The sequence below is a fragment of the Magnolia sinica genome, chromosome 2, assembly GCF_029962835.1.
Source record: "Magnolia sinica isolate HGM2019 chromosome 2, MsV1, whole genome shotgun sequence".
NCBI lineage: Eukaryota > Viridiplantae > Streptophyta > Magnoliopsida > Magnoliales > Magnoliaceae > Magnolia > Magnolia sinica.
Genome location: NC_080574.1, coordinates 82,722,375 through 82,794,463, shown reverse-complemented (window position 1 = coordinate 82,794,463; position 72,089 = coordinate 82,722,375). Strand labels below are relative to the sequence as shown.

The 72,089-nt window shown below is 40.7% G+C and overlaps 1 protein-coding gene and 1 long non-coding RNA gene across 6 annotated transcripts; both read left to right on the top strand.

Moving 5' to 3' along the window:
- Positions 1 to 35,666: 35,666 nt before the first annotated feature.
- LOC131229396 (RNA-binding KH domain-containing protein RCF3-like) lies at positions 35,667 to 38,668 on the top strand. 5 transcript variants are annotated; one of them, XM_058225350.1, is made up of 5 exons: positions 35,667 to 36,151; positions 37,170 to 37,234; positions 37,649 to 37,776; positions 37,990 to 38,063; positions 38,462 to 38,668. In XM_058225350.1, the coding sequence occupies exons 2-5, from the start codon at positions 37,204 to 37,206 to the stop codon at positions 38,520 to 38,522; spliced, it is 294 nt and encodes a 97-aa protein (XP_058081333.1). In that variant the 5' UTR covers positions 35,667 to 36,151; positions 37,170 to 37,203; the 3' UTR covers positions 38,523 to 38,668. The 5 variants fall into 5 exon arrangements, 3 of the variants coding, with proteins under 3 accessions (XP_058081333.1, XP_058081339.1, XP_058081326.1); XR_009163312.1 differs by adding an exon at positions 38,216 to 38,342 and having other exon boundaries at positions 35,670 to 37,234; positions 37,988 to 38,063; XM_058225356.1 differs by lacking the exon at positions 37,649 to 37,776 and adding an exon at positions 38,216 to 38,342 and having other exon boundaries at positions 35,671 to 37,234.
- Positions 38,669 to 41,150: 2,482 nt separating this feature from the next.
- LOC131229392 (uncharacterized) lies at positions 41,151 to 42,607 on the top strand. Its single transcript, XR_009163302.1, has 2 exons — positions 41,151 to 41,374; positions 41,902 to 42,607. It is a non-coding gene; the product is annotated as an uncharacterized LOC131229392 (long non-coding RNA).
- Positions 42,608 to 72,089: the final 29,482 nt, after the last annotated feature.

Genomic DNA, 72,089 nt, shown 5'->3' with positions numbered 1-72,089 from the left:
ATTATCTAGGGAGGTCGCCAGAATTGGATGAGAAGTATCAGGATGAGTGATTGGAGCATTAGGAAGAGTGGACCTAACTCCAACATCGTTATCCTCTCCAATATCCACCTCAACATCAGTATCAGCGTTTAACAAAGCATCTCCTTCATCAGTTAGGCTCATGGGTGAAGACATATCATCGCTTACAGTATTTGCTGAATATTCTGATGAGCTTTCTTCTTCCGATATAGTTTGTTTTCCTTTATAGGTAGTTTTCATAGGGAGAAGATGTGCCACTTGGGTGGGAGAAGGAATTGGTTGTGCCAAAACTTCAGGGGACAATGTGAAAAGGCTTAGCTATATGTCTTAGAGGGGGGTGAATAGGACTATGCCAAATTAAAACTTTAACAATGGGAAAAAAATGAATAAAGTAAAGATAACACTTTAAATAAATCACAATACAAAAATGTAAAGCAATCTCAAATAGAGAGATTGATACCAATGTTATTCTAAGGACAACCTTGCACCATAAAAACCAAGGGTTTATGGCAGGACAACCTTACTAGAACAATTTGAATATCAAAAACTCAAAATTAAAGGAAATAAAGGAAATACCAAGAAATAAATTCTAAATTATTACAACATTCCCCACAATGCTTAAAATGTAAATATTACAACATTCACATCCACACATACATCCCATAAATTTGAATGATAAAAGAAATAGAAATTAAATAAACATTCAAATCACAAGACACAAAGAATTATAGTGGTTTGCCTGTGTGCTCACCAACTGTTAAACAATAGCCACACAGCTTGCTACTCCACTCCTAATATCCTCACATAGGGGATATTAGCGTTCACTATGAAAATAGGTTTCTCAGGTTCACCTAAAACCTTCACAATTGTGTCTTTCAAATGGGCTTACACAATTAAAAAACCCCAACCTCTGAGTTTTCTGGCTCTCCTCAGATAACCAACACAATGAGATTTTTCTGGCTTAATCTCAAATAAAACCAAAAGAAGGAAATTTACAATAATGTAAAATACCTAAATTTCTCCTTTTGTAGTAGCCCGGAAGAACTAATCGGAGTATAAGTTCGAATATAGAAGTTCAATGTCCAATACTCACTTTGAAATGGTTCTAAGTTCTAATTGATTTTAAATTAAATCAAGTTGGGCTAGCTCTATTTGATTTTGATTCCAAGAAGTGGAATATCCCAATTCCTCTTTCAAATTAGATTGGAATGCAGAAACAAAATCAAATAAGAAAAGCTAACAAAAGAGAATATTAAATATGCACAATGTAGCTTAAAAAGAACACAAACTTATCTCTCAGAGTGATTCTTTGATTTTACTTAAATTTGATCTAAAACTCTGAAATTCATGCTCTATTTATAGTTGCAAAAATCGCATCTACGAATGGTCCTGTGGACACTACGACTGGTCGTAGGATGAACCTGGATAAAACTGTTTCACGACTTGTCATAGGCCTTGCACGACCGGTCGTGACACCTCCATGACTGGTCGTGACCATCCTACGACTGGTCGTGAGGCACCAGGTTTGTTCACTATAGTTTGAGTCGTAGATCTTGGACTGGTCATAGGACGAGTCATGCATTGTTCACATGACCGGTCGAACAGAGTCCAGGACTGGTCGTAGCTCAACCAAAAAATTTTAAAATTTTGCAACAAACTTAGGACTGGTCTTGGAATTTCTTGGACTGGTCTAGGCAGTTCTAAGACTAGTCGAACAAGGTCCAAGACTAGTCTTAGAACAGGCCAAACACTTATAAAATGATTCAATTGACTTATGTATATAAAATGACCTACCCTAAGGTTAATCTAAGGTCATTCATACCTTAAATGTGAAGTATGAGAATCTTCATTTCTTTAAATGATGGTTGACCTTTGAAGATTATGAAGCTTTGAGATCTCTACATGATGTAACTTGAACTCGAGATCTTCTAAAGCTTGGATTTGTCATTCTTGAGTTATACTTGATCTTGAGTTGAACATTACCTTTAGTCCCGAACAAGCACTTGTCTTTTTGATGTAGCTTTAAAAACTCTATACATTGAAGCTTACAAAAGTGAACAAAGTACTTGACCTTGCATTTCTTGAAGTAGATCACCGTTCTTAACTTGAAGCATTGCGATGCAGTGTCTTGAACATATAAATCAACATGCTACACAAAATACAGATTGTGTTTTTGGCACCACAAAATTTGACAACTAAAGGAGCAAGAAACCATAGCACTTACAATCTCCCCCTTTGTCAAATTTGTGACAAAACACACTTCAATCAAAATAATAGAAGCACAACATACTCAATAAAGAATCATATAAGAGAACTAGTTACAGCCTGGTTAAAGAATCATGCACCAGTTATTATTAACTAGCACAAATTCAAACTCCTCCTTACTTACTCCCCCTGAGTAGCACACATATATCCAAAAAAAAAAAAATGCTACTTTACTCCCCCTCAATCCATATCCAAAAGTATTCAAGCCAACTTTAATATACTCCCCCCTTTTCACAATATGATAAAGGAAGCAAAGAATAAATGGAAGAGGAAGACTAATAAGAGAACAATAAAGGAGTTAAATAGGTAAAAGATATAAAAGAAAATTCAAAGTGCACATATCATAAACCAGTATAATCCAAAGTAAGTCTAGCACACTGAAAGAAACCAAAGTAGTATAAGAGTTATTACAGATCATAGGATAAAAACACCTAATCAGATCTTGAAGAAGGATCATGTATGGTAGGATCAAGTTAATAAAGCCCCTTGTTTAAGCACCTAAGATACTTGCGCATATATTTAAATTGTAAATCATGGGCAACATTCATGTTCTCTACCATCTCCTCAAGTGAACGAAGACGAGCATCAAAATCAAATGGCTTAAAGTTAGGATCATTAGTAGAGTCTGATTCAATTTCATCAAAGATGTCATCCATATTAATATCATCAGGAGGAAGATCATCAGCCTCATCTGCATTCCCTGTTTCAGCTCCACCACCACCAACATCCACTTGCTCAGGAGCCAATTCCAATTTCATCTTGTTAATATTAGAGTTGTTGAAAATAAGATGATGAATAGGAGCCTCTCCAACAGGCATAGCAACTAGCATATGAGTAGCTAACACAATCATAAGATAGGCAAATGGAAAATCACTATCCTGGATGGAGACGAAACTGAATGATGGAATAACATATTAAAGAAGGCAGACAGACATTTACACTAGTGATGACAGAATGCAAAACCTGAATCATAAAGGAAGTCAGTTCTATTTTATTACCAGAACGCGGATATAGATTTGAAATGAAGATTTTGTGGAGAACCCTGTATCTATGTAACAAGTACTTTGAGGGGAACGCATTCCCTTTATGAGTCCACTGCACATCCATATTGCATAGTGCTCTAATGAGCATGCGTTTTTCTGATTCTGAGGGTTTCTCAATTAGAGTATGAATAGGAATACTGTCGTCATTAATCGGTATGTCCATTAGACCCGAAATCAAATGATGGTCTATTTCAAATGGACCTTCTCTAGCATCAATTTTAAAAGTTAAATTCTCAGTCAAAAAGTCAAAAATGCATGCAACATGGATTGAGCAACAAATTGGTATGCAGGCCCACCCCAATGCAAGATGTTAGCCCATCCTACAGCTTGGAGAAGAGGAAGGATACCAAAATGAGCAATGAGGTCAAGATCAACATGTCGTTCAACAATGACATTGTGCATTCACAAATCCTGCATATATGAGGGATCATCTTCGGGTGACCGAAGATAGCGTCGAGAGATAGGAGTTGATCTAAAAGATTGTCACGCCCCAAACTTGAAAAATGGGCTCACAAAATTTTCGATCGCCGAATTCAGCGCTGACAGCCTCCGTAGTGCCCCATTCTCGGATCCCGGCAATCACATGCCAGATTCCGATCCTACGATCTTACAAGGAGGATTTTCAGTATGATTTTTTTTGTAATGGAGTATAACCACAAGCATAACCAAGTCACAAAACAACATTGCCACATATTCACTATATCAAAAACTTTAAGTACAATGTGGGAAGGGAAATACAAGGTGACCAAAAAGGTCCAAAATAGTGAGATGTGCACTCCTGCCTCAGCGCTGCTGCTGTCCAACACTACCTGCACGTAACTGTCATGCATAAGCTTACAAAAGCTTAGAGGGTGGTGTAAGTGTGTGCGCAAGGCAAGTGCTAAGTATACAATATCAAAGTAATGCGAAAATATGCGGGTAAGTCCATGAATGCTACCAACTGTACCAAAGCTATGTGATGCAAGGTATGAATGCTATCGGCCATACCAAGGTCATGCGATGCGAGGCCTAGGTAGTTAAATGTCATATGCAAAATGCAAAGCAAGCATGTCAGTCCTCATCAAGTACACATATCAGTATAGTTTCTCTCTGGGATATCACCAAGGTCTAGTACACTCCACACTGACTGCCGCCTCCCTAGCCGAACAGCCCAGCGAGTGGGATAAACCTCACTATCCGCTTGACCATTAGTCTGCCAATACCTACCCAGCTCATCGATAGCGGACTCATTTTCGATCTGATCAAACTCAGCCTAGCTTATAGCCCCCTCACTCGGGTGGATAAGGCCACACCCCCTTCTAATTTACCACAACACAGTAGGAGACGCGGTTTACTGGTATTTAGCAATCGGGCGCTTGTGTATCCACTCGGTGTAGACATTGGAGCAGCTCTTGGTACCAAAAAAGTTCTGGGACTTTCACCCAAGGACATCCTAAGTGCCCACAGTGCTAAAACCAAGTATTTTCGGTATCCGATACAGTCATCCACGATGTGCCTGTGGAGCCACGACCCTAATGTCACTAAGGTGTACAATGATCATGACACACAAATGCGAAATGCATGAATCACACCGTCAAATCATGCAGCAATCCAATGCGTACCGCGCGATCATGTGCGGTACTCCGTCTCATAAGGAGTCCCGTAAATGTCTCAGCTCAACTGGCTTATGCTATGATCAAACATTCATCATATCAAGCATACATATGATGCGTATGGGCATGAGTCATGGGATTATACTAAGCATGTTATAAAGTAATAAACTATCCTTACAACGCAGATGGGCCTAGACGGCCTACACACAAGTATGGGCCTATTAATGGGCCTTAGGGAGAGTTACAATGAGGACATTTAACCAACATTGTACTTACAATGTGGGCGTCAAACCATCATTGCTCCCAAGGCATAACCCGCCATCAAGATCATCACATAAACCACGGTGGAATCACATTACAATGGGCCTTATGCACATCCCATTGGGCCTTGACCCATAGGCCTCCAATACATCAAATGGGCCGCATAACATGGGCCTCATATGTATTAAAGTAGGCCTCAACGGATGGGCCAAAACTACATTAAGATGGGCCTAATCATATGGGCCATATGTATATCAAATGGGCCATACCAATTGGGCCCCATGCATAATAAGTGGGCCATACCCAAGATAAGTGGTGATAATGATTTCCACCATTAAAATTCCCAAGGCCCACAATAACATTTATTTCCCATCCAATCTGATCATAAGGTCACAATGACCTGAAAGGGGTTTTAATAGTGGACAGTCAAACGCACTGATTTCTATAGTGTGGTTCACCTAATCCTAGATCTGCCTTATTTTTAGTCTCAAGCCCTAAAATAAGCTTTCAAAATGGTTAGACAGATTGGATGCAACACATGCATTATGGTGGGTCCCACCGTCCACACCACTGGACGATGGTGTGAATAAAACACATACATCATTGGGGGTCCCACCGTCCACACCACTGGACGGTGGTGTGAATAAAACACCTACATCATTGGTGGGTCCCACCATAATGTTTATTTTCCATCCAATCTGTTGACGAGGTCACACAGACCCAGATGAACAGGAAAAACAAATTTCAAATGATCTAAAACTTCTGTGATACCTAAAAGGGTTTCAAAGGCAGACGTTCAATCACACTGTTACCTGTGGCGTGGGCCACCTGAGTTCCAAATACGGTTGATTTTTGGAGGAAGCCCACTTCAAGAAGGGGCCCACCAAATGAATGGTGTCAAGCCCCAAACCCGGAAATCGGATTCACAAGAATCCCGATCGTCGAATCCAGTGCCGACAGCCTCCATAGTACCCCATTCTCAGCTCCCAGTGCCCATATGCTAGGTTCCGATCCTGGAATCCTACGAGGAGGATTTTCCAACGTACATTTATCTCGTAAGAAGCATAACCACAAGTTTACCTAAATCACAAAGGCAACATCATCATCACATATCCACTAATATAAACTTTGAATACAATGTTAAAAAGGAGAATTACATATGTTAAAATTAAAGCTCCAAAAGTCAGTTATATGCTCCAAGCTCCACGCCTCTGCAACCTAACATCACCTACACGCATCTATCGTGCATAAGCTTATAGAAAGCTTAGAGGGTGGTGTAAGTGTGTGCACAAGGTAAGTGCCAAGTAAACAATATCAGAGTAATTAGGGTAAGCAGAAATACTAACAAGCCCATAAATCATACGATATTGGAGTAATGCGAAGACATGCTAATAGACCCATAAATACCATCAGCCTTATTCAGGCTATGCGATGCATAAATATAATAAACCAATATCATATACTGAGGAAGCAATATACATTAGCTATGCAATGTAGAGATAGTAAGTCAAATACTATGTGTTGAGGATGCAATGCAATATGCGATATGAATGAAATGACCAAGCTGGAGTGTGAAGTCGGGATGATAGTACGTAGTATCGCAGGCTACGGGGTCCCCCACAAAGGACTTCTATTTAAACCAGTCCCATACCTAAATTTGGATAGTTAGACTCAATGTGGTAAACTCCTGATCTCAAGTTAGTCACGTGCCCCAACCGAAATCCTGGCCATTGTGAAGGTACACGTAACAAATAGTTGTGTACCACCAGCCCGAGTGGATAGTGAATGAATGAGTATGCAACTCCTGCTCAATAAGTCCACATATCAGTACTGTTCATCTCTGGGATCATCACCGGGGTTTAGTACACTCCAAATGGCACTGTCACTCTCCCAACCGCCCAGTCCAAGTGAGCGTAAGAAACCTCACTATCCGCCTAGCCAATAATCTGCCAATACCTATTCGGCACGTCGATAGCAGACCCATTCACGAGCTGGTCAAACTCAGCCTAGCAATGCCCCCTACGCTCGGGTGGGTAAGGCCACACCCCCTCCCAACCGACCACGATACAGTGGGAGACGCGGCCTCCTGATATTCGGCACTCTGGCGCTCATGTATCCACTTAGTCTCGACGTTGGGGTGTCCTCTAGTACCAAGAGGGTTTAGAAATTTTCACCCAGGGCCATCTATGGCAGCCCGATGTTAGAATAAATTTTTGGTGTCCCATCTGGCCAACCACAATATGCTTGTGGAGGCTACGGCCCTGATGTCGCTAGAGCGTACAGTAATCATAATGCAATATACATGAGTCATACGAACTAGCCATGCATCATTCTTGCGCATACCGTGCGCTCATGTGAGATAACCTCCGCCTATTAGGGAGTCTCATAACAACATGCTCAATGACATATGCAATAATCAACCACATCTCATAACAAGCATGCAGATGATGCGTATAGGCATGTATCATGATGCTATGCTGTTACATACTCATAATCGATATCAATAACTGGCATCGATAATCGACCTCGACAATGTGGACATTTAACCAACATTGCCCTCAAGGAATGACCCACATAGAACCTAACATATAGTGGACCCATGGCCTCACACAAGGGCCGAATATACAACACCATGGGCCTCACTCAAGAGTTTATACACATCATGATGGGCCTTTCACATGGGCCTAACATACATCACAATGGGCTCCATCGCCTGGCCCTTAAATGCATCACAATGGGCCTCATCACATAGGCCTCGATACTCGGCCTCCACAATCGGAATCGGCCTATACAATCGGCCTCGACAAATCGGAATCGACCTATACAATCGGCCTCAACAAATTGGAATCGGCCTCGATACTTGGCCTTGATAATCAAAATCAATCAATAATCGAAATCAGCAAATCGGTTACGTCAATCGGCAATCGGTCACGTCAATCGAAATCGATCGATAATCAGAATCGATAAATCGGTCACGTCAATCGGAATCAAAAATCGGCCATGATAATTGGAATCGATTGATAATCAGAATTGAAAAATTGGCCACGACAATCGGGATCGATCGATAATCAGAATCGGTAAATCGGTCACGATAATCGAGATCAATTGATAATCAAAGTCGGCAAATCGGCAATCGGTCACGACAATTAGAATCGATCGATAATCAGAATCGGTAAATCGGTCATGACAATCGGGATCGATCAATAATCAAAGTTGGCAAATCGGTCACGTCAATCAAAATTGGTAATAGACCACGATAATTGGAATCAATCGATAATTAGAATTGGCAAATCGATCACGACAATCGGGATCGATCGATAATCAGAGTCAGTAAATCGGTCACACCAATCGGAATCGGCAATCGGCCATGATAATTGGAATCGATCGATAATCAGAATCGGTAAATTGGTCACGACAATCGCGATCGATCGATAATCAGAGTCGGTAAATCGGTCACATCAATCGGAATCGGAATCGGCAATCGACCACGACAATCGGAATCGGCCTATACAATCGGCCTCGACAAATTAGAAATCGGCCTCGACAACCGGTTTATATACATGTCGGGATCTATATATGAACGGTCAATCAAACCATAAATATCGGCCATCGGCCATGGTTATATCAAATCTGATAGCACGGAGTCATCCATCTATGGTGAATGGGGCCCACTTATTTGGGTTAACCCACAAGAGAATGATGGGAATGGGCCTAACAAGGCCTAAGGGAAGGTCACAATGTGGACATCCAACCATCATTGCCCATCAATGTGGACATCTAACCAACATTGCTCCCAAGGAGTGGCCTATGTAGGGCCAAACATATAGTGGGCTCGTGGCCTCACACAATGACCTAATGTACATCACAATGAGCCTCACTCAAGGGCCTAATGCACAGCACAATGGGTCGAATACATAGGCCTAATATACATCACCATGGGCCACGACCCATGGTCTTCAAATACATCATAATGGGCTACAACCCATGGGCCTCAATATACATCATGATGGGCCGTAACCCATAGGCCTCAATATATATCAAGTGGGCCGCGTCAATGGCTGCACCAATGGTCCTCATATACATGACAGGTGGGCCCTGCTCGTGAGCCTCAAATACATAACATGTGGGCCCTACACATGAGTCTCATATGCATCAAATGGGCCACATATCTGGGCCTCGAATACATCAAATGGCTTACACGACATGGGCCTAATACATATCACAATGGGGTGCACGATATGGGCTAATACATATCACAATGGACTTCATATACATTAAGTTGGGCATCATCATATGGGCTTCAAATACAAGACAAGTGGGCCCCATCACATGGGCCAAAATACGAACAGGTGGGCCCCGCACATGGGCCAAAAATACATCATGACGGGCCTCGTGGATGGGCCGCACTAGTGGGCCTCAAATGGGCTTGGACCACTACAATCATTTCAATGGTTGTAGGTGTAACATGTATATCACTGCACGCTAGCATTCCATGGGCACATGGCACACTAAAGATGATTAGTACTGTCCAAACATTGTCCAGGTAAATCAGCACCATCCAAACATTTCCCATGTAAATCAGTACCATCCAAACATTGTCTATGTAAAATCTGCACCGTCCAAACATTGGACAGTACTAATCTAGTCCAACACTGTCCAGATGGTTTGGACGGTGTGGATGAAACAAATATATGACGGTCGACCCTACCAACACCGTCCAGGAATGGACGGTGTGGATTTATAATGCATTTATCAATGAGGGACCCACAGAACTTGCTGACGTCAGTCCAGTAGCTACCTGCTGCTGGATGGACGGTCTTGATAAAACACATATGTGGTGTGGGTCCCACACAACGTGTGAGGCTGGATGGCCTGGATCACCACTGTCCCACCCACTGGACGATGGAATAAAACTGATACATCATATCTGGCCACACGTATGGGCGCCATATGTACCAGGCAGGAACGTCCAGCCAATCCTCTTCTCATTAGGTGGGTCCCACGTGGATCCCACCACGATATAATATAAAATTGTATATATTACAAATATAATATGAAATTATATATTATAATATATACTATAGAGGTATATAGAAAAAGAACTGTCCAGGTTCTGAACGTCCGTTGATGGACGGACTGGATGTAATATATACATCAGCGGCTCCACATGGCTGCTGACGTCTTCTTAGCATCGTAGCCACACCGCCGGGGCCCACCGTCCATATGATGGACGGCTGGGATACAACATATACATCAAGACCGTGGGGTCCACATCCCAAACGGATGGACAATGTGGATTTAAACGCCTATAACAAGGGGTCCGTGGGTGGATCCCATCTACGAGAAAAATGGATGAACGGTAGGATATAACTCATGCCCTGAGATGGGGCTAGTGGGGACCACCGTCCAGACATGCTGGACGGTGTGGGATTAATACATACATCATGGTGTCCTTCACGGCTGCACAACAGATGGATGGCTGGGATGAAACACCTGCGCCAGGTGGACTTCACCGTCAAAATGGATTGACGGTTGGGATGAAACACTTGCACTAGGTGGGTCCACACGTGTGGACCCACAAGCTCTTGAAGAAAGCTGATATTTACGTTTTCTCTTCATTCATGGTCAGCAACAGCTGTTACGGTGCATCCCACACTTGAAATGGATGAACGGTGTGGGTGTTGCACACGTGCAGCGAGTGGGGGCCATAAGTGAATGGATGGATGGATAAAATACATATATCATGATGGGGTCCATGATCTGAACGATCTATCAAGGTAGGCCCCACACGGATGGTTGGATGAAACACATTCATCATGGGTCTCACTGTCCAGGTTTGCTGGATGGTGTGGATCTCACATCAAGGTGGGCCACGTCCATGCCTTGGACAGCCTGGCCCCCATCACGCCATCAGGTGGGCCACAAACATCATCAACATTAAAAAGGGAGAAAAAAAGGAAGAAAGAGAAAAGAAGAGAAAAATCGGATGGTGGAGGGGCCCCGCCACTATGGGCCCCTCAAAGATCTACATCACATACATCCAAACGGGTCCCACTATGATTCAAAGGTCAAGATCTACACAAAAAAATCACCCACCTTTGATCTTCTCGGACTTGTCCTTCCACCGATGTAATCTAGAGCCCCAAGGGTTGGATTTTAACGGTTGAGATGGACTTTGGAGGGTGAGGATGAGAGATAGGAAGGTGGGCCACACCAAGTTTCTCCATGGAAGTCATGGACGTTGGAGTTGCTTGTCTTTGGAGAATGAGAAAGAGATGGGTGATGGGAGAGAAGTGATGGGAGAGAGGGATGGTGGAGTGACATGAGAGGTAAGGTGCTTGTTGACTTTTTGGGGTTGCTTTTATACTTGGGCATGGGGAGAGTAATGGGTTGAGTGATGGGTGTACTTTTGACAAGTGATGTGATTGATGTGATGGATTTGATAGATTCTCTTAGAATTTGCAACGTGCGGTGTTTTCCTCGAACTGAACGCTGGCCCACATCTCCTGGCCCGGGTGTCGCCTCAGTGCGTGAGACGCGGCGTCGAAACCGCGATGATAGCACAGTTGCAATGATACAAATTTTAAATTGAGTTGACTCTGATGTGCAGGACTCGGCTTAGGGTCGCGCGCAAACATTGGATACAGGTCTAGGGTCGTCGAAATTCGACCAGGAGGATCGCAGAAGCCTATGGAACGGTACGGTCTGGGATACGGGTCTTGCAAACGGTGTGGATGATAAGCACACATCATAGTGGGGCCCACGGCTGGGACTGTGGGTCCTGCTATCCGTCAGCCTACATGCCTCAGGCACTACCTGCACACCCTCTGGCAGCAACAGCGTCTGCTGCATATATTTTTTTTGAAACCTTATTTTTTCACAGTTTTTCATGCGTGGGCCCCGCATCGAAAGAATCCAACCCAACCATTAGTGTCTATGGCCCAAGACAGACCCATCACGTATATTTTGGGGTACAGAAACATCAAGGTGGATTTCAATGGTAGAAAATATTATTTTCTAAACTATAGCCCGCCAGAAAGTCGTATTGGCCCCACTTTTCGGCTCAACGCCTAAAATGGTCTGGGGAAAAGGATGAACGGCGTGGATTGAATTTATACATCAAGGTGGGGCCTACATAAGCGGCCCACCTAAATAGCTTATGGAACCAAGTTAATATTTGTATTTTCCATTTCACGTCCAGCATCCCTGGATGCTGGACGATTTGGGCTCAACACTTACATTTAAGGTGGACCCCACCCATGGACATGGGCCACCAAAAAAAGGGTTGGATGGCGTGGGTAATATATACATTAAGATGGGGTTCATCCGGGTGGGCCATACGGCCACATCATCACACTAAAAAAAATATCAAAGAGAGGGAGAGTGAGAGAGAGAGAGAGAGAGAAATAGACACGTGTGATGGAGGGACCCCGACACTATGGGCCCTCCCTTGCATTCAATCATACATCAAGTGGGTCCCAATACATGTGGGCCCACCAAATCAAAGATCAACGGTGGAGATTCCTTCTCCACCCAAAATGGACGGTCTAGATGACCTCTTTTCATGCAAGGAAAATAAACATCATGATGGGGTCCATGGAAAATGGCCCCATCATGGAATGATCATGAGAATCAAAGTGGGCCATCAGCCACATCTAGGGTCCAAAGTGAGATCCATACCATCAATCGGTAGGCCTCACTTGGCCCATCATTAAAACATGAAAATTCTAGCCTATAGAAGCACCCACCGTTTGATCTTCTTGGTCTGTTGGAACGTCGGTCTTCTTGTGCTTCACTTTGATGGAGGGTGATGAGAAGTGAATGGCTAGGATGAAGGATTTTGGGATGGGAAAGTGGGCCACACAAAACCACTTTCTCTCACACTTGGGATGCTTGGACGTCCATTTTTTTCCTTCTCCTTTGTTGCTTGGAAAATGTGAAGAGAAGGAGAGAGAGAGAGAGAGAGAGAGAGAGAGAGAGAGAGAGAGAGAGAGAGGGTTGTAAGGGAGAGAGAGTGATGGGTGATGGATGTGAGGTGGGTGATAGATGAGGTGAGAGACTTGTTGTAACACCTCGTACTTTTCAGTACTCGGGTGTTATCATATAACCAAGATTTGGGATAAATGCAAACCTATCTTAGTGAACATTCACGTGCATCCTAGTTTAGATCTGACCGTCGAAAGTGATCCTCATCCACATAACAAACCACCTAGTAGTCAAATGAAATATACTAAGTATATTATCTTATCTATTTATTATATTATAAATTTTACACAAATGTGGATCAAAAGAATTATGGACGTATTTGGTAATTTATTTATCATATGAATGATGTATGAAAATGTGTTGTAGTAGAGTGATATGTATATAACTAACGTATATAAAAATATTATGAAAATAATGTTGTATTAAATAAACATAATGAATAATGGCTTTACAATATATAGTTGAATTATAAGTATTAAGGTAGTATTAAATATTTTTTATAAGTATGTATACAAAAATCATTAGACACTTTAATGAAATTTTATATTTAACAATATTATTAAATACAAATATAATTTTAATTAAATATGATATTGTATATTATGAATTATGTATATTAATGAATGTGTGAATAGCAGCATGTAATTAGTGGTATGTTAATATTAAAATTATATATGTGTGTGTGTGTGTGTGTGTAAGATTTTAAATATTGTAATTATAAGTAATATACAAAAATAATAAAATAATATTAGTATCAGTTATATGATGAAAACCTTATAACTGGCCCATTAAAATCTTTTAACCGTTAACTCCAACTTTGGAATCATCCGACCATTAGATTGACGAGAAACCCACTACTATGACCTAAATCAAGTTGTGGGCCCCACCTAGACCTGAGATCTGCCTGATTTTGGGTCAAAAGACTTGACTACGCTTCCAAGGAGATTGGACGGTGCGGATTTCCCACAAACATTACCACAGGGTCCACATTAGGGTTAGTGTGCACCAGTGCTAAAGCACCTGCGATGCGCTAGATGATCCTGCTCAGTCAAACGGGTCTGACCCGTGTTCTCCTGCAATAGGAAAGGATTCCCTCTCCGTTTATTTTCTTCCAGCGAATGGACTGACGTCTGTTTGTTTCAATGGTGGCCCACCAGGGGGACCCATCTTCATGATCTGAACCGTCCATCCGGTTTGGACAATCCTTCTAACCAAACCCTAGGTGATTTTACCTGTGGATGCATGCACGTATGAACACAAGCTCAGGCACATCTAGTCTATGGAAAATCAATTTTTCTAAAAACAGAAACTTTCCGTTTCTCTTGTTGCTGCCAGACGGGCGATCCATGTGAGGATCCTTACTCCAATCACAGCTCTCCTCCTTGGATGAATCCAAGCCATCCACGTGGGATAGGGTTTTCGCCCATAGCAAACCAAAACCTGGACGGTTTTGACCTTGCAAGCGGTTTCTGTCAGAGCAAATCCGAGGAACCTATTACTGATCCGACGGTGTTAGGACGTTAGGGTTAGAAAATAAAATGGGATGGATCGAGCAAAAGGAGCTTGCCCTCCATTCTTGCAACTGTCCAAGGAAAAATCGGTCGCAACCTCCCAAACCCAAACCCACCAACCTGATCACCTCTAACCTTTGAAAAAGCTCACCTATAAGCTTCATAGGGCCCGAACGGACCGCCCTGAAGGGTCGGATTGGAGGTAGTAGCAGAGAGGGAGAGTCTGCCATTAACGGTTGAGCCTTCTTCCCCGTTCGCCTGTAGCTCGAACTGAGCTAAGTCCGGGCCGAGCCTGAGTCAGGCCAGGCTGGCGTTCCTTGCTGGGCATTTCCAGTAGCAGGAAAGAGAAGAAAAGAAGAAGGAAGAAACAGAGATGAGTGAGAGGAAAGAAAGAAAATGAGGAAGAGAAGCAGGGCGAGTTTCACCGTTGCCTACTTGACTCGGCTCGACTAAGTTGAGACAACGTTCCAGTTCATTGCTGGACATCCCTGGAGGAGAAAGGGAAGAAGAGAAGTAGAAAGAAAGGAAAGACAGAGAAATGAGAGAGTGAGGAGGGGTGTACAGCCACACCAACTCGAACGAGCCATGGACCGAGTCAGATCCGAGTCCGTTGGATCTGGGCCACATCTGAGTCGAGCTTAAACACTGTGGGTTGCTACCAGTTCAGGCCATGTTGAGATTTCAGCAAAGAAAGAAGAGGAAGAAAGAGAAGAAGGAGAGAGTTGGGGCTGTTGCGCATTCAAGTTGCATCAAGTTGCACCGAGTCGAGCTGACTCGGTTTGAGTCATGCCCTTGGGAAAACCCAAACCCGGTCTGGTCGTAAAAACAGGTCAAGGAAAAGAAGGAAAGAAAGAAAAGAAAGGAAGGAAAGAAAGAAAAGAAAGGAAGGAAAAGAAGAAAGAAAGAACGAAGGAGAGAGAGAGAGAGAGAGAGAGAGAGAGAGAGAGAGAGAGAGAGAGAGAGAGTGTGTGTGTGTGTAGATGGTGGTTGTGTTGAGTCGAGTCAACTCGACTCGAACCGAGTCAACTAGGTGAGTCAACCTGTTTCCCCAATCCAGATTTGTTTCAATGCATCATTATCATTGGTAACAATGTTATTATTAATATTGTTAATATTACCAACGATTAACCGCTAGTAGGATATTTAGGATAAAACTAGTTATGATAAGCAAATTTCAATTATTAAATCATAGTGTTTCATTTATCATTCTTAAACCTTTGTTAATGATAGTGGATTGCACTAAATGATGTCATCATAATGATTATTAATAAATACTAATTATAATATCAACATTGATAAATATTTCGTAATTGTTAGATTAACTCTAAAATTAATAATACACCAAGTAGGGTTCAAACCCTAAGAAACCTAGCCTAGACCTAAACTCTAGGATAATATCCTAAAGCTAAGTAATCTAAACTCTAGGTCAATACCCTGGACATAGATAGTGTGTTAGGTTTGAGTTAATTATAGAACTTCATAACTCATGGTAGATCATAGTGTCTAGTATTATAGTTAGATTCACTATTATTGACTACTAGCATTTGAAAATACTTATCATGGGATTAGTATAATACTTGTTAATGTAATTAGTCCTTATTGTATATTCTACTAATATTACCTATATTATCCAAGAGATTATTAGTCATTATAAAAATATTAGATAATGTCGGTACGTGCAAATATGAACTTATGAAAATATGGATGGATTAAAACTCTTATTATGAATAGTATTTGGCCCACGGAACAATAATAATAATAATAATAATAATAATAATAATAATAATAATAATATATTATTATTATTATTATTATTATTAATCTTGGATTCAAATCCTAAGATCTAAGCGTTTAACTAAACCCCGGGATGGAACCCTAATTTTATATTAAAACCTTAAGATAAGTAAATTCAAAACCCTAGACCATGATCTTAAACCTAGGTAGTACATAGAACGTGGATCTAATGGTACAAGTTCATGAATTGTGTTAGGATTCAATTCTAAAGGCGCAAGCACTTTGCGACACTAATAGGGGATTCCAAGTATAAGGTGATGATTCTTCCCCTTGAGCTTTCCATCTTCTCATTAGCTTAAGTTATAGTTTTTATTAAAAATTATAATTGATATCTCTCTCTTATAATCACATGTGTTAGCTGGTGGAAATTGAATTGTTATATTACCTGCTTAATGTTCATCCTGTATATTTGTTCATGCTTGTGGATTATTTGTGTATTGCTTATGGACTTTAAACTGGTACATTAGTGGGAAACCCCCACCTATAAATGTACACCCATACTTGGGATGTAACCCATCTGGTTGTGATTAAAATAGACCTTCGACATAGTGGTTATTGAATGATGGTCTAAATGGATCATTGATGTGGGCCTACCATCCAGGGTTGTTGTGTCCAATAGTTTTCAAGGATGGTCTTTTATCGCATGGTTTTGATACTCGCCCTATGAGGCTTATTTTGATAATTGCCCTATGTGGCTTGTTTGATATCGCCCTATGTGGCTTTATTCTGGTATTTTTCCTATATGGTTTCGATGTTTTATACTGTGCAACCATGCGATGGTAAGCCCCATATACTGTAATATGATTGGCTACTAGTCGACAGGTTTTCATTAAACATCCCAAGATGGTAGCCTCATTTGCCGGGGATGGTAGTCATGGGATACTATGCCCGAGCCGTTGGCCTACGCTGGGCCCTGCGCTCCCCGTAGTGACCGTGAACTTATTCTAAAATGGCTGATTGCAATTGGACTAATAATGGGCTGGCAAATCATGCACGCATAGCATACTACGATGGCTTGGATCGTTATACCCATACGATTACGCCGCGTGTTGCGCTAATGACCAGTCGATCGATTTTTGATGATGACTTGGATCACTCATACCCATGTGATTACAACGAGTGTTGCGCTGATGACCAGTCACATCCTTGGGTGACGACCCCATTGCCTGTCTGGATGTTTTTCCTGGGGCACAGATCGTCTAGATGTTTTACCCGGGTCGATGATTGCATTCATGCATCCATGCATCTAATAAGACTGCATTTACTCTATTTTGGTTGTCTGGATGTTTTATACTATTTCTTACCTAATGCGGTGGTGTGTAATCTTGAGAAAAATTCACACTGAGTTGGCCACTCATCCATTAAATATACAATCGTACAGGTAATACAGGTAGCTTAAGTAATATGCTTGTTCAGACTTGATGAGGAGTATGGTACGATCAACAGGGATGCATGATTGTATTTGCTTGGAGGAGCTGCGTGATCTCGCGGCTTATGTTTATATGTTTTTTGTTATTCTTCATGTATTAAATCATGTAAATTTGGTACTTGTTTAAATTCAGAGACATTAGTTTGTATAAGTCATTATAGGCAGCTTCTTGTATATTTGAACGATAATGAAATTTTCCTTTATGTCGATTTGTCCACACTACGCTCGTTTGCTTACTCTGATGAAGGAAAAAAATGTACACTCGAATTTGACCATCCTTTAAAGTTAACACTCGAGCTTTTGGGACACGGGTCATATACTCGGGTCCTGAGGGGCGTTACACTTGTTGACTTTTGGGGTTTACTTGACTTATGAAGAAAGAAAGCATGGGTTGTTTTTGTACTTGACATGAAGTGATTGATTGATTGATTTGAGTGATTGATTGATGGGACATGATATAAAGATTCTCTTGGGATTGGAAACACGCGGTGTTTTCTTTGAAATAAACGCCGGCCCACATCTCCCTGCCAGGGTATCGGATCGGTATGCAAGACGTGGCATTGGAACTGCGGCGATGGTGCGGTCACAATGGTACAAGTTTCGGATTAAACCGACTCAAATTTATGGGATACGACTTAGGGTCGTGCGCAAACATTGATTATAGGTCGCAAATTGTCGGACTTCAATGGGAAGGATCGCGGGAGTTGACGGAATAGTACAGACTAAGATACGGGTCTTACAAAGATGATGGACCGCAGGAAGTTTTCTTTTTACCTCTAGCATCCATTTGCAACAAAGAGTACAAAGAATTAAGAGATTACAAAGGATGTAGAGTTGGGTTTAGCTAAAACAAATTTTTCAAAAGAAAACTCCAAAATTGTAATGAATCCCAAATTAAATTACTCCAAGATTGAAAATGAAGTAATATTAACTAGAATCTATAAAAAAAATGCTAATGACACACTAACCTTGAAAATCTAGGAAGGTGGGTATGACTGGTCGGGCGTCGGCTCGTTGGAGAGGAAATAGGAAATGAGGAAGATGAGGTTTTCTCCAAATTTTAAAAGGGCCAGCACGCTACACGACTGGTCATGGGTCGTCCTCGACCGGTCGTGCCACGACTAGTCGAGCACGTCCACGACTGGTTGTGTACCATCAAAAACATGCATTTTCATAAAAAATTTAAAATTTAAACCAATAAATTATCAAATATATATACAGTATAATACAAATATGCATGAATATTCAATTTAGATTATACAAACCAAGATCAAATTTCAATTTATTAAACCTGCTTTTGTCGAGCGGCTTAGTAAAAATGTCAGCAAGTTGATTCTCGGTCGGAATATATTCCAAAGATATTATTTTATCTTCCACTAATTCACGAATGTAATGATACCTAATGTCAATGTGCTTGGTACGTGAATGCTGAATTGAATTTTTAGAAATATTTATTGCACTAGAATTATCACAATATAAAACCATTGACTCCTATGCAATTCCATAAGCGCTTAACATTCTATTCATCCAAACAAGCTGAGTACATGTATTTCCAGCTGCGATGTATTCAGCCTTAGCAGTTGAGAGCGATAAAGAACTTTGCTTCTTGCTAAACCAAGAAACTAAACAATTTCCGATATAGAAACAACCACCACTGGTTGATTTCCTATCATCGATATTACCAGCCCAATCAGCATCAGTGTACCCAGCCAACTGAACACTAGTATCATATGGATAACAGAGACCCAAATTAACAGTACTTGCAACATATCAAATAATCCGCTTAACAGTAGTTAGATGTGACTCTTTAGGGTCATATTCATATCTAGCGCAAATACCAACACTAAAAGCAATATCAGGGCTACTTGCAGTTAAATAAAGTAAACTACCAATCATACTATAATATAATTTAGGATAAACATTTTTACCTGTAAAATCTTTTCAGAGTCTTAAGGTTGTACTCATAGGAGTATCGAAATTCTTACCATTCTCAAATCCAAACTTTTAAATCAAGTTCAGAGCATATTTGGTCTGAGAAATGAAAATACCATCAGGTTGTTGTTTTACTTGCAACCTTAGGAAATAATTCAATTCCCCAACCATGTTCATTTCGAACTTAGATTTCATTAAATCTGCAAACTCAATAGTCATGTTAGTACAAGTAGATCCATAAATAATATCATCAACATAGATTTGTACCATTAAGATATCATCATTATATTTTTTAACAAAAAGAGTCTTATCAACACTTCCCATTTGAAATTTATGACTTAGTAAAAACTTAGTCAACTTTTCGTACCATGCCATAGGAGCATGTTTCAATCCGTAGAGAGCCTTTTTAAGGTGCTAGACATGATTAGTGTTCTTAAGGTCTTCAAAATCCATTGGTTGTTTAGCATACACTTCTTCATGTAGATTGCCATTTAAGAAGGAACTTTTTACATTCATTTAATAAATTTTGAATTTTCTAAAGCAAGCAATAGATATGAATAGTCTGATTGATTCAAGACGAGCTACTGGGGCAAAGGTTTCATCATAGTCGATGCCTTCAATTTGAGTGTACCCTTGTACAACCAGTCTAGCCTTGTTTCGAATTATATTACCAAGTTCATCAGACTGATTTTTGAAAATCCACTTAGTTCTGATAATATGTTTATCTTTAGGTCTACAAACAAAATACCAAACATCATTTCTCATAAATTAGTTAAGCTCTTCTTACATCGCTACTATCCAATTTTCGTCAGTAAGAGCTTCTTTTACGTTAGCCGGTTCTATCTGGGATGTAAAACACACGTAATTACATATATCTTCTAGTTGTCTACGAGTGCATACACTAGTGAGAGGGTTTCTAAAAATTTGAGTGGTTAGATGATCTTTAACAGTCCTCAGATCAGAGTTAGATTAATTTGATGAAGTATCTGGTTTGTCAATTAAAAGAATTTCATCACTATCTGAACTTGAGGTAGGTGTAATTAAGTGATCATCAATGACCACATTAATGGATTCTTGAATAACACTAGTCCTCTTATTCAATACTCGATATGCATGATTGTTCAAAGAATATCTTAAAAAGATACCTTCATCACGCTTAGTATCAAACTTACCCAGATTTTCACGGTCACGTAAAATATAGCACTTGCTGCCAACAACTCGAAAGTTTTTGACAGTAGGCTTCTTATTGAACCATAGTTCATAAGCAGTTTTATTATAAGTTTTACTTGTATAAACCCGGTTACTTATATAGCATGCAATATTTATAGCTTCAACCCAAAGATTTTTAGGGAGCTTCATACTATTCAACATTACATTTACCATTTCTTGAAGCACTCTATTTTTTCTTTCAACAATTTCATTTTGTTGTGGTGTTTTAGGTGCAGAGAATTCATGTGATATTCCCTAATCGCAACAGAATTTCTCAAAATTGCTATTTTCGAATTCTGATCTATGATCACTACGGATCTTACTAACTTGAGAACCTTTTTCAGTTTGGATCCGTTTGAGAATCTTTTTTACTTCATCAAGGGTTTCTGATTTATCCCTTAAGAAGTTTACCTAAGTGAATCTGGTAAAATCATCCACGATTACCAGTATATATTTTTTGCCACCTCGACTCTTCGTCCTGGTTGGTCCTATAAGATCCATATGGAGAAGCTCGAGTGGTTTTGATGTGGCATTGGAGTTCACCTTTTTATGAGTGCTCCTAGTTTGCTTACTAATCTGGCATTCGCCACATATCTTGTCTACTTTTTGTAGTTTAGGTAGACCTCTTATTAGTTCTCTTTTGCTCAATCTATATAGAATGTGGTAGTGTACATGTCCAAAGAGTTTATGCCATAATTCAATCTCATCGGTATGGACCATATAACACGATTGAATAGATGAGCTAGAATCACTTACGATGTAGCAGTTTTCAAAAGTTCTACAACTAGTTAATATTACTGAACCATTTTTGTTTAAAATTTCATACCCTAGGTTAGAAAATTTAACACTGATTTTTATCGCATATTTGAGAAATGCTTAACAAGTTATGTTTTAAACCTTCAACGTACAGAACATTCTCAAATAAGGGGAGGTTAGAAAGTTGAACCGTACCTTAGCCAATAATCCTGCAGTTGCTACCATCACCAAATGTGACTGTACCATCAGTCATGTCTTTAAGAGTAGTGAACAGACCTTTGTCACCAGTCACGTTCCTGGAGCATCCACTGTCTAGGTACCACTTTGAATGGTAAGCCGTGTAGGTAACCAAGCAAGTAACCTTAGAAACCTATTTCATAACTGTTTTGGGTCTAGGAGTATAGTTGGTCTTTTTATATTTGTAGTTGTTGTGAGAATGACCCATTGAGTTAGATTTTAAGAGCTCCTTAAGTAAATCAACTATTTTCTCAGCCAAAGGGTTTTGATTCTGATTTTTATAGTTGATATGATTACTTTTAGGTTTGAAAAATTGAAAAGTTTTAGCATTTTTAGAAAACTTTTGATTTGAACTATTCCCTTTCGAGTTTGAAAACTCTCCTTTCACAACTTTAGGAGGAGTATTCTTCTGTTTAGGAGGAACATTTTTATTGTAGCCTAAACCAGATCGGTCGCCACATTTTCTTGATCCAAATACAAGTTTTTCTAACTTAGGATCACCTTGGGCATACCTCCATGTATCCTTTAAACTCAAAAGAGAAGAGACTTCAAGTTTAAGATTTTCATTTTCAGATTTTAGATTTTCAATCAGGGAAGTTTTGAAATCTAAATCGCATTTTAATTTTTCAAAATAATCTGAAATGTGGGATTTTTCTAAAACAAGGGAATCAAAATTTTCTTTAAGTTTTAAAAACTTTTCTTTTTAAAGTTTTAGTTTTACGGCAATTTTACAACTTTCCTTGTATAGGGCATTGTAAGCATCTTGAAGGTCTTCTTCATTTTCATGATCAATATTCAGATTTTCTTCACTAGTTAAATCATCGTGATCTGAAAAAGTGAACTTAGCTAGAGTTATAAGGGCTTTAACTTCATTGCCCGACTCGGTTTCAGAATCTTCTGATTCAAAAGAGGCTTCAGTGTCAGAAGATTCATCCCAAGTAGCCAACATTCCTTTCTTTTTAGGTTTGTCCTTTTTAGGACACTTGTTTACTAAATGCCCATATTCTTGGTAGTTATAACATTGATTATATTTTAAAGATTTTCAAGTTTTAGATTTAGATTTAGATATTTTCTTATCATTTGATGTTTGAAAATCAACCCTCTTTTTACTTTTGAAAATCTTGTAAAACTTTTTCGCTAAAAGGGCCATATCATCTTCAAAAATTTCAAAATCAGAATTTTCTTGAAAAATACATTTAAAAGATTTAAGAGCAATAGATTTACCTTTAGGAGCTTTAAAATTTAACTCATAGGTTTGTAAAGACTCAACTAGTTCTTCTACCCTCATATTGTCCGTATCACAAAGTTCATGAATCGCGATAACCTTTGAGTTGAACCGTTCAGGTAGTGAGCGTAGTATCCTTGTACACACTTTACTTTCTAGGATTTTATCGTCAAGACCCCACATAGAGTTCACAATGTCATTTAATCTTGTATAAAAGTCCATGAACATTTCATTTTCCTCCATATGTATTTCCTTAAATTTGGTTCTGAGGAGTTAGACTTTAGATTTCTTGACAATTGATGATCCCTCATGTGTCATCTCTAAAATATCTCAAGCTTGCTTTGCAGTATCACAGTATATAATTCTTTTGAATTCATCCGGTGATAGTGCACAAGTGATTGCATTTAGTGCTTTTGCATTGACACTACTCTCACTTTTCTGAAGTGTGGTTCAAGAAAAATAAGGTGAGACTTTCATTGATTTGGATCCATCGATACCAGTTACTTCAATGGTAGGAGGGGTTTATTTAGTCACTGTGGCTTGTCACATGCTCTCATCCATGGATTTAAGAAAAATCCTCATCATGGCTTTCCAATAGGCATAATTGGAGCCATCAAATGGTGGAGGCCTGGTGACTGAAAGGCTATCAAAATTTGACATCTTATAAATAGCTTAGATCGATTAGCTTAGGAAATAAATCCAAAAATATAATAATTAAAACGAGCATTAAGCTCTGATACCACTTGAAAAGGCCTAGCTATATGTCCTAGAGGGGGGGTGAATAGGACTATGCTAAATTAAAACTTTAACAATGGAATAAAATGAATAAAGTAAAGATAACACTTTAAACAAATCACAATACGAAAATGTAAAGCAACCTCAAATAGAAAGATTGATACCAATGTTATTCTAAGGACAACCTTGCACCATAAAAACTAAGGGTTTACAGCAGGACAACCTTACTAAAAGAATTTAAATATCAAAAACTCAAACTGAAAGGAAATAAAGGAAATACCAAGAAAAAAAATTCTAAACTATTACAACATTCCCCACAATGCTTGAAATGTAAATATTACAACATTCACATCCTACAAATTTGAATGATAAAAGAAATAGAAATTAAACAAACATTCAAATCACAAGACTCAAAGAATTATAGTGGTTCGCCTGTGTGTTTACCAACTGTTAAACAACAGCCACACAACTTGCTACTCCACTCCTAATATCCTCACACAGGGGATATTAGCATTCACTATGAAAATAAGTTTCTCAGGTTGTAATGTAATGACCCGAAAAATTTTGTGCCAAGACCCGAGTACTACCTCTATTTTCCTTAGAAGCTTTTTGAGGTAATTAGCGCTAACTCGATTGCTTGTGAAATTTGCATCAATCACTTTAAATTGGATCTGCATGACTCTAAATCTGTAGAATAGTTGGCGCTAGGTTACTCTGAAATCTGGGATTCATCGCTAAAGCCAGTTGCTCTTGAGAATTTTTGGAAGTTCTGGATCGGACCTGGACCGCGTGTTGAAAGTCTGATAGCAATGATCTTAGGCTGTTGCGGTCACCATGTTGGACTTGACCATCACCTCAAAAATCAAGTCCATGTGATGTTCTGGGTCGATTTGATTGAGTTCGGAGTGAAGAGTGTGAGAACGGTTAGAAATTAAATAAGATTTTATGAAATCTGAGTCGTGTCGCTTGCGCGATGATTTTAAGCAATCTCACCGTTGGATTCTGACCCGATTTCACCCTCTAATCAGGAAAGGTGGCCCAGGCATGTTCTTGTGCTTATGGTCCTAATCGAGATTCGGTGACCGTTGTTTTGAGTGTGGTCCGTCACGGCTGATCTGAAGATCCGATCGGTACGAAAACTCAACTTGACCTAGATCCATGGTCAGTGAGCTTAAGTCCGACCTTTCGTGGTAATAGGCCCACCGAAAGTGCTTCGTTGGATCGAGAGAGGCTTGTTTTGGTTATACCCTAAGTATACCTTGGCCCTGGGGTTATTTTCATCAATGTTAGGCCTATTTATAGACCTTAAAACCCTAGCTCTCTTTTCCATACGAATTTCCTAACCCTAGCTAAGAAAGAGAGAGGAAAAGAGAGAGAAAGTGAGAGAGAAGTTGGTGAATCATCTTAGATTCTTTCCTGTTCTTCTTCATGCTTAAACCTTCACTTTAGAATCGTTATTCCGGCAATTCTGAGTTCATCTTTGGGTAAGTTAACCTAACCCTAATCTGTTTTAGAGCTTAGAATAGTTTTTGTGTTGTTGTAGCTCATTTCTATTCTTGCTTTAGGTTGTCTTGTCGCCGTTGACGAAGACATATCGTCTGAAATCAGTTCGGTATTCTTTTCTGGTTTAAGGTGCGGACTTTAATCATATAGGTTATGGTTTTCAAGGCTTTTAATGCCAGTGAATGATTTATTCTTGCTATGGATGAGATTTCACATGCCAAATGTTATGTTTATTTTGCGTTCCTGATATGCATGTGTTACATTGAGATTTATGTATTCTACGTGTATGTATAAAGTACCGTATGCATATAAAATATGAACATGTGATTGCCATGATTATTTGTCATGTACTTATGCTAGAAGTATGTGCGACAACCCCTTGGTAAAAGGAATTGTCCAAATGTGTGCATTTCAACATACGTCATGTATGTTGTATTATGTATTCTAAGTGTTTGTAGAAATGTCTGAATGATCTAAAGTGTGATATATCAACCTAGTATGGGTGTTGAGAAGCGATTCTCAACTCTCCCACTAGTGTGTGTGATTTCCTTCATGCAAGTTACATTCCTTGTTGTTTAATTTCAAGTCTTACTTATGCTTAAATCCATGTTAAGTTGATAATCTCCAAATGCTTACATACCATATGATTTGAGTTGTTGTTCCATTACTATTCTAAATTGTTGATATCAATATCTATTATAGTGGAATGTGTGTGGGACTATGAGTTAGTCCAGGAAATCGATAATCGGCCTTAAGTTTGTGGCTGAGGTTGCTTTCGCCACGTAGGACGTGATTAGACGAACCCGAGTCGTATTAGAGTTGTCGGCAGTGGTTTGGCTACGCAGAGTGTTTGCGCACTCTATGTCGTTCAACCCAACGTGCGCTCATGCTAGTCGAGTTCGTCAAGTAACCTGATTATCCGATGTATGTTCACCATGTATGGACGCTACTGTTTGAATCTAGGGTACCAAACTTACCGATGAAATCCTATTAACCATGGTACCTTGATCTGCTAAGACTCATGAGCCGGACATGGTGGTATGGGACACCGTGGTCGAGCTATCAGCCTGCGTTGGGGTGACGAGCCTCCCCATAGTGACCAGTGATCAACAAAACTAGTGAGCCGATTATGGTGGTATGGGACACTATATTCGCGCTGTCGGCCTACATTGATTGGTAACGAGCCCTTTGTAGTGACCTCGAGCATACCTGGATACCGCATTGAGGTGATGAGCCTTAGTGTAGTAACGAAGGTGTGATAGGCGTGCATTGATTGGTGACGAGCCCTTTACAACGACCTAAAACCATATGATCGTATGAGATATCTAGGACTGACGACCCTAGAATGGATCACTGTTTGGATGGTGATATGAGGAAGGTACCTTAGCTTCCCAATCCCGCTGTATGAAAAAGGACTAATAACAACTTGGTAATCATGTTCATGCACCGCATTTGCATGTGCTTTGTAAACGTGGCGCACTTTGAGGTGATGTCATGCGTAACGTAAGATGAAAATGCTGAGGGTGTACGCGTGAGGGCACGCATCATTCTTCATACATTCTTGCATTAACAAGAGTACTTAGGACATGTTTGATTGTTCTGCTTTATCATTACTACTTGATTGAACTGATAACATGTTAACCTTTGCTTTATTGTTCCACTGAGTTGATCACTCACTCCCACGTTCTGGGGCGGTGTTAAACACCCACCAGACTCTGTCTTAGTTGCTGATGTTGCAGATGTTGATGCAACCTTTGAGGCAGAGCCGGAGATCGAGGATGATGAGGCTGTTTTCTCTTTTATGCAGTTTTCAGACGGGTTCTAGTGAGCCTTGTTCTGATGCGCGGGATGCTGGGATTTCTTTTGGGAATTAAATGATGTAATTTGATACTTGTAATTTTGATAACAACACTTGTATTACGACCCGGTATGTATATGTACTTCAGGGATTTGCACATGTACACATATATATCTTTAAGTCTTTTGCTTGCTTTCTTCACTTATCCCTGAATTATATTTGCTAGTTGGCTTAATCTATTCCATGTTTTATGCACTAATACAGACAACATACATCCATCATTAAATATGTTGCATAAGTGATGTTTTAGAACTTGGGAACTGAGTTATGCTTGACCCCCGAATTTCAGGGCGTTACATGTAACGTCTCGGAAAAATCCGTACAAAGACCCGAGTACCACCTCAGGCAGAAATCCCATAGGACCAAATCCTTTAGAAATTAGGCGAGAATTGACTAGCGCTAAACTAGGGTACTTGTGAAATTAGCACTACTCACTTTAAATATGACCTGCAAGACCTAAGATGTGCAGAATCATTGACGCTACATTACCCTGAAATCTAAAATCTACCTCTAATCCCAATTACTCTCGGGAGTACCTTGAAACTCCGTAACGGATCTGGACCGCACGTGAAAGTCCGATTACCTCGAAACCATACGGCTATGACCACATTACTAGACTTGACAACCCCCTCGGAGATCAAGTCCTAATAGTGTCCAGAAACGCACAACTTGAGCCCGGAGTGAAGTGTGTGAGAAACGTGAATATATTTAGAAATAAAATCTGAATTTAAGTAAACTGACTCGTGTCGCTTACGGGCCAAATATAAGGATTCAGACTGTCAAATTTAGACCTAAATACACCCTCAGATCAGGAGAAATGTCCCACACATGTCGTTGTACTTGTGGCCCTGATCGAGTGCCGGTGACCGTTAAATAAAAACTGGTCTGCCACGGCTGATCTGTAAATCCGATCGGAACGAAAACTCAGCCTGACCTAGATCCAATGTCAGGGAGCTTAAGTCCGACTGCACGCAGAAAGGGGGCTCTATAAGTGCTCCGTTGGACCGGAACAGTCCGTATTTTGATATAACCTAAGTATACCATGGCCCTGGGGCCATTCCCATCAATTCTGGGCCTATATAAGGGCCTTAAACTCTCTCTCTCATATTCCATACGAATTCTAAAACTCTAAGAAAGAGAGTAGAGGAAAAGGAAAGGAAAGAGAGAGAAAGTGAGAGAGTGAGTTAGAGATTCCTCCTGGGATTCGATCTCATTGCTCCTCAGGCTTAACTACCGCTTCTACATCGTTATTCTGGCGATTCCGACTCCGTACTTGAATAAGAAAACCTAACCCTAATTTGTTTTAGAGTTTCCGACTAGTGTAATAGATGAATTTGTTAACCTATTCCCTATTATAGGTTATTGTGGTGCCGTAGACAAAGACTTAGCTTTTAAACTAAGTTCGTTACGAGTCTACCGGCGAAAGGTGTGGACTATAAACGTATAGGTTATGGTTTTCAAGGCTTTCAATGTCGGCTAATGATTTATTATTGATGTGGGTGCCGTTTCATATGCCTAATGCGTTGTCTGTTTTGCCTTACTTGTACATATGAACTATCTTGAAGTAGTGCAATTCATGTGTTTGTTAAAATGTTTGTATGAGTATGGAATCTAGATTTGGGTTCAACATGATTAACTGTTGTAGACATATGGTTGAGGTATATGTGACAATTCCTTAGTGAAAGGATTTGCCCTAATACGTGCTATCACCAACATACGTCATGTATGTTGGAATATGTAGTCTAAGTGTTTGTAGAAATGTCTGAATGAACAAGTGTGTAGTAAATTGTACTTTATATGGGCGTTGAGATGAGATTCTCAACTACCTTAATGATGTGTATGATTTCCTCCATGTAACTTATATTCTTTGTCTGTTTTACTTAGGGACTGCATATGTGTGAATTCATGTTTAAGTTGAAATCCATCAAATGCTCACATGCTTGTATGATTGGAATTATTGATCCATTACTGCTCTGATTATCTTATATGATTATCTGTTATAATTGAATGTGTTTGGGACTACGGTATAGTCCAAGCAATCGGTAATAGGTACTGAATAGGTGGTTGAGGTTGTTTCACCACATAGGACGTGATCGATGAATCAGAGTCGTACTTGGGATGTCGGCAGTGATTAGGCCACATGGAGTGCTTACGCACTTCATGTCGATCAACTCAATGTGTGCTCGTACTAGTCGAGCTCATCAAGTAAACTAATTGACCCGATGTATGTTCACCATGTATGGACGCTACTGTTTGAACCTAAGGTACCAACTTAGTACTGAAAATCCCGTTAACCATGGTACCTCGATCCGCTAAGACTCATGAGTAGAACATGATGGTATGGGACACCGTGGTCGAGCTGTTGGCCTACGCTGGGGCGACGAGCCTCCCCGTAGTGACCAGTGAACAACATAGCCTTGTGAGCCGAATACGGTGGTATGAGACACTGTATTCGAGCTGTCGGTCTACATTGATAAGGTGACAAGCCCTTTGTAGTGACCTCGAGTATACTCTAAGACTGTGTAGAGGCGACGAGCCTTTCCGTAACAATAAGAGTACAACTTAGGCCTATACTGATAAGGTGACAAGCCTTTTGTAGCGACCTAGAACTGTAACATCGTATGAGATTTACTAGGACTGACGACCCTAGAATGGATCATCGTTTAGGAACTAATATAAGGGAGGTACCTTAGCTTCCCAATCCTGCTGTATGAAAAGGATTAATAAGAACTTGGTAATCACGTTCATGCACCGCACTGCATGTGCCATTTGGTGTTGAGTAGAGAGCACGAGAAAGTAATTGACATGCGCGACCGTTAGATGAAGATTGCAGAGGGAGTGCAGGCGAGGGCATGCATCATTTATACATATCATTCTTGCATTAATCAGAGTACTTAGGGATGTTTGATTGTATTGTTTTATCATTATTGCTTGACTGAATTGATAACATGTTAACCTTTGCTTTATTGTTCCACTGAGTTGATCACTTACTCCTACGTTACGGGACTGTGTTTTAAACACCAACCAGACTCTGTCTTAGTTATAGATGGAGACCCGACTGGCGAGGCAGAGTCAGACTTCGAAGGCGAGGAAGATGTTTTCTCGTATATGCAGTATTTAGGCGGGTTCATATAAACCGTTCTGATCGAAGGGGCTTCAGGGTTATACTTGTAGTGGGCTCTCATATTTTTGACATTTTGTATTTTGAAACAATATTTGTAATATTTCACCTGGGAGATGTTTATACTCTGGAGACGTGCCACAACTTACATATTTTATATCCATCTATTACAGTCTTCCGCTTGTGTAATTTAACTGTCTCTGGGGTATGATACGCTGTTTTGGTATAATCCCACTCATGTTTAATGCACTAATACGGACAACATTTAATCATCATTTTCTATGTTGCATAAGTGATGCGTTGGAACTCGGGAATCGAGTTTGTGCTCGACCCCCGATTTTCAGGGCGTTATAGAGGTTCACCTAAAACCTTCACAATTGTGTCTTTCAAATGGGCTTACACAATTAAAAAACCCCAATCTCTGAGTTTTTTAGCTCTCCTCAGATAACCAACACAATGAGATTTTTCTGGCTTAATCTCAAATAAAACCAAAAGAAGAAAATTTATAATAATGTAAAATACCTGGATTTCTCCTTTTGTAGCAGCCTGGAAGAACCAATCGGAGTATAAGTTTGAATATAGAAGTTCAATGTCTAATACTCACTTTGAAATGGTTCTAAGTTCTAATTGATTTTAAATTAAATCAAGTTGGGCTAGCTCTATTTAATTTTGATTCCAAGAAGAGGAATATCTCAATTCCTCTTTCAAATTAGTTGAAATGCAGAAATAAAATAAAATAAGAAAAGCTAACAAAAGAGAATATTAAACATGCACAATATAGCTTAAAAAGAACACAAACTTATCTCTCAGAGTGATGCTTTGATTTTACTTGAATTCGATCTAAAACTCTAAAATTCGTTCTCTATTTATAGTTACAGAAATCACATCTACTAGTCTTATGGACACTACGATTGGTCGTAGGACAAACTGCATTTTAAAATTTTGAGCGCGATCGGATAAAACCGTTCCACGACTGGTCGTGACCATCTTACAACTGGTCGTGAGGCACTAGGTTTGTTCGCTGTAGTTTGAGTCATAGATCCTGGACTGGTCATACGACGAGTCGTGCACTGTTCACATGACCGGTTGAATAGAGTCCAGGACTGGTCGTAGCTTAATCAAAAAATTTCAAAATTTTGCAACAAACTTAGGATTGGTCTTGGAATTTCTTGGACTGGTCTAGGCAGTTCTTGGACTAGTCGAACAAGGTCCAGGACTAGTCTTAGAAGAGACCAAATAGTTATAAAATGATTCAATTCACTTATGTATACAAAATGACATACCCTAAGGTCAATCTAAGGTCATTCATACCTTAAATGTGAAGTATGAACATTGAATCTTCATTTCTTCAGATGATAGTTGACCTTTGAAGATTATGAAGCTTTGAGATCTTTACATGATATAGCTGGAAATTGAGATCTTCTAAAGCTTGGATTTATCGTTCTTGAGTTGTACTTGATCTTGAGTTGAACATTATTTTGAGTCTTGAACAAGCACTCGTCCACTCCCAAAAAAAGGAGCAAAGCCGACGGACTTGGGGTGGCTTTAGCTACGGCTAAAATTAGTCAGCGAAGGTCACTAATCCGTTGCCATAAGTTCAGTTTTGAATGGTGGACATCCAACCGTCCAGATGTTTCTCATTTTGTGGTTCGGCCGAGACTTATTTAGTGATCATATTTGGGGATCGACCCAGAATGATCTTGGGAAATGGATGGACAGCGTGGATGAAAAATATACATCATGGTGGGGCCCATAGAGCCCTCCCCTTTCCAAAGATAGGTTTACCCTTTTTTTCTTTTGTAAAAGCTTGTGAGTTTTGTACAAGATGTTAAATAGTGGTGACTCGTTCATGAAAATAGTGGCAATGATGTAGAGTTATTCAAACCATTAAAATAATCTGTCTAGTTTTAGGTGTTTAATATTTATAATTTTCTTATATAATAAAATCTTAACCGTCCATAAATTGGTCCCTCTTGCATGTACAACATTTAACAGATCTTTTTGTTATAAACAATGGTAAACGTACACTATTTCAGATTTGAAAAGCTATCTGATTTAGAAGAGGATTTGGGATATCAAGCGGCATTTGCCCCCACTTTCCCAAATTGCTCACGCCATTTCTCTCCCAAACCATTCTTCCCTCGCCCCATCGCCAAATCGCGCACCCATCCCCAAATCCCGAAAGTTTCTCTCTCTCTCTTTCTATCTCTCTCTCTCTCCAACGTCTCTCGATCTCCCTTTTCCACTCCGGCCTCTCTTGATATGGCTTCCATTTCCATTGCTTGTTGAAGACGTGGATCTCTCGATTGTTGCCCTCCTTCTTGCTGGAACACGCCAAAGTCTGAGAAGGTCCGCAAGAGAAGAGGCACCAGCAACAGCCGCAGCAGTAGCTCCCCTTCTCCAACAGCCGCAGCAATATGCTACTCTCTCTCTCTCTCTCTCCTGGTTTCATCATCTCTGAAATATCTTGCAGAGTGTGATGGATGATACGCAGGCACTTAGAAATTGCATACATGTCATACATGGTGGAAAAATCTGATCTGCGTCTTGTGGGTGGTCTAGTTTTTGGTTTTGTTCTGTTTTTTTTTCGGTATGAAGCTCTGCACGTACACAGTTTTGTACTCTATCAATAGTAAATACACCTATGTTCTTTTCTTTCCAAGCCTTCAATGGGAACTGAATTAGTTAACATTTGTAAAATGTATTTTTGATTCTGCGTGGTTTCTTTTCCCATTTTTCTGATTATTGGTTGGTTGCTATCTGTTCCATACATGCACTCAGGTTGTAGCTTTGAAGGAAGATGGGTGCCCAAAAGTTTGGGTTGTGACTTCAGATTTTTGTCAGCAGCATGCTGCATATGGGGCAGTATGTATACTTCTCTGTATTAGTTGTGTTGGCTTTCAAAACCATCACCTTCCCACTTTCTTTTCTGGTCATCTGTTTTCAGCAGCCAGATTCATCTATCAATCTATTTTCATACCTATAAAAATGTCCATATTTGTACCTCACGTGATTAATCTATTTTTTTCCCCCTGCGGAATCACAATATAAGTTAAACAAAATTAAAAATCTTCCGTCTGATTGCAGGGGCAACCTCTGATTAGGTTGGAGGTTATTGTGGCCTGTTTGGATTGGTGGAGATAAAAATGTAACCAAAGAAATGAAATTAATTTCCTCAGACGTGACGGTTTCCCTTGTTTGCAAAAGACAGAGGACTGAGGAAATTGATTTCCTTTTCCTCATATTTCCTTAGATTTCTCTATGAAGGGCCATTTCCTTTTCCACTTCAAGAAAAGGAAACCTTTTCCTTTCCATGGTTTTCCTTAGACAACTAGGACATGGGATCACAAGAAAGCTGACTTGAAATAACTATGGCAAAGCTCTGAAGTCTGATGATGATGGTGATATGATGAGAAATGCACCTTTACTTGTTAAAAGCATGTATCTTGCAGTGTTAACTTGTGTGGTTTTCCTATGTATTTAAAGCTTAATATTGAAGCATAGAATTCCCTGGTTACCAGAAGTAGCAGGAAGTTGGAGAGACAAGCATAAAATAAGTTATCTTAGGATTGTAAGTGTCCAGTAATCAGAAGATCTTTCAACCCTATGTAGGCCACTTATGTAGTTCCTAGTATCCGAGTTACATGTACTTGCATTCATCAATTGATATTACAGGCTGAAACGCATCTTGGAAGACCTGAAGTTAGTTACAATGAGATGACTCGATTTGGGTGTAAAAAGTTTCTTATCAAATTCAGTTTTTCATGCCTTCACTATAGAGACTTGCTCCTGATTAGGCATTTGGACAAGTGGCAGGTAACTTTGGCTAGACCCTTTCTAAGAATGATTTGGTCTAGAACTAATGAGCTTTTCATGCATTCAATGCATGAGTGCTTGTGGACATGTAAGGAGGAGATTTGATATTTTACTAGTGTTCTAGAAGAACATGAGTCAATGTGCTATTTTGTTGTTCCTTTCCTTTTGTTAGTAGCTGCAATTAAGGCTGGGGAAAGAACCATATTTCTAGGACCAACACTCAAGGATCACAGTGACTGACTAAGACTTGTCTGACTTGTTAAAAAAGACTATGTTCTTTCAGTTCAAGACATTTAAATGGCTTGATTGTAGTTAACTGACAAATGAATGCAGAAATGAAAGCAAGAAACATCTTTGTTTCCGGTATTTTCTGTAGTAGTTATACAAAAGTATAAACAACGTGAGAAATGGGAATAAATAAAGGTAGGCATCCGTAAGGGGAGAATCTTTATTGCCATTGAATGATTGTTACTCTATCTCCGATTTTGTCAGAGATGTTGCATGTTATGTATGTGTATGAAGTCATTTATCTTTTACTCATGTAACTACATTGTCCATTACTTGCAGCATGCCTGCCTTATATTCAGTGCTGGTTTTAATAACAACTATTTACTTTTGTTGTGCTGCTTTATAGGGTGCCTTTGTTTGGAGTCGCAAAGCTTTGGTTTCAGAGGTGAGAGGATACTCATTGCCTTCACATCACTGCTACTCAACAGATCACTTATGAAGACTTTTAAACCAAATTGAGGACTAGTAATAATTCTTCTTCTTCTTCTTCTTCTTCAGTACGGAAGATGTTCGACTCCATTCCTCAAAAATTGTATTTTTCTTCTCTCCATTCCTCAAAATTTGCATGGTCGTACCAGCCTGATGGATGATTGGACCTCACCCCTATGTTCTTGAAAAGGGTGATATTCTAACTCAATTTTTGTGCCACAGGAAGTACGGAAGATTTCAAGAAGCCATAACCCGAGAAGGTAGTCTGTTGTTCTTCATTTGGTTTCTTTGCAAACATCTGAATTATCCACCTATTCTATCCAACTTGAACCACACAATCTTTTGTAAAATTTTGAAATTGTTGTGCCTTTGGGTTCTCATTGCCTTGGATTCTTTAAAGGCTTCATGAAAAATCACTTCTTAAGAACCAAAAGAAACATGTTGCTTGATCAATGGAGATGTTTTTGGTTTAATCCAGTAATGGTATGTGTGGGGCCAAATTTTGGTAACTGGAGCTTTTGGTGTGGTGCACACATCACGGCATGAATCTCTCTCCTGTCAGACGATCTTCGCTACCTGATGAATGTGCAATTACAACTGATGGTTAATAAGTAATGGGGCCCGATCTGATGTTTATATTTATTTGATTGTAGTCATGTGCTTTTTGTGGGGGATCTCCCATAAGCCATGTGGCCCATCATATGGGTCATTCTATCATCCAAAGGCAAGCCTCATATGTTCAGTTCATTTGCTCAGACCAAATGTTTTTTGTTGTTGTTGTTGTTGATGGAACACTAGCATTTTTTCTATGCCCCAAATAACACCTGCTTCCTTTGGTTTTCTGTAGTTTTTACTCCTTTTTGGCTTTGTTGTGTAGGCCTGCGAGAGGAAGAAGCACTGGCAACAGCAGCTCCCCTTCTCCAAGAGCTAATTAGCACCTTGGTTCTTAGCAGGTAGGTATGCCTCTCTCTCTCTCTCTCTCTCTCCTGGTTTCATCATGTCTGTTGGGTGCAATCTGGGAAGCGAAAGGCTGGAACATGCAGAAAGTAACTTCAGAAGCTGGAAGTTGGTGCTGATATCAAAGACACTGTAGGTTGGTGGGTTTTGGTGTCCAAAGAGTTGTGTTGGGTCTTCAGTACTCATGTATGGATTGGCTAGTTTAGGCATTTTACTTTAGAACATGTATGGTGCTATTGACATAGGTGGGTTATGGATAAATTCCTACTTGGATTTTTTTTAGTACCCCCGAAAGCATTGAGGCAGTTGAATTTGGTCATGATATAAACATGCTCTAGAAACATATGGTTATAAATGCATGGATTGTTGATATATTTACCTGTTGGTTATTATCTCTGCTATCATTTAAGTACCGTGAGATGGTTTGGCATTCATTTATTGGATTTTTCTACATGAAGAACATGTCATTGTTCTTATTCTTTTAAAATTTTAAAAATGTTTTCAATGTGCAAGCGGCAGTCTCTAGTATGTATTCATTGGATTAAAATGACCTCTTATTTCTTTGAAAACATAGGCATGTTATTTAGGTCAATTTGTACTTCAAAATGGACAACTTATTGTTAATATTATTTGTAGATTATTTGCTTGATTTGTTGTCATCATTGCCATCACTTTAATGGCCACAATATTATCATTTGGATGGAATTGTCTAATAGGAGTGAAAAAATAAAATGACAAATGGGAAATGCTTATCATCTTCCCCACATGCTGCTGAATACACCTTATGCATGTTTGGTGATCCACATCATTAATCTGGTGGATACACCATTGAAGGGGCCCCAAATTGCCTCAAACACAATCCAAATCCAACAGAAAAAGGACAGGTGAATGACCACTACCAAAAAACTAGGCAAAGCCAACGGACTTGGACTTGGGGTACTTGGTAATTTTGGAGTCCTTCTTGGTTAGGGTTTGGGCTGAAAGTACGAGTGCTGGAGCCGACACTTTCGGAGTTCGAACTCATTCTTTTGAAAAATAGAAGAATGGGAATATTAGTAAATATGGATTTTCTTGTTAAGAAGAAAATGGAAGATGGATTGAAAAAACATAAAAGAGAAATTTTTTTTCTTCTTCTTTTTTGCTTCAAGAGAGAGAGAGATGGAGAGGTACTCATAAACATTATGGTATGTTCTCTTTGAAGCAGCCATTGATCGATCTCCCTCCAATAGCTGAAGAGAATGGAAGAAATCAGAGCACACGAAGTGAAAGGTACACTCTTTCTCTCTCTCTCATTTGCTCTTTTAAGGGCCAGAAATTGGGTAGCAACCATGGCAGTGGCGGCCATATCTGCCGCTGTCCATGGCCTCCTACATGTTTGAAGAAATGCTTCAACCAAGAATTGCTCTGACGATCGCTCTGTCCATGGCCATGAGAGTTTTGTTGCATGTGTAGGAACTAGAGGCTTTCCTGCCTAGCTAATAGCTTCAATCGCCATCTCTAGTTAAAATTCAATAAAAATATAAGAACCCTTTTGTTGTTGGAGATTAACTGCTAATGGTCAGGTTGATCCCTCGACTCAACCTGACCCAACTGCACATCAAGTTGAGTAATTCAGAGTTTTTGAACAGAACACAATTTGATTAATGCATGTATCACCAATATTTTATACTGTGTAAATTCCAGGTGTTGATTGGATTCATCTGCTAGCACAATGGTTTGATTTTCAGATTCATTGCTCCGATGACAACCGGATATCAGATTCATTGCTCCTTGCGTGTGTACTAGTTGATTTTGGAGGTTCTTTTATAATGGTATTAGATATTTGCTAATTTTTATTTTTATTTATTTATCTATTATTATTATTATTATTTTTAATTGTTGAAATGCTAAATTGATGAAGTTTTTACATATGCCAATTAGGCCGTAGACTACAAATGCTAGTTGTTGTTTCCTTGTGTTTGATGGATAAACTAACTTGAAGGCTTCTTCTTCTTCTGTGCTATTTCCACTATTTATCACCAGAGCATACTGTTCCCAGCCTCATCATGAGATCAGGAAGCAAGCTTGCTCAGATCAGCGACGTAACATTGCATGCAGAGTAAATTTTTTTTTTTAATTAAATTATTTTAATTTAACAATTACAGAGTTGAAATATTAGAATCCTTAAGATTGGATAGAGTCCGGATATTTTCCTACTTGATTTTGTAACCTGGTCGCTGAAGTTATGGTATTGATATTTAATGTAAACAGATGTCAGGGGCTACTGTCAGCCTCATGAAAGATAGACCTGAGCTAACTAAAAAGGTGGTCCAAATATCCGGTAGTTCCGAGCAGGCTGAGAGAGCCCAGAGCCTTCTCCAGGTATTTGTTCTAAGCAGTTAGTTTCTATTTTCCCTTACAATTTCCACTTATCAGACCATTCATTTTTTAGTGCTATTTTCTTTTCCAATCTTAGTTCAGATTTGTAATTTGAGCTGTACTGCCCGTCTTTAACAGCACAAGATGCCACACCAAGCTAAATCTAAGCTATGGGTGTTGTAAAGCCGAGATCTTGTAAGGTAGCAATGGATGCTTTCAGTTTTCACCAGTAATCTGTTTTCCCAGAATCTGGCAGTTATCAACAATCATTGTATAAAAGGTAAGAATGGTTTATTTTTCTTTCTCTTTTCTTTTTCATTTTAATGTCAATCTACAGTTCTACGAATAGGAATGCATTCCATTGTCAATCTTTTTTTTTTCTTTTTTTTTTTGGTGGTGGTTATCTTATGCTACATCCATCTGCTTTCCTGCACCCGTTTATAATTTTTTATATAATTGACGCGGATTTCCTGCCCATGCCTAGCAGGAAGTTCCTTCGCTGGGATGCTAAGTGGGGCCCACCATGATGTTTATGAGAAATTCACATGGTGCGTCCGTTTTGAGAGATCATTTTAGGTTATGAGTCTAAAAATGAGGTGGATCCAAAACTCAAGTGGGCCGCACAGGAGGAAACAGTAGGGATTCAGTGACCACTGTTTGAAACATTCGTGTGGCTAAAAAGTTTCATAATTTTTTAGTATTTTCACTTCATAACAGTGGGAATGACCTTATAAACCATTTGGATGCCATATAAACATCAAGGTAGATTTGGATTGCATTGATGGTACTGGTTAGTGGTCGATGTTCTATAAGCATACCGTAATGTATATTTTTTATACACTTGGGTGGACCATACTATAGGAAACAAGGGTGATTGACTGCCCAACATACTTTGTGGTTGGTTAAAACATTTCCGGATTAGGTGCGCCCAGGCCTCACCCAACATAATGTGGTCCTGCTGTGGAGCCCACGTTGATGCATGTATTGTATATCCAAGCTATCCATCCATATTTCTGCTCCTTTTGAGGGGAAAAAAAAGTACATCCAAATCTCAAGTGGACCACAGTGCTGATTGAATTCCCACCATTAAAAATTTCATAGGGCTCAATGTAATACCTGCCGTGAGTTTATTTGCCATCAAACCTGTTGATCAGGACATAAGGACCGAGATGAAGGGAAAAACAAATATCAGCTTCATCAAAAACTTTTGTTGCCCACAAAAATTTTGTAGCAGTTGAGATTCAACAACTACTGTTCGTCCAATATGGTTCACTAGATATTTGGATCTGCTTCATTTTTTTGGATTGGTGAATGAGATATTTGGATCTGTTTCATTTTTTTGGATCATGCTCTAAAATGATCTGAAAAAATGATGGAAGATGTTGATATACAATATATACATCATGGCAGGGCTGATTCAATACCACTGATAAAGCTGTTGTGATTGGATCTGCTCATTTCTAGTTTTTCCTATGTAACAGGGGACTTCACTTCTTTAAATTTTACTGCGTTGTTGCTTGTCCACTTCTGTGCACGCAACAATCCTGTATGCGGATCATATAAAAATGTTTTTTTTTTCTAATTGTTTAGCACATTTCATTTTGGTTAACTTGTCATCTGAAGCTTACAGTTCAAGTTCTGTGATATTCTTACATTTGCAACTTCTTTTACTTTGACTTCTTTATTACTTACATATGCAATTTCTTATTTTCATTTTTTTGATAAGTATTATTGTTTAACACATTTCTTTGAATCATCTTCTCCACTAAACTTTCCTTTAATTGAGTACTAATCCCCACCAAACTTTCCTTTATGTTCCTATCTCAGGCTAAAAGAAAAGAATGGCCGATTGAGAAGCTGAGGAAGTTTGAGGTCCCCTAAGCTCCAAAATATATTTTCCTATCATTTGTCTAATGAGACATGCACCAATACACTCTGCCAACACTCTTATGTAACCTGTCTTGCTGCAGCAGAAAAAAAATGTAATTTCTGTCTCAAAATCTTTAAGCAAATTTCATTTATTTTTTATATTAGTTTCATTTGATAGCATACGAAAGACACGTCTCTTCAATTTATACATTTTCTTGTGGATGGTCTTTTCTTGTTTGATAGGGAACTTTATTAGCACAAGGATCTCTAAAAACTGTTTTTAATGGGTCTAATTTCTCATACTGTTTTTAATGGTGGATGCCATGCTCTTGGGTATATATGTTTTTCATTGATCTACTTTTTTGTAGAAAAATATTGTGCCTAGATGCCTAGCGGTGTTGATAGCAATCAGGTTGTAGACCTTTATCCTATATATGCATTGACAAATGCAGGTGAAAAGTTTGGAGCTCTATTATGAGCATAGTTTCTTTAATTTCTGTTTTCTCTTTCTTGGGCCCGTAGCATGGTTGTAAGGCAATCCAGTCTGTCCAAATCCCTGACCCAACTGCTGATGGATCATCCCTGAAATTTTGCACTGAGAAGATAATATTAATCATCTGATTTTTCCCTTCAAATTTGGGCCACTCACTATTCTACTTTAATAATCCATTTGATAGCTGTTGATTTGAAATGGTTTTGATTGATTTATTAGTGTCATTTTAGAGATATGCTCCATGCACAATAAGACCCACAATTTGGATGGCTTGGACAGCTGTACATCAGTGCAACACATGAGGAGGATGAGTCACCACCATTTTCAAAATGGTGCTAAACTGGCAAGGAATTTGGCTCTATTGTCGTACATCAAATGTATTTTTGTCCAGTGCCACTGTTTTTCCTCTAAATCTGGAAATTAAAGAACTACCCCTTAGCTTTCTAAAGTTACCCCCCAGTAATTCCAACAAACCGCTCAACTTATTTACTGTAATTTATCTTTGTTTTGCTTTTCTATCAGCAGCTTAGTTATCTTAGCTGTAGAGAGTAACAGTTATACTGTGAAAACTTATTTCAATGTTGGAAGTCCTTTTGTTGAAAGTACCAGCACTGAGTCTAGTGTCTACATCTGTTGCAGGCTCTGGAGATGGAACCTTGCATGCACGGAGCATCAGCAGATGCAATGAGGTATTCTTCAAATACAAGACTCTGGTGGCAGTTAACCACTACCTTTAAAATGGCAGTGGCATCCTCCTTAGATGTGGCATGCATGATGCATGTATGGCAATCCAGGCCGGCCAAATTGTTGGATGAATTATGGTTCAATCATAGCTTGAAATCCAACCAATCAAGCAATCCTAACCATCTGATCATGGTTACGAAATGGATGGTTAAAAGAAAGATGGTAAGTTCTGCTAATTTGATGGGAAAAATCAGATAAGTTGGCTTCCATAGTTTGCTGAGTGTGATTTTTGGGCCATGCTCCATCCACATTTGGGTCAGCAATATGGACTGTCTGGATTATCATACCTCTCTCTTTTCTTTTTCTTTTTTTCACAAAAATCTGGGTCACCACAATATTGATTGGTATGGTCCGATTTGTTTTAAACTATGTTGATGCTGTTACAAGTACCTAACTTGTTTTAAACTACATTGGTGCTCATGCTGATATCAATGGTTGTAGTGGTGGTGTTGCTATTTGATTTCTTTCACAGGTGGCATCCTGGAACACCTCTGTTGGTGTGGCGGCTTGCTTGAAGTGGGCCCCTCGTTGGGCTATGTTTGTCACCGCATTTGTTTGGGTGAAAAGATGATAGTAAGAGACATAACATTGTTGTCATCCAGGTAAATTCTCTTTCTCGGTTTTCCTATACGCTTCAGTGACATCCACCTGTTTGGGTGAATTTTTGGACTCCTATTTTATTTATTTACACTAGTAGGTCATTTTTGAAAATAAGGGGTAGTTGTTCATACAGAAATTGTTTGCTGCAATCAAAATACAAAAAATCATCATCATCCTCCATGGCATGACCCATCCACCTCCACATGGCATAAATGTATATATGGAGATTCTTACATGCAACCTGAACCATCCAAATCATGAGGACTCTTTTAAATCCTGGATTTTAAATCCTCAAAAGGTCCTCTTTTAAAATTCAAGAGAAAAGGAGTGCAGAAAATCCTGAATTTTCAATCCTTTTCAACTGTCATCATTGAAGATTATTGGTTGGTTCTTATTTTAGTGCTCTTTTACAGTTTTAGTGCTCTTATCTATGAGCTGGATTTCATAATGCATTGAAGATTATTGGCTGGTTCTTGTTTTTCTTTTTACAGTTTTAGTGCTCTTTTACACAATAAAACAATGTTGGTCTTCTTGTGAGCAAATCTCTGTATCCTTATAAATTGTGTGTTGGTTATTAGGTCTCACAATTTGTCATCCACATATAAGGCTTGCATATTATGGATATAGACGTCAATTTCTGCAGGTTGGGTTGTTTTCACATTTCATCTTGTTAGGGGATCTTTTTCCTTTTCATTTCATCAATTTCATTACTATATTTGTCTTATCTTTTTGCATTATCTCTGTTCTAATATGCATAATCATGTGATTGTTTGTCTTCAACATAATCACGTGCAAATGCAACCCAGATCTAAATAATTGAATGTGGACTGCTAATCTAGAGATTTAAAGCCAAGGACTTCAAGAAAACCTCCACAGGTCAAGCAGCAAAAAAAAAAAACAAAGACTTAAAATGATGTGGTCTCTTTTTTTTAAAGCATATATCCAATCCTAATATTTGGAATTTAGTTGATATATTTGATTTTGATTTCTTCCTTTTCTATCGTGTAGACTTACCTTCTCAAATAGGTTGGTTCGTTCAGAGCTTTGGAGAAATGGGTATATCTAGTTTTGGATGTGTGCATTGATCAATACACATCTATAACTAGATATACCAACTTCTCCAAAGCCCTAATGAACCAACTTATTTGATAAGGAAAAGTCTATACTCAAAAGGAGGAAATCAAAATCAAATATATCATCCAAATTCTTTTTTTTTTTAATTAATGAGAATCGCCGACGGTTTTTAGCCACCGAGAACACCGACGGAATTTAGCCGCCGAAAATGCTAGCGGTTTTTAGCCGCCGGCAATGCCGACGGTTTTTTGGTAGTGGTCTTTTCGATGTAGCTTTAAAAACTCTGAACATTGAAGCTTACAGAAGTGAACAAAGTACTTGACCTTGCATTTCTTGAAGTAGATCATCGTTCTTAACTTGAAGCATTGTGATGCAATGTCTTAAACATATAAATCAACATGCTACACAAGACAGATTGTGTTTTTGGCACCACAAAATTTGACAACTAGAGCAAGAAACCATAACACTTACACAATGACTTGATACGGGAGCGGATCATAGGAGATGTAGTAAAAACAATTCGATGCGCGGCTGGAGAAGTTATGGCTGTAGCACGATTGGCTATGGCTTCTGTAAGATCCACGACAGGGATAACTATGGCAGTTGCGCGTTCAATATGCTGAGAAGTTGTAGAGGAGATGGGCTTCGTATAACGTCTCAGAAAAATCTGTACAAAGGCCCGAGTACCACCTTAGCCAGAAATGCCTAAGGACCGGATCCTGTCGTAATTAAGGCAAAAATTTAATTAAGTACAAAACTAAATAAGCGGTGGATTTAGCTTGAACCACCATTTCCACGAATGAGAAGACCTAAAACTATTAATAACATTGACTCAACACTATATAAAAACCTAGAAAAGATCCCAAGAGCCTTCGCTCTCGGGAGTACATTGAAACCCTATATCGAACCTGGACTGCATGTTGAAAATCCGATGACCGCGAAACTATAGGATTATGTCCGTCCTACTGGGCTTGACAACCATCGGGGGAATCGAGCCCAGATAGTATCCAGAAATGCACAACTTGAGCCCTGAGTATAATGTGTGAGAAACGCGAATATCTTTAGAAAATGTAATGAAACTTAAGTGAATTAGGCCATTCTCTCACACGCGAAATTGAAGATTTCAGACTGTTAGTTTCTGACCAAACTTCACCCATGGAAAAAGAAAATTTCCCTGCTCATATTCGTATACTTGTGGCCCTGATCGAGCAAGTTCGATCTTTGATCTGACACAGGTCCTCTACGGTCGATCGGCCTATCCAATCGCACCGAAATCACATCCTAGCATAGATCCATTGTTAGAAAACTTACCCTATGACATAGGTGAGTTGTGGGCCTCCTTATGTGCCCTGTTTGTCAACAACAGTCGCCCTTTGGATATAACCTAAGTATACCAGGGCCCTGGGGCCATTTGCATCACTTCTGGGCCTATATATAGCCCTTAAACCACCCCATTCCCATTCTATACGAATTTTCTAAAAACCCTAAGGGAGAGAGAGAGAAAAGGAGAGAAAAGAGGAAGGAAGGAAGAAAGATTCTTGGAGATCTTTGCTGAGATTCTTTCCCACAACTCCACTCACTGATTCACCTCCCCACTTCGCTACACAACCTATTTCAACTACGATTTCGGTAAGAAATCCAAACCCTAACGCCGTAGTTAAGACCTAGAATAGTCGTTTATCAACCTAGCTAACGGATTTTGTGATTTAAGTACACGTCATTCCATTTTCTGGAACATAGGATTCGAACCGAGTCAGACACGAGTATTCCGTCGAGAGGTGCGGACTATAAATATTTAGGTTATGGTTTTCAATGCTTTCAATGTTAGCTAATGATTTATGTCTGACTTCTACCATATTGTCTTAGATACGATGTATTCGATACAATATACATATGTGAGCTTTGTTGAATACAAGATGCATCTCATGTGTTTGTTGAAATGTTTGAATGAACATGAAATTGTGATTTGTGCTTGTCATGACTATAAATCTAGGATTCATGTTTGTCGTATGTATGACGATATCTTTGTGTAAGGATTTGCCATAATATATGTCGTAACTAATCTAGTCTATGTATTTGGTAATGTGCAGTCTAAGTGTTTGATAAAATGTCTAAATAAGAAATTGTTGATGAATTGTATTTAATAAGGGTATTGAGATAAGATTCTCAATTACCTTATCCATATGTATAGTTTCCTTCATGTAATCTTAATTTCGACTACGCGATTTATGGATGAAATGTAAATGTTTGGTAACATGTTCAATGTGTTTGATGTAATGCTTATATGAGGAATTTATTTAGATTATTTGTTAAATGCTGATATGATTGTCACATGTATTTACATGCTACATCTGAGTAAGATTGAGACTACAATGTAGTCCAGGCAATTGGTAATAGTTCCTGTTCGGGTGGCCGAATTAGTCTCGTCACATTGGATATACTCGGTGAATCTAGGTCGTACGACGATTGTTGACAGTGGTTAAGCCACGAGGAGTGCTTATGCACTCCATGTCGATTAAGTCAGCATGCGCTCGTACCAGTCGAACTTGTCTAATAAATCGATTGACCTATTGTGTGTTTACCATATATGGACATCACTTCTTGAATCTAAGATACCACTTACCAATGTAAAAGTCCATTTCAACCATGATACCACGATCCGCTAAGACTTATGAGCAGGGCATGGTGGTATGGGACACTGTGGTCGAGCTGTTAGCCTACGCTGGGGTGACGAGCCTCCCCGCAGTGACCAATGTGCAAACCAAACTCGTGAGCCGGGCATGGTGGTATAGGACACCGTGTTTGAGCTGTCGGCTTACGCTAAGGTGACGAGCCTCCCGTAGTGGCCACGAGTATAAATAATGAATTTGTCTATCGACTAGTTTTCATTAGGGGTGATGCCTTATAACTTGCCTATCATATGTGAATAACTAGAATTGATGACCTTAGATGGATCCTTTGGTTTGGGTTAATGATATAAAGGGAGGTATCTTAGATTTCCAAATCTCCTATATGAATAAGCTTAATTAAGCACTTGGCTAAAACGACCATGCACCGCATTGCATGTGCTTTGGTGAGGAAGTTTCACTTTAGGAAAGTCATGCACGAACTTAGTTGTTGGAGTCGCTTGTGAGGGAGCTTTGTGCGAGGGCATGCATCGTTACTGCACACCATTCTTGCATTAACAAGAGTAGTTAGGAAGTGATTGTTGTATTGCTTTATCATTACTGCTTAATTGACTTGATAACTTGTTAACATTTTCCTTATAGTACCACTGAGTTGATCACTCACTCCCACCCTGGGACAGTGTTTTAAAACACCAACCAGACTTTGGTTTAGATGCAGGTGATGACGAATCCTATGCAGCGAAGTTGGACTTCATAGATGAGGAGGAAGAATTCTTCTACGTTCAGCTCTCAGGCGGGTCTATGTAGACCTCATGCTGATTCGACGGGATTATAGGGATATATGGATTAGTTGGATACTTTACATTTTGATATTTTGTAAATTTTGAACCAATACAGGTACATATTCAGCCCGGCTACATAATCATACTTTGGAGGTTGTAAAACATTTACATGTTTAGATATATACGTGTTTCAGTCTTCCGCTTGCCAAATTTAATTATATTTGGAGTATGATATACTGTTTTAGTATAATCCCACTCATGCTCAATGCATTGATATGAACAACATTTAAACATCATTATCCATGTTGCATAAGTGATGTGCTGGATCTCGGGAGTTAAGCCTTGCTCGACCCTCGAAATCTAGGGCATTACACTCTGTAACAGGAGGAATGATGGGAGTAGGATCTGCAGGTTGATTTCCTCCTTCGGGAGTAGGGGAAGGCAGAATACCACCTGCAGTTTCAAATTTGTTGTGAGGAGTGGCCAATCTTTCTCCTCGATTTATCAAATCCAGAGGAGAACCAAAAATAATCTAACCTTCCAGAGTGTTTGGAGGCTTTATTTCTCTGATGGGCTCTTCCACAGAAATTTTACGACAAAGCAGTCTCAGAATGATGACCTGATCTTTCTCATAAAAATATCCAATCCCCTTATTCTGACTTGTAATTCCTCAAGCATGGGGGAGGAACCCAGATAGGTCGATCTACTGGAAACCGGTTGCATACTATGTAGTAATGATGAGCCCACCATCGCATCCAGGTATATGAAGCTGTTACTCTATGATTGTACCCCGGGAGAACAAATCGAGAACCAAAATTTCTCGTTAGGAGTTGCTTCCATATTAAAGCCCAATTATAAGGACCGACTCCATAACTCCTCATTGTTCGGGTGACCTCCTCACTTGCTTGGGGTATGGCTTGATTATATCCAAACTATTTGGCAAATCGACTTGGATAGTATGGTTCTCGCTAGAACTCTAGTCCTTCTCGCAATGGAAGACTGTAAGAACGAATACAGAGAAAGAAGGTCCTCTCAACAGGTTCCAAGTCATTGTTATCCTCGACATCTCTGTCTTCAGCCTGGTAATCTAAGTAAAAAGGGAAGAAGTCGATAGATTCCATGTTGTCAATTTTATCCACTATCCATTCATATCCCTTCTTTATCATTTTTTGCTTCAAAAAATGCCACAAGGGCAGATGATCAGGATGGACATAAGCCTTCTCCGGGTCATTGTATGTCCAAGGAAAATAAATGCCAAGCCATCTGGAGAAATAATGCCATGGGGTAAAAGAAGACGAAACTCCTAGTGCCGGGCTTGAACAGTGCGCTGTGGCATGACCAAAAGCTCTATATAACGAGCATAAGATGGGAGGGGTCAGGGAATATCTTCTTCTACCTTTTGCCATCGCACCCACCACCACAAATAAAGTTGGTTGAATAGAGTCTGAGCTTTTTAAACTGGGAAGCACAACTAAGCTCAACCAATAAGCTACGAAAGCGGCTAATTCAGTTTCGGTGGTGAATTCGGTCGAGCCCCTTATTTTTTTACAATTAGCTTCTAGTTCAGCACAATGACTTCTAGGGAACCTGAAAAAAGGAAAGACCAGTGAATAATTCATATTTATAGGTAAGTATTGTCTGAAAAGGAAAGAAAATGTTAAAACACTTACACCAAGTATTGAGAAAAATGTGTGAGCCATTGAAGAGGAGAAATCTTATGAACATCGGCAAAGTAAGATGTTTCACGAAAAAGCTCGATGGTTGATGTTGTAATTTTGGGTACTCTATTGGGGCCGACATAGGCAAACTCTTCATTCGAGGGAACATATTCATCGAGAAAAGATCCAGAAATAGGCAGGCCAGCCATCCTATATAGATCCCATAAGGTGATACTTACTTCCCTTACCGGAAGATGGAAAGAGTTCGTAGTAGAAGACCAGTATTTCAGAAAGTCTTTGTAAATCATCGTGTCTTTTTAAAAGAATTCTGAAGTGGCTTCTATGGCGTGATAAATCCTTGTTGTAATAAGGACGTCTTCATACTTCTTCCAAATCACTTTGGCCTAAGCGCTGTAATATGGATGATCAGTCCAAACACCCCGTGTTCTAAATTCTTCTTTACCCTACAAAGAGTGGCGATGACGGAAACATTGTTGAATTGTTTCGAAGAAATGACTGTAATATAAGGAATGAGGGTTGTGACATGGTGTGAGAAAGCAAATGTATCCTACTTGCCCAGTCTTTTGGGTTAAGCCTTTATATATGAGGTAGCCTTTAAAGATTTGTGGCTCTTTGATCACCCAATTGGACACATATAAGAGTCTGTTCAGTGTCATGTGGTCTGTCAGTTCACTCTGAATAATGGACCAGTGGCGCTAAAGTTACAAAGGGAGAGCAATGGTCTCATCTTTATAAGGGTTGCGAAATTTAATTACCTCAGTATTTAACTTGACTGAATCCCTAGCATTCTGAAAACGTCTTCGATTGTGTTCTCGAATTTTTTCCTAAAGAGCTTCATCTTTGCACTTTTCTCTTGTTTGTTTTGGAACGGTTGGGGCAGGAGAAGCCTCTGTAGCGGAAGGATGGGTGTCGTCTGTGCGAAAGTTGGCTGTGGATTTCAACCAATTCTCCCAATCAGACTCTTGTCCTAAAGTGGGGTTCCCTCTATCTCCTTCATCAGTACGGCCATGCAGATATGTTCGGATAAGCGTTGGATACGATCGGCAAAGTTAATGATGACAGGAGCTGGCTCTTTGAAGAAGGAAGTGTAGTTTTTGCTAGATTGGAGTCTTTTCTGACTGCAGGTCTCAGCAGAATGCGGGTCAGACGGCCCAACAGTACTTGAGGAGGCAAGAGGTCTTTTTGAGCTTGCCATTGGAAATCTATACAAGAGTTGGTGAAAAAAAATTAAATTTAGGAAGAAAGGTTCATTAAGTTAAAAAGAGAAGTATAAAAGATTGCTGAGAAGAGAGGATAGATAAATTTGAAGTACGGAAGAATGTTCAAGCACAAGTCATTGTGCGCAAAGGGTTGCACGCAAAGTGTTGTGCATAAGGGCATTGTTTGCTACCTGTCCTTGTGGGTAGAATTTTGGCTGAGTACGGAGAGGCATTGTGCACTCAATCTCATTATGCGGGACAAGATGTTGTGCGCAAAGGTGTTGTGCGGGACAGTTGTTGTGCAGCGCACAATGATGTTAGCACGCAAAGATGATAGCTTGACGGAGAAACAGTATGAAGTAGCAGGGAAGTAAAGTGGTGACAAAGAATATAAGTCTTGTATTTATAAGCGAGGTTTGGGTTGTTGTGCGGTAACCGTTGTACGGTAATCATTGTGCGGAAAAGGATGTGTGGAATTCGTTGAGCGCAGATCAATAAGCAGACAACAAGGAAAATAATTGTGCCAAAGGGAATATTGATGCTCACAATAAAGGAGAGCAAGAAAAATAGTATTTGGAAAGAATTTTTTTATTGATCTTACATTGTTTATTTTGTAGGTATAAAAAACAAAAAATACAGGATCAAAGGGGCATCTGTTGAGGCATAAAAAGAAAAAGGAAGCAAAAAGTTCGCTGTGCGCAAATCATTATGTGGAACTAAGTGTTGTGCGCAAATCGTTGTGCAGAAATAAACCATAAAACACAGATGACCGCACACAGCGGCCCGCACAGAGAGATCCGCACAAGAGGGTTCGCACACCGGGGTCTGCACAGAGATGGTCGTACAAAGGACTTCACACAGTGAGGGCCGCGCAAAGGATTCCGCACAGTGACTACATGGCATGTTCGCACGTGTGAGAAGGTATAAATACCCCCGACCTGTCAGTAAGGGGTCATTAGCAACCAATCAAGGAGAAGAAGATCCGAGAGAAAAGAGGTAGAGTCTCCACCTATTGTACGAGACAGGTGTTGTGCGGTGCAACACCATTGGCGTGCAGCACTGTGAGCACACAAAGTTAGCCAGCGCACAATGTTGTGAGCGCACAAAGTTAGCCAGCGCGCAACGCTATGAGAACACAAAGTTAGTGGGCATACAATATAGCTAACCAGCGCACAATAGCCAACGCACAAAGCATGGAATTGTTGAGTACACAGTGGTGCCCTGCAATATACGATGCTTCCAACACTTATTGCCTTAGCGCATAATGTCTTTTGTTTGTTTTTTTTATCACAAGTCTATTTTGGAATCAAATGAGAAAGGGATGTAAAAGAACTTGAAATACATAAATAACGTGATTATGTTCTTTGTCTTCTTTTGTTAATTATTAAGTGAATGAAATTTCTCGAATGAAATGCATTTGTTTCTTGTTCGAAACAACAACTCCTTCCTAAGTTTCATGGACTAGATTTTGAAAGTCCATATTTGCACATCAAGGAGTTTGATGAGATAGTCGTTACATTACACTTCCCAAACATATCTAAAGATATAGTGTGACTGAAATTGTTTTCCTTCTCATTGAAGGAGAAAGCTAAGACATGGATGCACTCCTTAAAGTCACGATCTATTGGCACATAGGCCGAGATGACTCGGGAATTTCTCAAAAAGTTTTTTCCATTTCATAAAACTAACACTTTAAGGAAGGCAATCATGAACTTTACCCAAAAGAGGAAAATACCTTCTTTCAATGCTAGGAAAGATTCAAGGATCTCACGAATTCCTGTCCACATCATGGCTATGAAATATGGTGAACAATAAGCTTTTTTATAATAGATTAACTTCACCAATTCACCAATTTGTAGAGATGATGTGTAACGGTGAATTCATGAATAAGGAGGCCAATGATGTGTGGGATTATCTTGATCAATTGGCAGAAAACGCGCAATCATGTGACACCTCCCCAAGAACTACCACTCCTAAGCCTACTTAATCAAATGAAAGGGGAAGAATTTATGTTTTAAAAGAGGAAGATGATATAAATGCAAGATTGGCCAATCTCACAAGAAAAGTTGAGGCGATGGAACTTAAGAAGGTAGAACTTATCAAACCTGATAAGGCTGCAGAAGTTGTTTGCAGTATTTGTGCTCGCAATATACATATAACTAAAAATTGTCCAACAATTCTTGGTTTTCAAGAAATATTGAATGACCAATCGAATGCCGTAAAAACTACTAAAGACCTTTCAGAGGACCCACCTCGAACATATACAATTCCAAGTGGAGGAACCATCCAAATTTCAGTTGGAGGAATGGACAAACGACTAACCTAGAAGAGGCTCTTATTCAATTCTTAAATCAAAAGAGGGCTTAAGAGGATACGTAGTGCGAAAGGCGTTATGTAGTGTGAAAAGGCGCAACTTTTGGATTCAAGTTACCTTCAATGACATCGAAGGCTGTTCAATAACATCAAAGGCGTTAAGCAGAGTTACGCGGACTGCATAAATTTGAGGTAGTTTTCCAATTTTAAACAGACAAGGCTATAAATATGGGTTTTCCTAGGAGTTCTAAATATGAATTATGTTTTGGGAAGCAGAGCAAAAGGGTGGAGTAGCCTCCCAGGAGTTTTTATTCTCTCATTTTCTATTTTTAATGCTTTCTTTTATGGTTTTAGATCCAATCATGTCTATTGTTGGCTAAACCTCTTAGCTAGGGCTAAGAGGTGAAGCTTGTAACATGTTAGGATGATTTTCTTGCTTTGATTCTTATTCTCATTGAACTTCTTTTATTCTAATTTGATATTAAAGGAATATTTTCAGTTTTCTATGATTTATTGTGACTCAAATTACAATAGATGTTGTAATAACTTTGGATATCTTCTTTTCCTGTTTTGAGATTGTGAGTTGGTAAATCCTGTTGTTCACCATTGTCTCCTGGGCAAGGTAGGGTGATGGAATCCCTTCCAACCATCATAATTCTCCTCTACTGAGAATTAGGTCAATGAAAGTTCATATTTGATTTAATTACTTTATCTTCCAATTGGATAGGATCAGACTTCAATTCCAATTGTGTTCCTTGAATCAAGTAAGGAAACATCTTGATAGCGACAAGTGGAACCTTGGAACCCTAGTTCCCTTTTGATTGTCGAAATCCCTTTCACAATGACTCCCTTATGTTGAGGGTCAAATATTGCATATTATCCCCCATTTATTACTTGATTTTATGAACATGATAATGATTAATGTTCTATTTTAATCATGTTTGTGTTGCAAGGTGAATTGAAGAGCTTAGATTAAAAGAGATGCTAAAAGTACGGATTTAACGCTTAAGAATCATCAAAGCTAAGGATGGATCTTACGAGACTAAGATAAAAGAATTCACATGCCAAAGATCTAAGGAAACCAAGTGAGGAGTTAAGAGAATTCAAGATTTGAAGTGTCGGTTGGCTAGCCTGAGTTTTGGTTCGGCTAGTCCAAGAAAGTTCGGCTGAAAATCTAGCAGCATGTTCTTCTGGAACTTGCAGAAGTTCGGCTAGCCAAAGCTCTAGCCCGAGTGTCTGTCGGCCTAAGGTTACGCAAATTCTACGTGCAATGCGTAAATTTGAGGCGGTTTCTAGATTCTTCCAACTCGGTACGATAGTTAGAGTTGCACAACTATAAATAAGAGTCCCTAGGATGTTCCTAGGCATCTTCTAGGGTTTGAGGAGTGAAGCAAAAGGGTGGAGAAGCTATCACTAAGAGTTTTTCTTCCTTTTCCTTAGTTGTTTTTATGCTTTTCTTAAGAGATTTTAGTTCAATCATGTCTATGGTTGGCTAAACCTCTTAGCTAAGGCTAAGAGGTGAAGCTTGTAGTGTGATGGGATGTTTCTTTTACTTTGATTCATGTTTATGTTGAACCTTCTTTGATTTTAGTTTGATTTTAAAGGAATACTTTCAGTTCTTAATGGTTTATTGCAACTCAAATTATAGTAGATCTGCAATAGCTTTGAGTATCTTCTTTTCCTGATTTTGAGATTGTGGGATTGGTAAATCCTATTGTTAGCTATCGTCTCATGGAAATGGTTTAGTGATGGAATCTCCTCCAATTATCACAATTCTCCACCATTGAGAATTAGGTCAAGGAAAGTTCAGATTGCTCTTAATTGTATATCTTCCAATCGGATAGGATATGACTCCAATTCTAATCGTGTGACTTGAATCAAGTAAGAGGGCTCCCTGTGTCACGCCCCAGACTCGGGGGCCGGACCCACAAGGAACCTAATAGCCAATTCTGGCTGCAACAACCTCGTAGTACCCCATTCTCGGTTTCTGGCTCAGGTTTCGATCATGGGATCCTACAAGGAGGATTTTCATATCACAATTCCAATCCAATTGAGCATACCCAAGATCATAGTAAGTAAATCATAGAAATAAACAAGGAACGCACTGCAAAATGCACTAAGAATTTAAACTTTACAGGTATAAGGCTCAAAAGGAACTACATAATATAGAAAGAAGGGAAGGAAAGGTCTGCAACAGGTCCTCAGCTTGCACCAATCCAATCCACAACTCCTCTGCTACTGCGCTGACCTAGGATTTCCTGTATACATCAATCGTGCATAAACTTATAGAAAGCTTAGAGGGCGGTGTAAGTGTGTGGCAATGGTGTTCAGAAGAATAAGGAGAGTGCAGAAAGAGCCAATGAACAATACCAACGCCTCCAACCGTACCGAGGCTAAGCTATGAATGCAGTAAGCCGTATTAAGGCTATGCAATGCAATACATGAGTACTAGGTGCCATACCAAGGAGATGCAATATAAGGCTTATATAGTCGATGCAAATGTAATGCGAAGTAATGCCAGTCCTCATATCCAATCGACATATCAAGTATAGTTCCATCATAAGGAATCCACCGGGGTCAAGTACACTGCTGGATGACTGCCGCTCTACAAGACTCGCACAGTCCAACTAGCATAGGAGACCTCACTACCTGCCCGTAGACAGCCAATCACCAGCGAAGCTTGACGGTAGCGGACCCATTCATGAGGTAGTCAAACTCAGCCTAGCTGTTGCCCTCTCTCTCAGGCAGGTAAGGCCGCACCCCATCCCAACTGACCCCGTTGCAGTGAGAGACACGGCCTCAAGGTATAAAGGCACTCGTGCACTCATGTTTTCAACTCTGTCTCGGTGTTGAGGCGTCCCCTCGATACCATGGAAGTTTAGGGGCTTTCACCCAGAGATATCCTATGCACCCTAAATGCTCAAGAATCATTTTCGGTGTCCACACACGGCCATCCACGATATCTCTATGGAGGCTACGACCCTGATGAAGCAAGGGCGAATATGCACATGTTATGCAATGCCAGATGCATGAATCACGCAATCAACCATGCATCAATCCCAAGCATCCATCGTGCTCAAGTGGTAAACTTCATCCCTCGGGGAGATGTCAACATGTCCTACACAATGGCACAACCATAGCTAATCATACCTCAACCAAGCATGCATATAATGTGTATGGGAGTGGACTATGAAGATGAATAAAGATGTTAATGAGGTGAATGAGAAGATGTACTCTCTACCTAACCATGAAAGGTCTAGGTACTTAACCAATTCCTTATAAGGAATACAACCTCTAGTGGGGGCCCATTTACTAGGGGTAGCACACGAGACTAAGCATACAAAGCTAGGGCCTAGATAATATGGAAACGGGCCTAACAAGGGACTAAGGTGGGCATTCAACCACACTTAGCAACTAATGGACCTAGAGGGGTCAAAATGGGGACTTTCAACTACCATTGCCCCAAGGCATCTAATCCACAAACCACATAAATATAAGACCCAAGGCCCATATCCAAACCATATGCACATAGGTCCCACAAAAGGCATAAGGAAGTAGGCCCAATACTACTTCTAACAATCATGGCCCAAGGAGGGGAACCAAGGCCTAAAGCCCAAGTCCTAAGAACCATAGAGTCCAAGCATTTAGATGGACTTAGTGGGCAGCCCATATATACAAATACATGGCCTAAAACAAGTTTTTGTTTTGGGTGGGATGGGCCCCATTACATCAGCCCAATAACTAGCCATTTAAGTGGGCATTCAAGGCCCAAATCCACCTTTTCCTCGGTCCATAAGTCCAGCAAATGGTGGAAGGTCAAACCATCATTTGGCTGGCCATGGTGAGACATTCCAGCCTGACCTGGGCCTAATAGGAAGCCCCAAAATCTGGTATGCATTGGGTCCCACAAATGGTTATCAAAGGTGGTTCAAAATAAGCATTAATTAAGCCTAAATAATTATACTAAGGTATAGGTGAGGAACACGTACCCAATTTATCAATGTGGTGGGCCCCCAATTCCAATAAAAATTCAGCTATATATTGTGTATTTAAATGGCCATGGCTCGACTTTTAGTCCACTAAACTTCTGGGCCTATTGAGGCCCAGAAACATGTGAAAATACTTGGGAGTTACTCCATAGTGTCCATCAATACATCATAAGGGCCCCACCAATTTGGAGATATGGATTTGGTACTCAGAAAGGTGGGCTTCCTACTGGATTGTAGGCCCAGTAGCAACCCCAAAAGGGCAGGGGCGTCCTAGGCCTGGGCGGTCCAAGGTGTGGACGGCCTGGGCTCCATACACATGCAACAAGGTGGGATCCCAAGTCCCAAGTGGGCTCCACATGGGACGTCCACCTAGGTTGGACCCAACCCACATGGGCCCCACAAATATGAAAGGACGACGTGGATGAAAGACATACATCATAGTGGGCCTAGCCAAGGACGACTAGCCCATGGTGGACGTCCACCAGCTGGACGTCCATCATGGATGGATGGTCCAATTGGTTGGCCCTCAAAAATGGCACCTTGTGGCCTTTGGATCATTATAAGGTGGGCCCCACAGATATACATAAAAGCCCAATTATCTCCACAAACACAAAAAAGACAGCAATGTAGAAAAATTCCAGCAATGTTCATGTTGCTGTACCAATTTGGGCTCCCCAATGGAATGGGTTCAGGGTCTCCAAAAATTCTGAAATTGGGGGCCAAAGTCCCTTATCAAGTCTAGAACAAGGTGGGACCCAGAAAGGTGGCCCACCATCAAAGAAAATATTTTTAAATTATGGGTTATAATAGCCTTTATTGCTGGAAATTACAGCAGAAATCTGGTTGAACACCCATGTTGGCCCACTCTTTTGGAGGCTCAAATGGGGTCAGTTGGGGCTGAAATTTGATAAGATTATAGGTGGGACATACACCTTCAAGAATTACATATTGGATGGTATCAACATCCCCACCAAATGACCAAAAATTAGGCCCCAACTTGGCCCAAGATCCGTCCAGACAGTCTGGACAGCAACATGTCTAATAAAAATAAATTACAAACATTATTTAAATGGGGATTTAACCCTAGAAAATCATGGTGTGGTCGACCCAACTGGGCCCCACAAACATCCAAACCATCCCATCATCCAAATCATCCTTGCATGGACCCCATTTTGGTGATTTTAGGGGCCACACCTCCAAGGGATGGACTGTGAAAAACATCCTTCCTCTATGGATGGTTTGGATCTTGTCGGTCCACAAGGTGGCCCACACACTCATGATCGGAAACTTTTAACAAGAAAATGAGAAGAAAATGGCCACAAGAGAAGGGTCTCCGCCTCAATGAGGCCCTTCCCTTCATCACACACATACATAGACATTTCATTACCATAAGATGTACAATCTACATGATCAAGGCTATCTATTGGGATCTATGGTGGAGATCCAATCTCCACCAAGGATTAATGGTCTAAATGACCCAAAGATCCTTGATCTAAGGAAGAAAGAAGCATGAAGGGTTCCATGGAGAATGATCCCTTGCATGCACATGCATGCGATGTAGGATAGGCTTCGATCCATATTCATGGAGTCTTGGGGCCACAATCATCACTTAATGGGTCCCACAAGCTCCATTAATGGAAGGAGAATGAAGAATCAAGAGGAAGAAGAAGAAATATGAAATTTAAACAATGCAACACACCCACCTATCAAAACAACTCCAAAGCTACACCACTAGCATCAAGAATCTTCAAGGATCATGGTTCAATGGTTAAGATTGGTTGATGATGGGTGGATTAGGAGGTGTTGGGAGGTGAGAGGGCTGGAATTTTTGGGGGAGCTGGGACCTCCTATCAAAGGGAGAGGAGAGGGAGAGGTAGAGAGATTGAGAAGAAAGAGAGAGGAGGGAGTTGTAGAGAGGTAATCATTGCCTCTCTCTCCTTGGTTAGAGAAACCATGATGGCCTATGGTGATAATAACAAAGTGCTAGGCTTTAATAGGTCTTAGGGTGGTAGGCTAGTAGGCTTTTTAGCAAACCTACTATAGGGTGACATCATCCTTACATAAGCACCTAGGAAAATGTGTGGGGTGGGGTCCATCATCACACATCAAAGGCCCAAATCGAATGTTGCCCATAACTCATGATGTACACGGTGTTGGAACCGCGACGTCGATATGGACAAGATGACATAGGTTTCGGGTCGATCCAAGTCGGGTCAATGTGACCAAACTTGGGGATGAGCACAAACACTAACCGTAGGTCGCGGGTCACAGGAATTCGACCGGTAGGACAGCATGACCCTAAGGAACGCCGTGTACACTTGGGTTAGGGTCTTATAGGTCTCCCCATCAACAAGGAAATTTTATCCTCGAAATTTACCAAATCCAGGACACAATGAAAATGCAGAAACACCATCATATATATATAGAAATCATCAATAGAGAAGGCAATGCGTACAATCATATAGTCAATTAAGCATCAAACAAATGGGAATAACGCTCTTTAATCTCGGCTTCACGTTTCCAAGATGCCTCAGCCTCTGAATGATGACTCCACTGCACCTTCACAAGGGGAATTACCTTGGTCCTGAGAACCTGCTCCTTCCAATCAAGAATACGAATCGGATGCTCAATGTAGGAAGCATCCTCATGGACCTCAAGGGGCAGCCAATCAATCACTGGAATGATGTCTGACTCAAACTCCTTAACATAGATACATGGAACAGATCGTGGGTCCCGAACAACTCTGAAGGTAAGGCAAGCCTGTAGGCCACAGCGCCTTTGTGCTCGGTAATCTTGAAAGGTCCAATAAATCTTAGGGCAAGCTTGCCCTTCACTCTAAATCGAACCATGCCCTTCATAGGCGAGACCTTGAGATATACCATGTCCCCAACTGCAAACACGAGGGGTCGACGCCGACGATCAGCAAAACTCTTCTGCCAGCTCCGAGCTATGCGCATCCTCTACCTGAAATATCCACAATCTCTAATGTCTGCTGCACAAGCTCTAGACCTAGGAGACGACGCTCTCTAACCTCGGTCCAACAGTTAGGAAATTTGCACGGTCTACCATAGAGTGCCTCAAAAGGAACCATGCCAATAATCGCCTGATAATTGTTGTTGTATGCAAACTCGGCAAGGTGCAAATGCTCATCCTAACTGGCCGCAAAGTCAATCACACATGCACTGAGCATATCCTTAAGGATATGGTTGACTCTTTCTGTCTGCCCATCTGTCTGCGGATGATAAGCGGTGCTGAGATGTAAGGTAGACGCCATCACCTACTGGAAACTCCTCCAAAACTGAGACGTAAATCTGGGGTCTCGGTCAGATATTATTGAAACTGGAATGCTGTGCAGTCTCACTATCTCCTCAATAAAGATCCTTGCCAACCGATCCATAGTCTAGGAAGCACGCACCGGAATGAAATGCGCCGACTTCATCAGACGATCGATGACAACCCAGATGGTATCATGATCGCTCTGAGTTATCAGCAAACTTATGATGAAATCTGTCAACACATGCTCCCACTTCCACACTGGAACGCTCAATGGATGTAAGGGACCAGGGGGTCTCTGGTGATCGGCCTTGACACGCTGGCAAGTGTCACACTCAGCTACAAAGCTAGTAATCTGGCATTTCATCCCCGACCAAAAGTACTATCTCCTCATATCTTTGTACATCTTCATGGAGCCCAGGTGGATGGTAAGTCTCGATCGGTGTGCCTTGGTCATCAGATCACGACACAAGTCTTGCACGTTCGGGACACACAATCAGCCTCTGAAGCGTAATCCACCATCGGAACCAATCTGCCAGTCTGACTGCTCCACGGATGTTGCCTCTGCTCAGTACTCTTGACGTGACTCATCCGTCTGCTGAGCCTCGATCACCCTAGCAACCAAAGAGGGTTAAATCGATAAGCTCGAAAGCTGAATCATAAAAGAATAAAGACTAATCTCAAAGTCAAACTCTGAAACACCCTTGATCATCTGCCACTGTCGAACCATCATCTGAGCCACTAGGCCTCGTGGCTGACGGCTAAGCGCGTCCGCCACTACATTCGCCTTACCCGGGTGGTACTGAAGGTTGAAGTCATAATCTTCTAACACTTCCATCCATCGCTTCTGTCACATGTTCAACTCGGACTACAAAAACAAATACTTCAAGCTCTTATGGTCTGAAAAGAGCTTAAACCTAACCCCATAAAGATAATGCCTTCACACCTTCAGTGCTGCTAGCTCCAAATCATGGGTGGGGTAGTTCAGCTCGTGGACCTTGAGATGGCACGAGGCATACGCTACAGGCTTCCCATGCTGCATCAGGACAACACCCAAGCCAACTCTGGAGGCATCGGTAAATACAACAAAACCATCACTCCCATCAGGAAGAGTGAGGACAGGAGCGGATGTGAGGCGGTCCTTAAACTCTATAAATGCCTCCTCACAGGTGTCACTCTAGACAAACTCAGTGCTCTTCCACGTCAACCAGGTCAGCGGTGCTGCAATATAGGAGAAACCCTTGATAAATCGTCGATAATATCCCACCAGACCAAGGAAGCTACGAATCTCGGATGTGTTCGTGGGCTGGCCCCACTGATGCATTGCATCAACCTTCGAAGGGTCCACAGTGACACCCTCCCTCTTCACCGCGTGACCGAGGAACTTCACCTCCTCTTGCCAGAACTCGCACTTCTCTAGCTTCACATATAGCTGATGGACACGGAGGGTCTCGAGCACAATCTGCAAGTGATTAACATGGTCCTCCCGGGTCCTTGAATACACAAGAATATCATCAATAAACACTACCAAGAACTGATCAAGGAAGGGCCGGAAGACCTCGTTCATCAGCTGTATAAATAAGGCGGGTGCATTGGTCAATCCAAACAACATGACCAGAAACTCAAAGTGATCGTAGCGCGTCCGGAATGTTGTTTTCGGAATGTCCTCCTCTCGGACTCGAATCGAAGGGTAACCGAATCGCAAGTCTATCTTGAAAAAGAACTGGGCACCTTACAGCTAGTCGAATAAATCATCTATCTTAGGAAGTGGGTATCCGTTCTTAATAGTGACCCTGTTGAGCTCGCGATAATTCGCATAAAGCCTTAACGAGTCATCCTTCTTCTTCACGAACAATACCGGGGCTCCCCATGGTGAATTGTTAGGACAAATAAAACCCAACTCTCGAAGCTTATCCAACTGCTCCCACAGTTCCCACAACTCCATTGGTGTCATCCGGTAGGGGGCCTTTCAGATAGGCGTGGTATCAGGCACCAAATTAATCTGAAACTCAACCTGCCGACGCGGCGGCAAACCTGAGATCTCTTGGAACACATGTGGGTACTCGCAAACAACTGGCAGCTGCTCAATACACCCTGTCACGGACTCCTCAACAATACAAGCCAATAAATTGGACAACGGCTCTCCTCTGGGCTCGACAACGAACTGGAACATTAGCAAGCCGGTAATATGAAATGTGACTGTCCTCATGGCACAGTGTAAGATAGCATAATACTCCGCAAGCCAGTCCATACCCAGGATAACATCGAACTCTGCCATTGACAACACAAATAAATCGGCGGCAAGAACATATCGTCAACCAAAACCAGGCAAGAAGGGCAACAACGGAACAAAATAGCGAACTTCCCCAAGGGAATCGAAATAGCCAAAGCCTTAGATGCTAACTCTGATGGGATATCGGTTGATTGGCAAAACTGCTCAGCTACGAAGGAATGGGAAGCACCAGAATCAAACAGAACATGGGTAATACAAGCAGAAACAAGAAGAATACCCTCGACAACACCACTGATCGAAGACTGCGGATCCTGCTCGGCTACATAAAATCTGCCTTGCGCTTGCAAAGAATGCAAGGCGGAAGACTGTAGGTCCTGACTCTGCACTTGCTGTGTAGCGATATATACTAGGCCCAGGGACTGGGGAGGTGCATGTACCCTTGGCTGATGCGGTCTCTGTTGCTATTGTGGCCACTATGAAGGCCTGCCTGACTACCTCTACTATTGAGGAGGCTTAGGAGTGGGAGCCTGATGCTGCGCTAGCTGCTGATGCTGCTGCTACTGCTGAGGAGGATGGGGAGGAGACAATTGCGGTGGCCTCTACTGCTATAAGGGGAGAGGGCAATCACTCCTCCGATGCTCGGTCTGCCCACAACCATAACATACACAGGTAAACGGACCGGAGGAAGAAGTGGCTGGCTGCACTGAAGATGAAGCTACTGTCTACGCCACAGGCTACCTAAACTCATATCTGCCTCTCCACCTTTGCTGACGGTGCTGTTGGAAATTTTCGGTTGGTGCCCACCTCTTCCGATCTTCGCCGGAATTCTGATCATGGGTCCTCTAGGTCATAGCCCAGTCCTCCTCATAAACCAACGCTCAGTGGATGACCTGATCAAATGTCGTCAATCAATGGCCCACTACTTGACTGTGGAGAGTGGGACGCAAGCCGTTCTGGAAATGGCAGGCCTTCCTCTTCTCGTCATCGGTGAGATAAGGAGCAAATCTGGAAAGAGCCAAGAAACGGGCCTCATACTGAGACACCGTCATATCTCCCTGGACTAGAGTCTTAAACTCCATAGCCCTCTTCTCCTGAACATGCTCGGTGAAGAACTTCTGGTCGAAGTGGACCACGAATTCCTCCTAAGTCCAAAAAAAATCATGCCCGTCCATCCTCGATACAGATGACCACCAATGCTGGGCCTCGCCCTAAAGAAGAAAGGTAGCTAGGGAAACTCTCTGATCAACTGGACATTGCATAGTATCGAAAATCCTCTCGATCTCAGTGCGCCATGCCTCGACGGTTGAAGGGTCAGGCTCACCCCTGAACCTTGGGGGATCATGCTGTCGGAACTCTCAGGAAATCGCGTGCGGCAAGTCAGTCTTCTTAGGAACCTTGGTGGTAGGCTGACGAGATTGAAGGACAGCAGTGACAGCCTGCATCATCTACTGAAAATGCTTAATCCCAACTAAAACCGTAGGATGAGCAGGGGCGGCACTTGCCTCAGGCGGAGGCACGGGTGCTGCATAAGGAGCTAGAGCCTCAGAAATTGGAACAGTAGGCTCGGGTGGGGCAATAGGCACCATAGGGGATGGAATCAAGACCTCAGGAGCTAGGTCCTCAATAGTGGGAGCTGGATGCGCTCGGGTCGATCGGGTAGCTGGAGTAGGATGAGAACCATGGCCATGGGCACCACGGCCATAGGCACCACGACCACGGGCGCCCCACTTAAGCGACATCATTTACAGAAGAACAAGGATAACGACGCACGGGATCAGAATATTGCAGGCTCAAACGAAAGTAAGGCTCTCGGGACACTGACTGTCCTCAGCTTGCAGCAGACATGTAATGTTATCCTAAGTTATGCCCGAGATTACTTGTTATGCTCTGATACCAACTCCTGTCACACCCCAGATTCGGTGACTGGACCCACAAGGAACCCAATAGCTGGTTCCGGCTGCAACAGCCTCCGTAGTACCCCATTCTCGGTTCCTGGCTCAGGTTCCGATCATTGGATCCTACAAGGAGGATTTTCATATCACAATTCCAATCCAATTGAGCATACCCAAGATCATAGCAAGTAAATCTTAGAAAATAAATAAGGAACACACTACAAAATCCACTAAGAATTTAAACTTTAAAGGTACAAGGCTCAAAAGGAAATACATAATATAGAAAGAAGGGAAGGAAAGGTCTCCAAAAGGTCCTCAGCTCGTGCCAATCCAATCCACAGCTCCTCTGCTACTATGTTGACCTAGGATCTCCTACACGCATCAATCGTGCATAAGCTTATAGAAAGCTTAGAGGGCGGTGTAAGTGTGTGACAATGGTGTTCAGAAGAATAAGGAGAATGCAGAAGGAGCCAATGAACAATACTTACGCCTCCAGCCATAACAAGGCTAAGCTATGAATACAGTAAGCCGTACCAAGGCTATGCAATGCAATGCATGAGTACTGAGCGTCATACCAAGGCGATGCAATATAAGGCTTATACAGCTGATGCAAATGCAATGCGAAGTAATGTCAGTCCTCATATTCAATTCAAATATCAAGTACAGTTCCATCATAAGGAATCCACTGGGGTTAAGTACACTGCTAGATGACTGCCACTCTACAAGTAAACAAGCGTAGGAGACCTCATTACCCGCTTGTGGATAGACAATCACCAGTGAGGCTTGACGGTAGCAGAACCATTCACGAGCTGGTCAAACTCAGCTTAGCTGTTGCCCTCTCTCTCAGACGGGTAAGGCCACACCTCATCCCAACTGACCACGTTGCAGTGGGAGACGCGGCCTCAAGGTATAAAGGCACTCGTGTACTCATGTTTTCCACTCGATCTCGGCGTTGAGGTGTCCCCTCGGTACCGTGAAAGTTTAGGGGCTTTGAACCAGGGATTTCCTATACACTCCAAATGCTCAAGAATCATTTTCGGTGTCCACACACGGCCATCCATGATATCTCTGTGGAGGCTACGACCCTGATGATGCAAGGGTGAACATCCACATGCTATGTAATGCTAGATGCATGAATCACACAATCAACCATGCATCAATCCCAAGCATTCACCGTGGTTAAGAGGGTAAACTCCATCCCTCGGGGAGATACCAACATTTCCTACACAATGGCATAACCATGGCTAACATACCTTAACCAAGCATGCATATGATGCGTATGGGAGCGGGCCATAAAGATGAATAAGGGTGCCAATGAGGTGAATAAGAAGATGGACTCTCTACCTAACCATGAAGGGTCTAGTTACTTAACCAATTCCTTATAAGGAATACAACCTCTAGTGGGGGCCCATTTACCTGGGGTAGCCCACGAGACTAAGCATACAAAGCTAGGGCCTAAATAGTATGGAAACGGGCCTAGCAAGGGACTAAGGTGGGCATTCAACCACACTTAACAACTAATGGACGTAGAGGGGTCCAAATGGGGACTTTCAACAACCATTGCCCCAAGGCATCTAATCCACAAACCACATAAACATAAGGCCCAAGGCCTATATCCAAACCATATGCACATAGGTCCCACAAAAGGCATAAGGAAGTAGGCTCAATACTACCTCTAACAAACATGGCCCAAGGAGGGGAACCAAGGCCCAAAGCTCAAGTCCTAAGGGTCATAGAGTCTAAGCATTTAGATGGACTTAGTGGGCAGCCCATGTATACAAACACATGACCCAAAATAAATTTTTTTAAAAAGGTGGAATGGGCCCCATTACATCAGCCCAATAACTAGTCATTTAAGTGGGCATGTAAGGGCCCAAATCCACCTTTTCCTCAACCCATAAGTCCAGCAAATGGTGAAAGGTCAACCCATCATTTGGCTCGCTAAGGTGAGACATTCCAAGCTGACCTGGGCCCACTAGGAAGCCCCAAAATCTGGTATGCATTGGATCCCACAAAACCTCGACTTTTCAGGACTCGAGTATATGACTCGTTTCCCAAAAACCCGAGTGTTAACCTTAAAGGATGGTTAAATTTGAGTATTTTTTTCTTTCTTCATCAGAGTAAACAGATAAGCGTAGAATAGATAAATCATACATAATGAAAAATTTCATTTACGTTTAGGATATACAAGAGGTTGCCCATAATGACTTATACAAGCCAATGTCTCGATATAAGAAATATAAGAATTCACATAATTTAATACATGAAAAATAACAGAAGAACATAAACATAAGCTGCAAGACCACGCAGCTTCTCTTAGCAATACGACCATGCATCCCTGACACTTATGCCCAGCTCCTCATCAGTTTGAACCTGAAAATCACTTAATCCGCTTGTACTACCTTAACGGTTGTATATTTAATGGATGAGTGGCCAACTCAGTGTGATTTTCCCTCAAGATTATCCACCGCCGCATTAGGTAAGCATATTTGTGAAACATACAAGGCATACAAAATAATACATGATGCAATCTTATTAAATGCATGGATATATGAGTGCACATCAACTGGGGATGCTCATCCAGTTGGCTTTTGGGCAAAGCCCAAGCAATGTGGCCGGTCACTAGCGAAAGTACATAGTACATGTGTAGTGCCAAACTCAACAAAAGTGGGTCGATAGTCGATGGTCTGGGAGCTAGTGAAACGATACCCCAACTAAATCCTATTAGGCACGTGTTACAACATCTAAAATTAGCCACCTGTCATTGCCCGAATGCAATGTATGCATGATTAGCCCAACCGTTATTAATCCGTTTACAACCAACAAGTTTAATAAGCTCAAAGGTCACTACGGGGAGCTCAGAGCCCGGCGTAGGCCGACAGCTCGGGCATAGTATCCCATGACTACCATCCCCGACCTATGAGACTACCATCTTAGGATGTTTAATGGAAGTCTATCGACTAGTGGCCAATCATAATCTAGTATATGGGGCTTACCATCACATGGTTGCACGGTATAAAACATCGCACCCATATAGAGAAAATACCAGAACAAAGCCTCATAGGGCGATATCAAAACAAGCTACATAGGGCAATTACCAAAAATAGGCCACATAGGGCGAGTATCAAAACCATGCGATAAAAGACCATATTTGAAAACCACTTGACATAACAACCCTCGATGGTAGGCCCACATCAATGATCCATTTAGACCACCACTCAATAACCACTACGCCGAAGGTCCATTTCAATCACAACCAATCAGGTTACATCCCAAGTATGGGTGTACATTTATAGGTGGGGGTTTCCCATTGATGTACCAGTTGAAGTTCCATAAGCAATCCACAAATAATCCATAAGGATAAAATAAGTATGCAGGATGAACATTAAACATGAAATATCGCAATTCAATTTCCACCAGCTAGCACATGTAATTATAAAAGGGAGACATCAATTATAAATAAAAATAAAAACTATAACTTAAGCTAATGGGAAAATGGAAAGCTCAAGGGGAAGAATCATCACCTTATACTTTGAATCACCCTCTAGTGTCGCTAAGTGCTTGCGCCCTTAAAATCGTATCCTATCACAAATCATGAACTTGTACAATTAGATCCAAGTTCTTCATATCACCTAGGGTTTAAGATCATAACCTAGGGTTATCTTTTAGGGTTTTAGTGTAGAATTAGGTTTTTATCCTAGAGTCTAGCCCCATACTTAGATTTTAGGATTTGAATCCTAACTTATTATTATTAATGTTATTATCATTATTATTATTGTTGTCCAATGGGTCAAATAATATTCATAGTAGGAGTATCAATTCCTCAATATTAGTAACAGTAGTTCATAAGTTTATATTTAAATGTACTGATATTATCTAATATACTCATAATGACTAGTAATCTCTTAGATAATACAAGTAATACTAATAAGACATTTTCTAACGGTAATAATTATATTAACAAGTATTTAACTAATCCCACAAGGAAAATGATAATATTTTCTAATGATTTTAAATCATAACTATCGATCCTAGTCATGATAATGGATTCTATGACCTACATGAATTATGAAATTCTATAGTTAGATCCAATCCTAACACACTATTTAGGGTTAAAGTCTTAACCTAGGATTTAGATTACCTAGGTTTTAGGGTTTCATTCCTAAATTTAGATCTAGGATGAATTTTGAGATTCGATTTCTAATGGATGTAATCACGATATTAATAACGTACCAATAATAATCCAATAATGGCTAGTGATGTATAGTTGATCGTAATGCTAATAACACTAATGATTTCAAATGATTATTAACATTAAAAGTATACTAAATATTAGTTAATGAGACACTAATAACTATTGAAATGAAATAATAGTATGCTCTAATCTCCGATGATAATACTCAAGGTTGACAAAATAAGTTCTAGTATTTAATAATGATAATTTTCATGTAATAACTAACATTAATGTTGGTGATTTACTAATGGCTATTCGCATATGGAATTTGATGATGGTGATGGTAACAGTGGTATTTATGATCAAATAATTTAAATATGGAAGGAGAAGGTGGACTCACCTAGGTAAAATGGGTTCGAGTCAAGTTGACTTGACTTAACACAACTAGCAACCACCCTCTTCTTTCTCTCTCTCTCTTTTTCTCTCTCTTTCTTCTTCTCCCTTTCTCCGTCCTTTCTTCCCTACTGGAAACCCAACTGGACTAGGCCCTTCCTGACCTAGTTGGACTTAGCTGAACTCAGTTCCAGCCGAGTTAACTTAGCTAGGCTTCACAACCAACCAGCTACTCTCCTCTTCTCCTTTCTCTCTTCTCCTTTCCTCCTCATTTTCTTTTGCTTTTCTTCCATTTTTGCTAGAATGTCTAGGATTTTCTGGATCGAGGACCAAACCTAACTCGGTTCGGCTGGATTCGGATTTAGCTGAGTCGACTTGACAGCCCCCCAAAAACCCCAAAACTCTCCCTTACTTTTCTTCTCCTCCTTTCCTTTTCTTTCTTTTCTTCTTTTCCTACTGCTGGAAACTCCCAGCAAGGACCGTTGATCCGGCCTGACACGGCCCGAACTCGGCTCGATTCGAGCTGCTGCCATGGTGCAGCAGGTTGGTGCGGCTGCCCAATGCACGCACCCTCACACTCTACCGATTCTCTTTTCTTCCTAGCCACACTCAGACATGGCCAGATACATCCGAACCCTCCTGCAACATGGCAGACCCAATGAAGAAGAAGAAGAGCTGTAATGGTGTTTTCGTACCGAACTCATATCCCTTCGAACTCTCTCTTCTAGACAACCTAGATGGGCCATATAAAGCTTATAGACGAGCTTTTTCGTACGTTGGAAGTGGTTAGGTGGATGGGTTCTAATGGAGGAGGTTTTGACTAGTTTTTGTCAAGTAGACGCAATAACAGGGAGGAGAGGCCTTGCTGCCTGATTCTCCTTGCCTTATACCTTAACCTAGGCTCACTCAGCACCGTCGGATGAGCAATGGACGAACCAGATTCAATTTGGTAGAAACAACTTCCCCAAATGGTGGGTAGAAACCAAAACCGGTCTGGTTTCTCTTGGGACGCCCTAAGTAAATCAGACGGCTGAGATCTTTCCTAAATGGAAGGCTGGGATTGGAGGATCCCTCCTCACACGTGAATCGCCTAGCTGGCGGTTTCCATTTTTAGTAAAATCCACACACACACACAGCTCCGTTATGCCCATCATTATTTCCTCACACGCGTTCTCTATTATGTGAAACAACAGGGGTTTTGGTAGGTCGAGGCTTCTCTGTCAGATGAACGGATTGGATCTTCCATCAGAGATGATATGGTGGCCCACACATTGATCAAATGGAAGAGGGGAAAACCAGCCATTTCAAATGGCCATAGGTGGGAAAGAGGGAGAGAACCTCTCCATTGCAGGCAAGCTTGGGTCAGCTGCGTTTGACTCGAGTTAACAGTTTGGTGCACTGCATGCGCACACGCCCTGTGCGCACGTATCATGCGAGTGGAGTCCATAATGATGTTCTTTAAGAAATCTGCTCCATCCATTCTTCTTGGTGGTCAATACCAGGGCCCCTGACCAAAATTCAAGCTGATCCAAAGTTTAGGTGGGCCCCACGACTTAATTCGGACCCTATTTGCGGATTTGCCCCGATCCGATGGTGAGATTTCATCCAAACTCATGATCAACGGTAAAAAGGTCCACGGGACCACTCAACTAAGGTTTAACAGCTGGATTATGGATCACATGGCCTAGTGCATTCTTATAATATTAAATATCCTTATTTACAATGTTTTTAGTATCATTCCTATTATTATTATTATTATTATTATTATTATTACTTCCTAAGTTGTTTATCATGATTTGATCAATGCTATTTATTTACTCCATCAGTCGCCTACAGGGCTCTGGTAAGGAAGATTAGATCACTTTAGATTGGAAAGTGAGTCATACCAAGTGAACATCCACTTAACGAATCTTGACATCCTAATGATTCAAGTAATTCAACGGTTGGATGTTATCATGTTGAATCATTGTTGACAAAGGTTCCTAGGGCATGTTTTAAGTGAAATCCCAGGATAGGTCTAATGTCCCAATAAATGAGTAATGTGTCCTAAGTGTTGTAAGCCCTGATGAATGGTGGATCTTGCTATATGGGTCTCGATTTAAGATGATATAAGGTTAGGGCCTTCTATTGTCCACATTAAACTATTTTAATTGGTTTCTAAAGCCTATTTTAATTACAACCTAGAGACTTATTTTATAATCCAATGGTTGAATTAGGGAAATTAGGTATTATGGTGATTGATAGGACATTTTGGATCTAATGAATAGTGGATCTTTAGTTTATGTCCTGAAATTGATGATGAACGGTTTAATTGGTCTGCCACAGCGAGTGAGAACCTAAAATAGATGTCTTTAAAGTCGTGATGGACCATTTTAAGAATCAATTAAATGAATGGTTTAATATGTGGATAGGGATTACATTCGATGGTTGGATTTGGTTGAAATGCACGTGATCATTTGCTTAAGCTAGGCTTGCATCTATACTAAATTAGATTACACGGTAACACTCGAGTATTGGAAAGTACGGAGTGTTACAACAAATGGTTATCAAAGGTGGCCCAAAACAAGCATTAGTTAAGCCTAAATAATTATACTAAGGTATAGGTGAGGAATAAGTTCCCAATTTATCAATGCGGTGGGCCCCCAAATCCAATAAAAATTCAGCCATACATTGTGTATTTAAATAGCCATGGCTGGACTTTTAGTCCACCAAATCTTCTGGGCCTTTTGAGGCCTATAAACATGTCAAAATACTTAGGAGTTACTCCCATAGTGTCCATCAATACATCATAGGGGCCCCACCAATTTGGAGATAGGGATTTGGCACTCAGAAATGTGGGCTTGCTGCTAGATTGTAGGCCCAGCAACAACCCCAAAAGGGCAGGGGCGTCCCAGGCCTGGGCAGTCCAAGGTGTGGACGGCCTGGTCTCCATACACATGCAACAAGGTGGGTTCCCAAGTCCCACGTGGGCCCCAGATGGGACGTCCACCTAGGGTGGATGCAACCCACATGGGCCCCTCAAATATGGAGGGATGGTGTGGATGAAAGACATACATCATGGTGGGCCTAGCCAAGGACAACCAGCCCATAGTGGGCATCCACCAGCTAGACGTCCATCATGGATGGATGGTCCAGTTGGTTGGTCCCACAAAAATGGCTGCTTGTGGCCTCTGGATCATCACAAGGTGGGCCCCACAAATATACACAAAAGCCCAAATGGGTTAGGCCCAATTATCTCCACAAACACAAAAAAGTACAGCAATGTAGAAAAATTCCAGCAATGTTCATGTTGCTGTACCAATTTGGGCTCCCCAATGGAGTGGGTCCAGGGTCTCCAAAAATTTTGAAATTGGGGGCCAAGGTCTCTTATTAAGTCTAGAACAAGGTGGGACCTAGAAAGGTGGCCCACCATCAGAGAAAATATTTTTAAATTATGGGTTACAACAACCTATATTGCTGGAAATTATAGCAGAAATCTGGTTGAACACCCATGTTGGCCCACACTTTTGGAGGCTCAAATGGGGTTAGTTGGGGCTGAAATTTGGTAAGTTTTTAGGTGAGACATACACCTTCAAGAATCACATATTGAATAGTATCAACATCCCCACCAAATGACCAAAAATCAGGCCCCAAGATGGCCCAAAATCTGTCCAGACACTCTGGATAGCAACATATATCTGATAAAAATAAATTGCAAACATTATTTAAATGGGGATTTAACCCCAAAAAATCATGGTGTGGTCCACCCAAGTGGGACCCACAAACATCCAAACCATCCCATTATCCAAATCATCCTTGCATGCACTCCATTTTGGTGATTTTAGAGGCCACACGTCAAGGGATGGATTGTGAAAAACGTCCTTCCTCTATGGACGGTTTGGATCTTGTTAGTCCACAAGGTGGGCCACACAGTCATGATCAGAAACTTCTAACAAGAAAAGGAGAAGAAAATGGCCACAAGAGAAGGGTCTCCTCCTCAATGAGGCCCTTTCCTTCATCACACACACACACACAGACATTTCATTACTATAAGATGTACAATCTACATGATCAATGCTATCTATTGGGATCTATAGTGGAGATCCAATCTCTACGAAGGATCAAGGGTCTAGATGACCAAATGATCCCTGATCTAAGGAAGAAAGGAGCATTAAGGGATCCATGGAGAATGATCCCTTGTATGCACATGCATGCATTGTAGGATAGGCTTCGAGCCATATTCATGGAGTCTTGGGGCCACCATCATCACTTGATGGGTCCCACAAGCTCCATCAATGGAAGGAGAATGAAGAATCAAGAGGAAGAAGAAGAAATCTGAAATTTAAACAATGCAACACACCCACTTATCAAAATAACTCCAAAGCTACATCACTACCATCAAGAAGCTTCAAGGATAATGGTTCAATAGTTGAGATTGGTTGCTGATGGGGGG

What these genes read in the sequence shown, in the direction of transcription:
- LOC131229396 (XM_058225350.1), top strand. Translation starts at nt 37,204, where the DNA reads ATGGAAGAAATCAGAGCACACGAAGTGAAAG. An exon ending in CAGAGCACACGAAGTGAAAG is followed by an intron (nt 37,235 to 37,648) that starts GTACACTCTTTC and finishes TGTAAATTCCAG; the next exon opens with GTGTTGATTGGATTCATCTG. An exon ending in GACGTAACATTGCATGCAGA is followed by an intron (nt 38,064 to 38,461) that starts GTAAATTTTTTT and finishes CGTCTTTAACAG; the next exon opens with CACAAGATGCCACACCAAGC.